The sequence below is a fragment of the Bufo bufo genome, chromosome 4 (genome assembly GCF_905171765.1).
Source record: "Bufo bufo chromosome 4, aBufBuf1.1, whole genome shotgun sequence".
Lineage (NCBI taxonomy): Eukaryota > Metazoa > Chordata > Amphibia > Anura > Bufonidae > Bufo > Bufo bufo.
The window spans coordinates 23266561-23338649 of NC_053392.1; positions in this window are offsets into that span (position 1 = coordinate 23266561).

The window sequence follows — 72089 nt, forward strand, 5'->3', positions numbered from 1 at the left end:
GAGGAGAGAGGCCCCACAGCACATATTCTGGCATCATATCAGCCACCACAGGAGAAGCCACCATTTAGTTACTTTGACCCCTGCACCCAGAAAGAGGAGAGAGGCACCACAGCACATATTCTGGCATCATATCAGCCACCACAGTAGAAGCCACCATTTAGTTACTTTGACCCCTTCACCCAAACAGAGGAGAGAGGTTCCACATCAGAGAATCAGGCATCATATCAACCACCACAGGAGTAGGCCACAATTTAATGGGACCCCGGCAACCATGTCAGATGGCACAACCATCAGCTTCATATCAATCAGCACAGGAGAAGGCGACTTTGAAAGACTTTGACCCCTACACCCAGACGGAGGAGAGAGGTTTCACAGCAGAGAATCAGGCATTTAGATCACCCACCACAGGAGTAGGCCCCCATTGAATCAGACCCTGGCAACCATGTCAGATGGCACAACCATCAGCTTTATATCAATCAGCACAGGAGAAGCCACCATTGAGTTACTTTGACCCCTGCACCCAGGAAGAGGAGAGAGGCCCCACAGCACATATTCTGGCATCATATCAGCCACCACAGGAGAAGCCACCATTTAGTTACTTTGACCCCCGCACCCAGGAAGAGGAGAGAGGCACCACAGCACATATTCTGGCATCATATCAGCCACCACAGGAGAAGCCACCATTTAGTTACTTTGACCCCTGCACCCAGGAAGAGGAGAGAGGCACCACAGCACATATTCTGGCATCATATCAGCCACCACAGGAGAAGCCACCATTTAGTTACTTTGACCCCTTCACCCAAACAGAGGAGAGAGGTTCCACATCAGAGAATCAGGCATCATATCAACCACCACAGGAGTAGGCCACAATTTAATGGGACCCCGGCAACCATGTCAGATGGCACAACCATCAGCTTCATATCAATCAGCACAGGAGAAGGCGACTTTGAAAGACTTTGACCCCTACACCCAGACGGAGGAGAGAGGTTTCACAGCAGAGAATCAGGCATTTAGATCACCCACCACAGGAGTAGGCCCCCATTGAATCAGACCCTGGCAACCATGTCAGATGGCACAACCATCAGCTTTATATCAATCAGCACAGGAGAAGCCACCATTGAGTTACTTTGACCCCTGCACCCAGGAAGAGGAGAGAGGCCCCACAGCACATATTCTGGCATCATATCAGCCACCACAGGAGAAGCCACCATTTAGTTACTTTGACCCCTTCACCCAAACAGAGGAGAGAGGTTCCACATCAGAGAATCAGGCATCATATCAACCACCACAGGAGTAGGCCACAATTTAGTTTATTTGACCCCTGCACCCAGGAAGAGGAGAGAGGCCCCACAGCACATATTCTGGCATCATATCACACACCACAGGAGAAGGCCTCTTTCAGTGATTTAGGCCTTTGGACCCAGACAGAGGAGAGAGGTCAGAGATTAGCTTCATATCCCCCAGCACAGCAGAAGACCGCTTTATTTGACTTAGGCCTCAGCACCCAGACAGAAGACAGAGGTAGCATGGCAGAGGTTATGGCTTCATGTCACCCGTTAGTTTAACCGGCCACTTTCATCTGGTTAGGCCCCGGCGCCCAGACAGAGAAGAGTTTCATTCAACTGTGGGTTTCATAAAATTTGTATCAAATAAAGAAGTGGCCCGTAGCACAACAAGACATGTTTTAGGCAGTTAATAAGGACTACTCTGCACAAGGGAGGGACAGGTCCTGTGGGATCCATGCCTGGTTCATCTTTATGAAGGTCAGCTTGTCCACGTTGGCTGTGGACAGGCGGCTGCGCTTGTCAGTAATGACGCCCCCTGCCGTGCTGAATACGCGTTCAGATAAAACGCTGGCCGCCGGGCAGGAAAGCACCTCCAAGGCATAACATGCTAACTCTGGCCACGTGGACAATTTCGAAACCCAGTAGTTGAATGGGGCCGAACCATCCGTCAGGATGTGGAGGGGTGTGCAGACATACTGTTCAACCATGTTAGTGAAATGCTGCCTCCTGCTAACACGTTCCGTATCAGGTGTCGGTGCAGATAGCTGTGGCGTGGAGACAAAACTTTTCCACATTTCTGCCATGCTAACCCTGCCCTCAGATGAGCTGGCCGTGACACAGCTGCGTTGGCGACCTCTTGCCACTCCTCTGCCTTCACCTTCCACCTGTTCCCCTGTGACATGTGGGAATGCTCTCAAGAGCGCCTCTATCATCGTGCGCTTGTACTCGCGCATCTTACGGTCGCGCTCCAGTTCAGGAATTAAAGTGGGCACATTGTCTTTATACCGGGGATCCAGCAGGGTGGCCACCCAGTAGTCTGCACACGTTAAAACGTGGGCAACTCTGCTGTCGTTGCGCAGGCATTGGAGCATATATTCGCTCATGTGGGCCAGGCTACCCATGGGTAAGGACAAGCTGTCCTCTGTGGGAGGCGTATCGTCATCGTCCACCGTATCCCCCCAGCCACGCACCAGTGATGGGCCTGGGCTGCCACCCCGCTGTGAACTTGCGTCATCCTCGTCCCCCTCCACCTCCTCCTCCTCATCCTCCTCGTCCTCCAGTACAGTGCTTTGGCTGGCGACTTGTGAACCTGTCCTCTGCTGCTTAAACAAACCTCCCTCTGAGCCACTTCGAACAGACTGGCCCGAAAGTGTTAGAAACGAGCCCTCATCCTCCTCCTCCTCCTCCACCTGGGCCACCTCCTCTAACATCATTGCCCTAAGTGTTTTCTCAAGGAGACATAGAAGTGGTATTGTAACGCTGATAACAGTGTCATCGCCACTGGCCATGTTGGTGGAGTACTCGAAACAGCGCAGCAGGGCATACAGGTCTCGCATGGAGGCCCAATCATTGGTGGTGAAGTGGTGCTGTTCGGCAGTACGACTGACGCGAGCGTGCTGCAGCTGAAACTCCACTATGGCCTGCTGCTGCTCGCACAGTCTCTCCAGCATGTGCAAGGTGGAGTTCCACCGGGTGGGCACGTCGCATATGAGGCGGTGAGCGGGAAGGCCGAAGTTCCGCTGTAGCGCAGACAGGCGAGCAGCGGCAGGATGTGAACGGCGGAAGCGCGCACAGACGGCCCGCACTTTATGCAGCAGCTCTGACATGTTGGGGTAGTGGTGAATGAACCTCTGCACCACCAAGTTCAGCACATGCGCCAGGCAAGGGATGTGCGTCAAACCGGCTAGTCCCAGAGCTGCCACGAGATTTCGCCCATTATCGCATACCACCAGGCCTGGCTTGAGGCCCACCGGCAGAAACCACTCGTCGGTCTGTTGTTCAATACCCCGCCACAACTCCTTTGCGCTGTGGGGCCTGTCCCCCAAACATATGAGTTTCAGAATGGCCTGCTGACGTTTACCCCGGGCTGTGCTGAAGTTGGTGGTGAAGGTGTGTGGCTGACCGGATGAGCTGGTGGAAGCAGTGGAGGAGGAAGCCGAGTAGGAGGAGGAGGCTACAGGAGGCAGAGAATGATGCCCTGCGATCCTAGGGGGCGGAAGGACGTGCGCCAAGGAACTGTCCGCCGGGGGCCCAGCCGCCACTACATTCATCCAGTGTGCAGTTAGTGAGATATAGCGTCCCTGGCCGTGCTTACTGGTCCACGTATCTGTGGTTAGGTGGACCTTGCCACAAATGGCGTTGCGCAGTGCACACTTGATTTTATCGGACACTTGCATGTGCAGGGAAGGCACGGCTGTCTTGGAGAAGTAGTGGCGGCTGGGAACCACATACTGCGGGACAGCCATGGCCATCAGCTTTTTGAAGCTGTCTGTGTCCACCAGCCGGAATGACAGCATTTCAAAGGCCAGCAGTTTAGAAATGCTGGCGTTCAGGCCAAGGGCTCGAGGGTGACTCGGGGGGAATTTGCGCTTCCTCTCTAAGGTTTGAGATATTGAGAGCTGAACGCTGCTGTGTGATATAGTGGAGACGCTAGTTGACGGTGGCGGTGGTGGTGGTGTCGGTGGCACATCCTCTGTTTGCTGCTCGGCAGGTGGCAACATTCCTCTCGAGGCGGAAGCCGAGGCAGCAGCGGTAGAGGGAGCAGGGGGAGCCTCAGCGAGTGCCTGGTTTTTAAGGTGTGTACCCCACTGCAGTTCATGCTTTGCATGTAGATGCCTGGTCATGCAGGTTGTGCTGAGGTTCAGAACGTTAATGCCTCGCCTCAGGCTCTGATGGCAGAGCGTGCAAGTCACTCGGGTCTTGTCGGTAGGACATTGTTTAAAGAAGTGCCATGCCAGGGAACTCTTTGAAGCTGCCTTTGTGGGGCTGGGTCCCTGTTGGCGATGTCCAGTAGCAGGCGAACTCTGGGGGCGGCGGCTCGTCTGCTTTGGCCCCCTGCTCCCTCTTTGGCTTCGCTGTTGTCTCGGTCTCACCACTACCTCTTCCTCTGAACTGTGAAAGTCATCGCCACGACCTTCAGTCCATGTGGGGTCTAAGACCTCATCGTCCTCTGCATCGTCTTCCACCCAGTCTCCCTCCCTGACCTCCTCCTGTTCAGTCTGCACACTGCAAAAAGACGCGGCAGTGGGCACCTGTGTTTCGTCATCATCAGAGAGTCGGTGACTCTGCTGTGGTGGTATTCCCATGTCCTCTTCATCTGGAGACATAAGTGGTTGTGCGTCAGTGCATGGTATGTCTTCCTCCACTGGGGAAGGGCTAGGTGGACGCCCCTGGGAAACCCTGGAAGCAGAGTCTTCAAACAGAAGAAGAGACTGCTGCATAACTTGTGGCTCAGACCGTTTCCCTGATATGCTTGGGGGTGATGTGACAGACTGATGGGCTTGGTTTTCAGGTGCCACCTGTGCGCTTTCCGCAGAAGACTGGGTGGAAGACCATGTGGTGAACGTGCTGGAAGCACTGTCGGCCACTCAATCGATTAATGCCTGTACCTGCTCAGGCCTTACCATCCTAAGAGCGGCATTGGGCCCCACGAGATATTGCGGTACATTCTGCCGGCTAGTTGAGGGAGTTCGTTCCCTACTGTGTGCGCCTGGGGCCGAACGGCCACATCCTCTACCAGCAACAGAGGCTCCACGGACACCACCACGACCGCGTCCTCGTCCCTTAATAGTATTTTTCTTCATTGTTGCGATTCAACTCGCACCACAATGAAATATATTATTTTTTATAAGCAAAATCCCCTCACTGGAATACTTTCAGTTTTTTGACTGTATGGATTACAGATGGAATGACTGTTATATGTGAGTACCGCTTTCTTTGACAGATTCTAGTATGGGTACATATATGTTTTCCCAACCCCAGCACATTAGTTTGCTAATTCCAGATGTATGAAACGCAGGCCTAACTGTATCTAGTATATTGAACGCCAGATAAACTAACTTGGCCTTTTTTAAATAAAAAAAATTCCCTCACTGGAATACTTTAAGTCTTTTAACTGTATGGATTACAGATGGAATGACTGTTATATGTGAGTACCGCTTTCTTTGACAGATTCTAGTATGGGTACATATATGTTTTCCCAACCCCAGCACATTAGTTTGCTAATTCCAGATGTATGAAACGCAGGCCTAACTGTATCTAGTATATTGAACGCCAGATAAACTAACTTGGCCTTTTTTAAATAAAAAAAATCCCCTCACTGGAATACTTTCAGTCTTTTGACTGTATGGATTACAGATGGAATGACTGTTATATGTGAGTACCGCTTTCTTTGACAGATTCTAGTATGGGTACATATATGTTTTCCCAACCCCAGCACATTAGTTTGCTAATTCCAGATGTATGAAACGCAGGCCTAACTGTATCTAGTATATTGAACGCCAGATAAACTAACTTGGCCTTTTTTAAATAAAAAAAAAATTCCCTCACTGGAATACTTTATGGCTTTTCACTGTATGGATTACAGGTGGACTGGTATTAGTAGGGGTGACACAAGCACACCCAAGTCCCTGATGTAGGATTTCTATGGCACAGACCACTATTACAAGTGATTAATGGACGTTGGGAGAGATTGTGCTGCAGCACTAGTCCCAAGATGGCCGCCGCCTATCAGCCCAGTAACATGTGCCACAAAATGGTCTGCACAACCTTTAAAAAAAATAGCCTTGGACTGTGCTGCTAAATCGCTATTGGTCTGAATCCCAGGTGTAGATGTCTGACTTGTTTGGAGCTTTGGAATGCACACTGTGGCAGCTTCTGCTGCAGCACTACAAGTCGCAAAATGGCGGCCGGCGGTCAGCCCAGGTACATGTGGATGGAAAAATCACTCTGGCCACTCTAAAAATAGCCAATCCCTATCAAAAAAGCAGCTCAGCTGCAGTTGTTCAGATGAATCACAGGTGGAGGAGAGAAATTTGCTTCCAGTTATTCAATTATCCCTGCCTATTCTCGCCCTAGCATCAGCTGCGTCTATCCCTGTTCTATTCACATCGGGAGTGAGCACGTCCCGACGTGCGCACAAGCTTATAAAGAGGCTGAGTCACATGCTGCACTTGGCCAATCACAGCCTTGCCAATAGTAGGCATGGCTGCGATGGCATCTTAGGGCAAGTAGTATGATGCATGTTGATTGGCTGCTTTGCAGCCTTTCAAAATGCGCCAAAATACATGCCGAACGACGAACCCGAACTTTTACGAAAAAGTTCGGGTTCGGGTCCGTGTCACGAACACCCCAAAATTCGGTACGGACCCGAACTATGCTCGAACTGTTCGCTCAACACTACTAAAAAGCAAAAAGGGCTTTAGAACATATAACTGCACCGCACAAGGGCAAATAAGACGGACTGTAGAAATATTTCCCTGTAATAACCCCTGTTAATGCCGGTATCAAACAGCACTTGCACCCTAACAAGAACGGTTTGCTGGAATTACAGAGCAGTATAATGGCAATTTGGATCCCCAGTCAGTGCAGCAAGCGGTAACAGGATTGTTCCTATTACCCAGGCTGCTACCTCCCCTACTGAACCCTGTTCTAAATGCTGTAGAATGATTCCTCCCTATTAGGGTTGAGTGAACCCGAACTTTAGGATTTTTGGACCCCGGACCCGAACATTTCAGTAAAAGTTCGGGTTCGGTGTTCGGCAATTTCTTAGCGCTTTTTGAAAGGCTGCAGAGCAGCCAAACAACAAGCGTTTAACTCTGTGCCTTCAGAAGTAGGGTGAGCAAACCCGAACTGTATGGTAAAAGTCCGGGATCGAGTTCGGTGTTCGGCGCTTTCTTGGAGCTTTTTGAAAGGCTGCAAAGCAGCCAATAAACAAGCGTCATACTACTTGCCCCAAGAGGCCATCACAGCCTTGCCTACTATTGGCATGGCTGTGATTGGCCAGTGCAGCATGTGACCCAGCCTCTATATAAGCTTGGGTCACGTAGCGCTGCACGTCACTCTGCTGTTACAAGTGTAGGGAGAGGTTGCAGCTGCGACGTAAGGGCGAGATTAGGCAGTGATTAACTCCTCCAAAACACTTAAGACAGTGATCGATCTACAGCTGTGGATCATTGAACTGCTTCTATTCAATTGCTCACTGTTTTTAGGCTGCCCAGAGCGTTTTTCAGTCACTTTTTTCTGGGGTGATCGGTGGCCATTTTGTGGCTTGTGGTGCGCCAGCACAAGCTGCCACCAAGTCCATTTAACCATCAATGGTGTGGTTATTTTTTGCTATATCCTACATCAGGGGCAAGCTGTCACCAAATCCATTTAACCATCAATAGTGTGGTTATTTTTTGGCTATATCCTACATCAGGGGCAAGCTGCCACCAAGTCCATTTAACCATCAATAGTGTGGTTATTTTTTGCTATATCCTACATCAGGGGCAAGCTGTCACCAAGTCCATTTAACCATCAATAGTGTGGTTATTTTTTGGCTATATCCTACATCAGGGGCAAGCTGCCAACAAGTCCATTTAACCATCAATAGTGTGGTTATTTTTTGGCTATATCCTGCATCAGGGGCAAGCTGTCACCAAGTCCATTTAACCATCAATAGTGTGGTTATTTTTTGGCTATATCCTACATCAGGGGCAAGCTGCCACCAAGTCCATTTAACCATCAATAGTGTGGTTATTTTTTGCTATATCCTACATCAGGGGCAAGCTGTCACCAAGTCCATTTAACCATCAATAGTGTGGTTATTTTTTTGCTATATCCTACATCAGGGGCAAGCTGCCACCAAGTCCATTTAACCATCAATGGTGTGGTTATTTTTTGCTATATCCTACATCAGGGGCAAGCTGTCACCAAGTCCATTTAACCATCAATAGTGTGGTTATTTTTTGGCTATATCCTACATCAGGGGCAAGCTGCCACCAAGTCCATTTAACCATCAATAGTGTGGTTATTTTTTGGCTATATCCTACATCAGGGGCAAGCTGCCACCAAGTCCATTTAACCATCAATAGTGTGGTTATTTTTTGGCTATATCCTACATCAGGGGCAAGCTGCCACCAAGTCCATTTAACCATCAATAGTGTGGTTATTTTTTGGCTATATCCTACATCAGGGGCTTGGCTGTGCTTGCTATTTTATTGAGGGGTGAAATACAATTGCCAAAATAGCAGTACCCTAAATCTGGTGTTTCAGCTGTGGCCAGCCAATTGTAATACTGTCTGCTGTCTTGCAAAAGGATATATTTTTGTTCTGGGTTGAAATACAATTCCCAACTTAGCAATTTCCTAAATTAGTGGTTTCTGCTGTATCAGGGCAACTATAAATCTATTCATTAAAAGGGTATATTAGATTCAAGGTGCTGATAGGGTCATTCTCAATAACTTCACACACAGGCTACTGTGCATATCCAAGTCTAATTCTGTCCGTAAACGTATGCCTGTCACCCAGCGCCTAAATAATAGGCCTCAAATTTATATTCAGCTAAATCTGTGGTTATTGATGTAGCTGGTCAAGTTATTTTGTGTCCGTCAAAGGACAGTTTTTGTTCTGGGTTGAAATACAATTCCCAACCTAGCAATTTCCTAAATTAGTGGTTTCTGCTGTATCAGGCCTACTTTAAATCTATCCCTAAAAGGGTATATTATATTCAAGGTGCTAATAGGGTCATTCTCAATAACTTCACACACACGCTACTGTGCATATGCAAGTCTAGTTCTGTCCGTAAACGTATACCTGTCACCCAGCGCCTAAATAATAGGCCTCAAATTTATATTCAGCTAAATCTGTGGTTATTGCTGTAGCTGGTCAAGTTATATTGTGTCCGTCAAAGCACAATTTTTGTTCTGGGTTGAAATACAATTCCCAACCAAGCTGTCACAGATGGTGTACAGGAAACAAGACAATACCATATAAACAATGTCTCTCTGGATCCACAACTAAGGAACAAAGGGAGACCCCTGCAATAGACCTGCCGCTCTCCCTCACTGCTCAGCCTATGCGAACACCCCAAAGGTGGATGGCCGCATATCCACGTTCCTCGGCTATCTATTACCTGAAGACCCTACAATAGTGAAGGGACACGACCACCGGCTCCCTACACTGACACGGAGGGAGTCAGGGTCACCTGGATCCAGAAAAGACAAAATCATAAATACATAAACAGCACTTATCTTGCAGACGAATGACGACTGACGACTGGGAACAGGGAACTGGGAACTGGGAACAGCATGCACACACACTCCAGGAAGTTGTATCAGCCGCACACTACTGCATTATGGGGAGGAACTTAAAGGGTAGCGATCAGTCTAACTGCATGACAGCTGAGATAGACTAACGAGATGAGAAACTAAACCAAAACAAAGAAATTCAAGGAGGAGGATCTGAGAAGCTCCTGTGAGCGCTTCTCAGCTGTCTGGCTGTGACAGTACCCCTCCCTCTAGGAGTGGACTCCGGACACTCAGGGCCCACCTTCTCAGTATGGGACCTATGGAAAGCCCTGATGAGACGAGAGGCCTTAATGTCCGTCACTGGGACCCACATCCTCTCCTCAGGACCATAACCCTCCCAATGAACGAGGTACCGGAGGGAACCGCGGACAAGACGAGAATCCACAATCCTAGAGACCTGAAATTCAAGATTTCCATCAACCATAATCGGAGGAGGAGGCAAAGGCGAGGGTACAATAGGTTGAACATAAGGTTTCAATAAGGACTTATGAAAAACATTATGGATCTTCCAAGTCTGAGGAAGATCAAGACGGTAGGCAACAGGATTGATGACAGACAGGATCTTGTAAGGCCCAATAAACCTAGGACCCAACTTCCAGGAGGGAATCTTCAATTTGATATTCTTGGTAGACAACCACACCAGATCACCAACATTCAGGTCCGGACCAGGCACACGTCTCTTATCCGCCACACGCTTATATCTCTCACTCATGCTCTTTAGATTATCCTGAATCTTTTGCCAAATAGATGACAAAGACGAGGAGAATCTGTCCTCATCAGGCAAACCAGAAGAGCCCTCTCCCGAGAAAGTCCCAAACTGCGGATGGAACCCATATGCACCAAAAAATGGTGACTTATCAGAGGACTCCTGACGACGGTTATTTAAAGCAAACTCAGCAAGGGACAAAAAAGAACACCAATCCTCCTGATTCTCTGCCACAAAACAGCGCAGATTTGTCTCCAGATTCTGATTGACGCGCTCTGTCTGGCCATTCGACTGCGGATGGAAAGCAGAAGAGAATGACAACCGAACCCCCAAGCGAGAACAGAAAGCCTTCCAGAATCTGGAAACAAACTGCGTGCCCCTATCAGAGACTATGTCTGAAGGAATCCCATGCAATTTGACAATGTGGTCAATAAATGCCTGCGCCAGCGTCTTAGCATTGGGCAAACCAGGAAAAGGGATAAAATGCACCATTTTGCTAAAACGGTCCACCACCACCAGAATCACAGACTTCCCCGAGGAACGAGGCAAGTCCGTTATGAAGTCCATGGACAGATGTGTCCAAGGAAGGGAAGGAATGGGCAAAGGAAGGAGAGGACCTGATAGCCGTGAATGAGGGACCTTGGCACGAGCGCAAGTCTCGCAAGCTGCCACAAAACCCTCAACCGACTTACGAAGCGCAGGCCACCAGAATCTCAGAGCGATGAGATCCAGTGTGGCTCTTGCCCCCGGGTGCCCAGCAAGGACCGTGTCGTGGTGTTCTTTAAAAATCTTGTGTCTCAAAGCGAGAGGCATAAACAACCTCCCAGGAGGACAAAGATCAGGAGCTTCTGACTGGGCTGCCTGCACCTCTGCCTCCAATTCAGGAAAAAGAGCAGAGACCACCACACCTTCAGCCAAAATGGGACCCGGGTCTTCAAAATTCCCACCTCCCGGAAAACAACGTGACAGGGCATCTGCCTTCACATTCTTAACCCCAGGGCGGAACGTAACAACAAAATTAAACCTTGAAAAGAACAAAGACCATCTGGCCTGTCTCGGGTTCAGACGCTTGTCTGTTTTATGGTCAGTAAACACGGTAATAGGGTGTCTGGCTCCCTCTAGCCAATGCCGCCATTCCTCAAAAGCCAACTTGATGGCCAACAATTCCCTATCTCCCACATCATAATTTCTCTCTGCGGAGGAGAGTTTCTTTGAGAAAAAGGCACACGGTTGCCATTTGGCAGGAGAGGAACCCTGAGACAAGACCGCACCCACCCCTACCTCAGAAGCATCAACCTCAACTATGAAGGGTAACGAAATATCAGGTTGTACTAGGATGGGAGCGGAAGCAAAACTCTCCTTGATATTAGAAAAGGCCTTACGCGCCTCTACCGACCAGGAAGAAAAATCTACCCCCTTTCTGGTCATATCAGTGAGTGGTTTAACAACAGAGGAATAATTCAAAATAAATTTCCTGTAATAATTGGCAAAGCCCAAAAAACGCATCAGCGCCTTCTGATTCTCAGGAAGCTCCCACTCAAGCACAGCGCGGACCTTCTCGGGGTCCATGCGAAAACCAGAAGCGGAGACAAGAAACCCCAGAAATTGGATTTCTGGAACCGCAAACACACATTTTTCCAGTTTCGCGTATAATTTATTCTCCCGCAGGATGAGCAAGACCTGACGAAAGTGTTCCTTATGAGTCTTGAAATCAGGAGAAAAAATCAAAATGTCATCCAAATACACTAATACAAATTTTCCCATTAAATGATAAAAAATGCTGTTGACGAAATGCTGAAAAACGGCTGGGGCATTCATCAAACCAAAAGGCATAACCAAATTCTCAAAATGGCCCTCAGGGGTATTGAAAGCCGTCTTCCATTCGTCTCCTTCTCTGACCCTAACCAGGTTGTATGCCCCTCTTAGGTCTAATTTGGAAAAGACTTTAGCCCCAACAACCTGGTTAAACAGGTCCGGGATCAGAGGAAGCGGATAAGGATCACGAATAGTGATACTGTTCAGCTCCCTTAAATCCAGACAAGGTCGTAAAGAACCATCTTTTTTCTTAACAAAGAAAAAACCAGCGGCAACAGGTGACTTCGAGGGTCGTATGTGTCCTTTTCTCAGACTCTCAGAGATATAAGCCCGCATAGCGACCCTCTCAGGTTGGGAGAGATTGTATAAACGAGATTTAGGCAGCTTGGCGCCTGGGATGGGATTAATAGGGCAATCATACTCCCTGTGCGGAGGCAAACCCTGAACTCCACTCTCAAAGAAGACATCCAAAAATTCAGAGAGGAAAGGTGGTACAGTCTTAGTAGAAACCTCAGAAACAGATGTTATTAGGCAATTCTCTCTGCAAAAGTTACTCCAACCATTTATTTGCCTCGCTTGCCAATCAATGGTGGGGTTATGTTTAGTGAGCCAGGGTAGCTCCAACACTAGAGGAGTAGGCAAACCGCTAAGGACGAAACATGACACATGACACGTATATTGTGAACTATACCCTTTAATGATTTCTGAGAAAGTGGAGCTGAATCAATAGCAAAAACAGGAATATCCTTTCCCAAAGTGCATACCTGGAAACCATGAGTTATTGCAAATTGATTATCAATGAGGTTGACAGCTGCTCCACTATCCACAAAAATCTCACAAAAAATGCTCTTGCTCTCTAGCGCCACCCTAGCAGGCAGGACAAAATGGGAACTACAAGCAAACGGAAAACCTTCAATTTCCGCCTCAACCCTGCCAATAGTAACAGACGGAACATTTTTAAAAGATTTTTTCCTTTTTGTCTCTTTATTACTCCCAGAAAACTGCCTGAATCTCCTAGAGGGACAAACATTTGCCAGATGATTTATACCTCCACAACAAAAACAAACCCTCCCCTGCGGGCTGAATCTTCTATTGTCAGAGGCAATCAACCCCAGCTGCATGGACTCCTGCTCAGAAGGGGCTGACAGCGACTGAGACCCCTGTGCACAGAATGAGACCGCTGCACTGTCCCGGGACTGAGTATGACAGGAAGGAGAGATCTCTCCTCTCTCTCTAAGATGCCTGTCAATACGAACAGCCTGAGACATAGCAGAATCCAAGGAGGTAGGTCTTTCATGAAAGGCAAATGCATCTTTCAATCCCTCTGAAAGACCATAGCAAAATTGACTTCGGAGTGAAGCATCATTCCAACCCGTATCTGCTGCCCATCTCCGAAATTCTGAACAGTATATCTCTGCGGATTGTTTACCCTGGCATAACAGACGTAGTCTAGACTCAGCCAGAGCAATACGATCCGGATCATCATATATCTGACCCAGGGCTAAAAAGAATTCATCCACTGAACGAAGGGGCCGTGCCCCCTCCGGCAGCGAAAAGGCCCAGGACTGAGCGTTACCCCTGAGCAGCGATATAATGATCCCCACCCTCCGTTCTTCATCACCAGAAGAATGGGGAAGAAGGCGAAAATGGAGTTTGCAAGCCTCTCTAAAACGCACAAAATTCTCACTACCCCCGGAGAACGTATCCGGGAGCGAGATCTTAGGCTCAGCACAAACTCCATGAACGCAAGCTGAACCGGTCACTTGAAACTGAGAAAAAGTCTTACGGAGATCAGCTACCTCCATAGAAAGACCCTGAAAGCGTTCAGCCAAAAGTGAAACCGGATCCATGCTTGAGACGGTTTTGGCGGCTGATAATGTCACGGATGGTGTACAGGAAACAAGACAATACCATATAAACAATGTCTCTCTGGATCCACAACTAAGGAACAAAGGGAGACCCCTGCAATAGACCTGCCGCTCTCCCTCACTGCTCAGCCTATGCGAACACCCCAAAGGTGGATGGCCGCATATCCACGTTCCTCGGCTATCTATTACCTGAAGACCCTACAATAGTGAAGGGACACGACCACCGGCTCCCTACACTGACACGGAGGGAGTCAGGGTCACCTGGATCCAGAAAAGACAAAATCATAAATACATAAACAGCACTTATCTTGCAGACGAATGACGACTGACGACTGGGAACAGGGAACTGGGAACTGGGAACAGCATGCACACACACTCCAGGAAGTTGTATCAGCCGCACACTACTGCATTATGGGGAGGAACTTAAAGGGTAGCGATCAGTCTAACTGCATGACAGCTGAGATAGACTAACGAGATGAGAAACTAAACCAAAACAAAGAAATTCAAGGAGGAGGATCTGAGAAGCTCCTGTGAGCGCTTCTCAGCTGTCTGGCTGTGACACTAGCAATTTCCTAAATTAGTGGTTTCTGCTGTATCAGGCCTACTTTAAATCTATCCCTAAAAGGGTATATTAGATTCAAGGTGCTGATATGGTCATTCTCAATAACTTCACACGCACACAATTCTGTCCGTAAACGTATACCTGTCACCCAGCGCCTAAAATATAGGCCTCAAATTTATATTCAGCTAAATCTGTCATTACTGCTGTGCCTGTATTAGTGTAATACGGTACCTAAATAGATAGCCAGATAGTGTTAGGTGTCTTTAAAAAAAGGCCTGAATTTGAATTCAATACATTGGGCCAAATAATATTTTTCTTATTGTGGTGAACGGTAACAATGAGGAAAACATCTAGTAAGGGACGCGGACGCGGACATGGTCGTGGTGGTGTTAGTGGACCCTCTGGTGCTGGGAGAGGACGTGGCCGTTCTACCACAGCCACACGTCCTAGTGTACCAACTACCTCAGGTCCCAGTAGCCGCCAGAATTTACAGCCATATTTGGTGGGGCCCAATGCCGTTCTAAGGATGGTAATGCCTGAGCAGGTACAGGCATTAGTCAATTGGGTGGACGACAGTGGATCCAGCACGTTCACATTATCTCCCACCCAGTCTTCTGCAGAAAGCGCACAGATGCGCCTGAAAACCAAGCCCATCAGTCTGTCACATGACCCCATGCATACCAGGGAAACTGTCTGAGCCTCAAGTTATGCAGCAGTCTCTTATGCTGTTTGAAGTCTCTGCTGCCAGGGTTTCCCAAGGGCATCCACCTAGCCCTTCCCCAGCAGTGGAAGACATAGAATGCACTAATGCACAACCACTTATGTTTCCTGATGATGAGGACATGGGAATACCACCTCAGCACGTCTCTGATGATGAAGAAACACAGGTGCCAACTGCTGCGTCTTTCTGCAGTATGCAGACTGAACAGGAGGTCAGGGATGAAGACGATGCAGGGGACGATGAGGTCCTAGACCCCACATGGAATGAAGGTCGTGCCACTAACTTTCACAGTTCGGAGGAAGAGGCAGTGGTGAGACCGAGGCAACAGCGTAGCAAAAGAGGGAGCAGTGGGCAAAAGCAGAACACCCGCCGCCAAGAGACTCCGCCTGCTACTGACCGCCGCCATCTGGGACCGAGCACCCCAAAGGCAGCTTCAATGAGTTCCCTGGCATGGCACTTCTTCAAACAATGTGCTGACGACAAGACCCAAGTGATTTTCACGCTGTGCCATCAGAGCCTGAAGCGAGGCATTAACGTTCTGAACCTTAGCACAACCTGCATGACCAGGCACCTGCATGCAAAGCATGAACTGCAGTGGAGTAAACACCTTAAAAACAAGGAAGTCACTCAGGCTCCCCCTGCTACCTCTTCTGCTGCTGCCGCCTCGGCCTCTTCTGCTGCTGCCGCCGCCTCGGCCTCTTCCTCCGCCTCTGGAGGAACGTTGGCACCTGCCGCCCAGCAAATATGGGATGTACCACCAACACCACCACCTGCATCACCAAGCATCTCAACCATGTCACACGGCAGCGTTCAGCTCTCCATCTCACAAACATTTGAGAGAAAGCGTAAATTCCCACCTAGCCACCCTCGATCCCTGGCCCTGAATGCCAGCATTTCTAAACTACTGGCCTATGAAATGCTGTCATTTAGGCTGGTGGACACAGACAGCTTCAAACAGCTCATGTCGCTTGCTGTCCCACAGTATGTTGTTCCCAGCCGGCACTACAGATACGTGGACCAGTAAGCACGGCCAGGGACGCTATATCTCCCTAACTGCACACTGGGTAAATGTAGTGGCGGCTGGGCCCCAGGCGGAGAGCTGTTTGGCGCACGTCCTTCCGCCGCCAAGGATCGCAGGGCAACATTCTTTGCCTCCTGTCTCCTCCTACTCGGCTTCCTCCTCCTCTTCTTCCACCTGCTCATCCAGTCAGCCACACACCTTCACCACCAACTTAAGCACAGCCCGGGGTAAACGTCAGCAGGCCATTCTGAAACTCATATGTTTGGGGGACAGGCCCCACACCGCACAGGAGTTGTGGGGGGGTATAGAACAACAGACCGACGAGTGGTTGCTGCCGGTGAGCCTCAAGCCCGGCCTGGTGGTGTGCGATAATGGGCGAAATCTCGTTGCAGCTCTAGGACTAGCCGGTTTGACGCACATCCCTTGCCTGGCGCATGTGCTGAATTTGGTGGTGCAGAAGTTCATTCACAACTACCCCGACATGTCAGAGCTGCTGCATAAAGTGCGGGCCGTCTGTTCGCGCTTCCGGCGTTCACATCCTGCCGCTGCTCGCCTGTCTGCGCTACAGCGTAACTTCGGCCTTCCCGCTCACCGCCTCATATGCGACGTGCCCACCAGGTGGAACTCCACCTTGCACATCCTGGACAGACTGTGCGAGCAGCAGCAGGCGATAGTGGAGTTTCAGCTGCAGCACGCACGGGTCAGTCGCACTGCGGAACAGCACCACTTCACCACCAATGACTGGGCCTCCATGCGAGACCTGTGTGCCCTGTTGCGCTGTTTCGAGTACTCCACCAACATGGCCAGTGGCGATGACGCCGTTATCAGCGTTGCAATACCACTTCTATGTCTCCTTGAGAAAACACTTAGGGCGATGATGGAAGAGGAGGTGGCCCAGGAGGAGGAGGAGGAGGAGGAGGAAGAGGGGTAATTCTTAGCACTTTCAGTCCAGTCTCTTCGAAGTGACTCAGAGGGAGGTTTTTTGCAACAGCAGAGGCCAGGTACAAATGTGGCCAGACAGGGCCCACTACTGGAGGACCAGGAGGACGAGGATGAGGAGGAGGTGGAGGAGGATGAGGATGAAGCAGGTTCACAGCGGGGTGGCACCCAACGCAGCTCACGCCCATCACTGGTGCGTGGCTGGGGGGAAACGCAGGACGATGACGATATGCCTCCCACAGAGGACAGCTTGTCCTTACCTCTGGGCAGCCTGGCACACATGAGCGACTACATGCTGCAGTGCCTGCGCAACGAGAGCAGAGTTGCCCACATTTTAACGTGTGCGGACTACTGGGTTGCCACCCTGCTGGATCCACGGTACAAAGACAATGTGCCCACCTTACCTCATGCACTGGAGCGTGATAGTAAGATGCGCGAGTACAAGCGCACGTTGGTAGACGCTCTACTGAGAGCATTCCCAAATGTCACAGTGAAACAAGTAGAAGCCCAAGGCGAAGGCAGAGGAGGAGCAAGAGGTCGCCAACGCAGCTGTGTCACGGCCAGCTCCTCTGAGGAAGGGTTAGCATGGCAGAGATGTGGAAAAGTTTTGTCACCACGCCACAGCTAACTGCACATCCACCTGATACGGAACGTGTTAGCAGGAGGCAACATTTCACTAACATGGTGGAACAGTACGTGTGCACACCCCTCCACGTACTGACTGATGGTTCGGCCCAATTCAACTTCTGGGTCTCCAAATTGTCCACGTGGCCAGAGCTAGCCTTTTATGCCTTGGAGGTGCTGGCCTGCCCGGCGGCCAGCGTTTTGTCTGAACTTGTATGCAGCACGGCAGGGGGCGTCATTACAGACAAACGCAGCCGCCTGTCTACAGCCAATGTGGACAAGCTGACGTTCATACAAATGAACCAGGCATGGATCCCACAGGACCTGTCCATCCCTTGTGCAGATTAGACATTAACTACCTCTCCTTAACCATATATTATTGTACTCCAGGGCACTTCCTCATTCAATCCTATTTTTATTTTCATTTTACCATTATATTGCGGGGCAACCCAAAGTTGAATGAACCTCTCCTCTGTCTGGGTGCCGGGGCCTAAAAATATCTGACAGTGGCCTGTTCCAGTGGTGGGTGACGTGAAGCATGATTCTCTGCTATGACATGAAGACTGATTCTCTGCTTACATGAAGCCAGATTCTCGGTTACGGGACCTCTCTCCTCTGCCTGGGTGCCTGGGCCTAAATATATGACAATGGCCTGTTCCAGTGGTGGGTGACGTGAAGCATGATTCTCTGCTATGACATGAAGACTGATTCTCTGCTGACATGAAGCCTGATTCTCTGCTATGGGACCTCTCTCCAATTGATATTGGTTAATTTTTATTTATTTTATTTTTATTTTTATTCATTTGTTTGCAGGGGATTTAACTACATTTTGCTGCCTTTTGCAGCCCTCTAGCCTCGGGTCCCCATTGACTTCAATGGGGTTCGGGACGAAGTTTGGGTCGGGTTCGGATCCTGAACCCGAACATTTCCGGGAAGTTCGGCCGAACTTCTCGAACCCGAACATCCAGGTGTTCGCTCAACTCTATTCAGAAGCCATCACAGCCATGCCTACTAATGGCATGGCTGTGATTGCCCAGTGCAGCATGTGACCCAGCCTCTATATAAGCTGCAGTCATGTAGCGCTGCACGTCTCTCTGCTGTTTCTAGTGTAGGGAGAGGATGCTGCTGGTGATCTCACGGAGAGAATAGGAGAGAATCTGTGATCAGAACACAAATCTAACTCAGCGATCTACATACATTGTGTTTTGTGGGTGCAGGGCACAATCTTTTTACCCTGCCCTGAGTCCAGTGACAGAGAAAAATAACTTTTATCCGTCTATTAGTTAGGTGGGCGGCGGCAGCCATCTTATGCAAGCTCAGTACACCAGCACTGCATCTGAGCTTTTGTGACATTCAAATCCAAGTTGGTTTTAAAAAAACACCTTTTTTTTGGCAATATACAACATCTGGTGCATTTGCAGGATTAGTCAGTGTGCAATTTAAGCTAGAAATACAGCCATAATTTTCTGGGTTTTTAAAAACACACTTTTTTGCCAAAAATACAAAATTTTTCAGCCCTTGCAGCATCAGCACGTGTGAAATTCAAGGGCTATATACAGCCTTCATATTCTTTTTGTAAATAAACACTTTTTTGGCGATATCCAACATCTGTATTAGTCAGTGTGCAATTTAAACTAGAAATACACCCAGAATTTTCTGTGGTTTTAAAAACACATTTTTTGACAAAAAACACTATTTTCAGGCCTTGCAGCATCAGCACGTGTCAAATTACAGGCTTATATACTGCTGTCAAATTCAGTTGCTAAATAAACACTCGTTTGGGCACAAAAAATGTTGTTGGCAGCCTTTGATGCAGATGTCATTGTGAGAAACACCCTTAATACATTTGGGTTAGATTCAGAGATTTGAAAAACCGCCATTTGGTGCACCAATATTGAATTTAGGCCTACACTGGTTCGGGCCGTTTGAGATACACCCTCTACATACAGGGGTTTGATTCAGGCATTTGAAATACAGCCATTTTGTGAAAATAAATATTTAATTTTGGCCTACAGTGGTTCAGGCCCTGTGAGATACACCCTCTACATACAGGGGTTGGATTCAGACATTTGAAATACAGCCATTTTGGGCAAAGAAATATTTAATTGAGGCCTAGTCTGGTTCAGGCCGTGTGAGATACACCCTTTACATATTGTCGTTCTATTCTACTATTAATTAAACACCTATTTAGGGCAAGATCCTAAATTTGAAAAATATGAGGAGAGTGTCAAATAAGGGACGTGGCCCAGGTCGTGGTGCTGCTGGTGGAACTCCTGTTGCAGGGAGAGGACGTGGTCGATCTGTGCCAGGTACACGCACAAGTGAAACCCCTTCCTCAGGTGCGAGTAGGCGACAGAACCTGCATCGGTATTTGGTTGGGCCTAATGCGGCTCTACGAATAGTGAGGCCTGAACAAGTATAGGCGATAGAAGATTGGGTTGCTGACAGTTCCTCCAGTTCCTTCACATTGTCTCCCACCCAGTCTCCTGCTGAAAGATCAGAGTTGGCACCTGCAGCCGATGTCCATCAGTCTTTCACCTCAACCCCTTGCAAATCAGCCAAGCAGTCTGAACCCCAAGTCATACAGCAATCTCTTCTGCTTTTTAAAGACTCTGTTGCAGGGTTTCCCAGGGCCATCCACCTAGCCCTGCCCCAGAAGTGGAAGAGATTGAGTGCACCGATGCCCAACCACTTATGTTTCAAGATGAGTACATGGGAGGACCATCGCAGCACGTCTCGGATGATGACAAAACACAGGTGCCAACTGCTGGGGCTTTCGAAAGTGTGCAGACCGACAAGGAGGGCAGGGGTAAAGACTGGGTGGAAGATGATGTGGAGGATGATGAGGTCCTCGACCCCACATGGAATCAAGGTCATGTGAGTGACCTATGTAGTTCGGAGGAAGAGTTGGTGGTGGCAGAAAGCCACCAGCACAGCAGAAGAGGGAGCAGGGTGCAAAAGCGGAGCGGCCGTCCCCTAGACAGGACGCCTGCTACTGCCCACCGCAGCAAGGGACAGAGCACACCAAAGCCAGCTCCAAGGAGTTCCCTGGCGTGGCAGTTCTTCAGACAATGTGCTGACGACAAGACACAAGTGGTTTGCACGCTGAGCAATCAGAGCCTGAAGCGAGGCATAAACGTTCTCAACCTGAGCACAACCTGCATGACCAGGCATCTGAGTGCAAAGCACGAGCTGCAGTGGAGTAGACACTTCAAAAACCAAGAAAGGTCTCTGGCTCCTCCTGTTTCCTCTTCTGCTGCAGTTTCGGCCTCTTCTTCCACCTCTGGAGTGACAGTGCCACCTGCCACCCCGCAAACAATTGATCTGCCAGCAACACCACCACCTGTGTCACCAAGCATCTCCACAATGTCCCACGGAAGCGTTCAGCTCTCGATCTCCCAAACTCTGGAGAGGAGGAGGAAGTACTACCCTACCCATTGGCGATTCCTGGACCTGAATGCCAGCATTTCTAAATTACTGGCCTTTGAAATGCTGTCATTCCATCTGGTAGAGACGGATAGTTTTAAAAGCCTTATGGCGGTGGCTGTCCCACAGTACGTCATGACCAGCCGCCACTACTTTTCCAGATGAGCCATCCCTTCCATGCACAACCAAGTGGGGGACAAAATCAGGTGTGCACTGCGCAACACCATCTGTGGCAAGGTGCACCTCACTACGGATATGTGGATCAGTAAGCATGGTCAGGGATGTTAAATCTCCCTAACAACACACTGGGTAAATGCAGTGGCGGCTGGGCCTGAGGCGGATAACAGTTTGGCGCATGTCCTTTCACCACCGAGGATTGCAGGGCGCTTCAGTTTGCCTCCTATTGCTTCCTCCTCCTACTCCGCTTCCTCATCCTCTACTGTCTCCTCATCCGGTCAGTGTAACACCTTCACCACCAACTTCAGCACAGCCAGGGCAAAATGACAGCAGGCAGTTTAAAAACTTATCTGTTTGGGGGACAAACCCCTCACCGAGCAGGAGCTGTGGACGGGCCATGAACAACAGTCTGATGAGTGGTTGGTGCCAGTGATCCTCAAGCCCGGCCTGGTAGTGTGTGATAAAAGGCGAAATCTCATAGCAGCTCTGAGTCTAGCCGGTTTGACGCACATCCCTTGCCTGACGCATGTGCTAAATTTGGTGGTGCAGTGATTCCTTAAAAATAACCCCGATATGTCAGAGCAGCTTAAAGTGCGGGCCCGTCTGTGCACGCTTTCAACGTTCTCACCCTGCTACTGCTCACCTGTTAGCGCTGCACCGTAACTTCGGCCTTCCCGCTCACCGCCTCATATGCGAAGGGCCGACAAGGTGGAACTCCACCTTGCACATGCTGGCCAGACTGTGCGAGCAGCAGCAGGCGATAGTGGAGTTTCAGCTGCAGCACGCACGGGTGAGTCGCTCTGCGGAACAGCACCACTTCACCACCAATAACTGGCCCTCCATGCGAGACCTGTATTCCTTGTTGCGCTGTTTCGAGTACTCCACCAACATGGCCAGTGCCGATAACGCCGTTCTCAGCGTTACTATCCCACTTCTATGCCTCCTTGAAAAAACGCTGCTGGCGATGATGGAAGAGGATGTGGCACAGGAGGAGGAGGAGGAAGAAGCATAATGTCATAGGGTTTCCGGCCAGTCATTCACAAGTGGCTTAGAGGGTGGGTTCCTGTACCCACAAACACCAGGTACACAATTGTCCAGCCAGGGCACAGTTCTGGAGGATGACAAGGTGAAGGATGAGGTGGAGGAGATGGAGGAGGAGGAACCATGTTCACAGCAGGGTGGCACCGGGACTAGCTCATGGCCATCACTGGTGAGTGGCTGGGGGGATACAGAGGACACAGACGATACACCTCCCACAGAGGACAGGTTTTCGTTGCCTCTGGGCAGCCTGGCACACATGAGCGATTACATGCTGCAGTGTCTACGCAATGACCGCTGAGTTTCCCACATTATAACTTGTGCTGATTACTGGGTGGCCACGCTGCTGGATCCCCATTACAAAGACAACGTACCATCCTTAGTTCCCTCACTGGAGCGTGATCGTAAGATGCGCGAGTACAAGCGCATGCTGGTAGACTCGCTGCTGGTGGCATTCCCACCTGACAGCGGGGGCACAATGCAAGCACAATGCGAAGGCAGAGGAAGAGGTCGCCAAAGCAGTTGGGGCACCGTCATCACCTCAGAAGGCAGGGTTAGGATGTCCGAAAATGTGGAAAAGCTTTGTCAGCACGCCAAAACACCCAGCACCACCAGCTGATATCGAACGTCTTAGCAGGAGGCAACATTTGCCCAACATTGTGGAGCAGTATGTGTGCACACGCCTACCTGTGCTGAATGACGGGTCAGCCCCCTTTAACTTCTGGGTCTCCAAATTGGGCACATGGCCTGAGCTTGCCCTTTACGCCTTGGAGGTGCTGGACTGCCCTGCAGCCAGTGTATTATCTGAACGTGTGTTTAGCACGGCAGGGGGCGTCATCACAGACAAGCGCAGCCGCCTGTCCACAGCCAATGTGGACAAGCTCACGTTCATTAAAATGAACCAGGCATGGATCCCACAGGACTTGTCCGTACCTTGTACAGAATAGACATGTATACAGGCCTTACCCAGCCATTGTTATACTATAACGCAATTGCTCATTGTTGTATTTTGGATACTTCACACTCTTTTGGAGTGTACCCTAATTAAAAAAATTTAAAATTTAAATTAAAACCAAAAACCAGTGGTGGTTACCTCATCCTCCTCCACCGCCGCTTCCACCTACTCCGCTACGTACACCGCCTCCTCAATTTCCTACTCCATATGGAACTCCACCTCATAAATCATATTTTTTTATTTTATTTGTACAGCGTTTATTTTACGTCATTTCACTACTTTGTCAGTTACATTTTCGGGTGAAATTCACCAATTTTTGGGTGTGATGTACCACTGCTATACCTAGACAAGTAAAAAAAAGTGTAAAAATTGTCAGTTACATTTTCGGGTGAAATTCACCAATTTTTGGGTGTGATGTACCCCTCCTCTACCTAGTTGACAGCTTAATAAATTTCAGTAATTTTTCTGTTACATTCTTGGGTTGACATTATACAATTTTGGACGTGAATAAACCTCCTTTCATTTAATGCTTAAACTTTAACAAGTTGTACCATATTTGCGCTTCAATAATTTGTCCCACTTTTGCGCTTTACTAATTTGCCCCACATTTGGGCTTTAATAATTTGTCCTACATTTGCGCTTAAATAATTTGTTCAACAATTGCGCTTTAACAGCTTTTCCCACATTTTTGTTCCATTCCAAAAAAATGTAATCCATATATCTCCCTTGGATAAGGTCTCTTTCTCACGCTCCCTCTCCGGCGTTGAACCCTGATTCACCGATAACCGTGATCAACATGGTAGGCTCAGAAAAGAACATCGAAAGTTGATAGAGAAGATATCCAAATGAATGGTGGATGTCACTTGGGCACCTCTGCATAGGTCACAGGAATACACTGCGTGCAGAATTATTAGGCAAATGAGTATTTTGACCACATCATCCTCTTTATGCATGTTGTCTTACTCCAAGCTGTATAGGCTCGAAAGCCTACTACCAATTAAGCATATTAGGTGATGTGCATCTCTGTAATGAGAAGGGGTGTGGTCTAATGACATCAACACCCTATATTAGGTGTGCATAATTATTAGGCAACTTCCTTTCCTTTGGCAAAATGGGTCAAAAGAAGGACTTGACAGGCTCAGAAAAGTCAAAAATAGTGAGATATCTTGCAGAGGGATGCAGCACTCTTAAAATTGCAAAGCTTCTGAAGCGTGATCATCGAACAATCAAGCGTTTCATTCAAAATAGTCAACAGGGTCGCAAGAAGCGTGTGGAAAAACCAAGGCGCAAAATAACTGCCCATGAACTGAGAAAAGTCAAGCGTGCAGCTGCCAAGATGCCACTTGCCACCAGTTTGGCCATATTTCAGAGCTGCAACATCACTGGAGTGCCCAAAAGCACAAGGTGTGCAATACTCAGAGACATGGCCAAGGTAAGAAAGGCTGAAAGACGACCACCACTGAACAAGACACACAAGCTGAAACGTCAAGACTGGGCCAAGAAATATCTCAAGACTGATTTTTCTAAGGTTTTATGGACTGATGAAATGAGAGTGAGTCTTGATGGGCCAGATGGATGGGCCCGTGGCTAGATTGGTAAAGGGCAGAGAGCTCCAGTCCGACTCAGACGCCAGCAAGGTGGAGGTGGAGTACTGGTTTGGGCTGGTATCATCAAAGATGAGCTTGTGGGGCCTTTTCGGGTTGAGGATGGAGTCAAGCTCAACTCCCAGTCCTACTGCCAGTTTCTGGAAGACACCTTCTTCAAGCAGTGGTACAGGAAGAAGTCTGCATCCTTCAAGAAAAACATGATTTTCATGCAGGACAATGCTCCATCACACGCGTCCAAGTACTCCACAGCGTGGCTGGCAAGAAAGGGTATAAAAGAAGAAAATCTAATGACATGGCCTCCTTGTTCACCTGATCTGAACCCCATTGAGAACCTGTGGTCCATCATCAAATGTGAGATTTACAAGGAGGGAAAACAGTACACCTCTCTGAACAGTGTCTGGGAGGCTGTGGTTGCTGCTGCACGCAATGTTGATGGTGAACAGATCAAAACACTGACAGAATCCATGGATGGCAGGCTTTTGAGTGTCCTTGCAAAGAAAGGTGGCTATTTTGGTCACTGATTTGTTTTTGTTTTGTTTTTGAATGTCAGAAATGTATATTTGTGAATGTTGAGATGTTATATTGGTTTCACTGGTAAAAATAAATAATTGAAATGGGTATATATTTGTTTTTTGTTAAGTTGCCTAATAATTATGCACAGTAATAGTCACCTGCACACACAGATATCCCCCTAAAATAGCTAAAACTAAAAACAAACTAAAAACTACTTCCAAAAATATTCAGCTTTGATATTAATGAGTTTTTTGGGTTTATTGAGAACATGGTTGTTGTTCAATAATAAAATTAATCCTCAAAAATACAACTTGCCTAATAATTCTGCACTCCCTGTATACATTTAAAAAAATTGTCTGTTACATAGTCAGGTGACATTTTTGAAAATTTCCTGGATAGAAACCCCTGCTCTGCATAGTTGACAGGGAATAAAATTTCAGAAATTCTTCATTAACCCCTTAGGGATCGGGCTCATTTTCACCTTAAGGACCAGGCCATTTTTTGGAAATCTGACCAGTGTCACTTTAAGTGCTAATAACTTTAAAACGCTTTGACTTATCCAGGCCATTCTGAGATAGTTTTTTCGTCACATATTGTACTTCATGACACTGGTAAAATGAAGTCAAAAAAATTATTTTTTTTGCACAAAAAAATACCTAATTTACCAAAAATTTGGAAAAATTAGCAAATTTCAAAGTTTCAGTTTCTCTACTTCTGTAATACATAGTAATACCCCAAAAAATTGTGATGACTTTACATTCCCCATATGTCTACTTCATGTTTGAATTATTTTGGGAATGATATTTTATTTTTTGGGGATGTTATAAGGCTTAGAAGTTTAGAAGCAAATCTTGAAATTTTTCAGAAATTTACAAAAACTCAATTTTTAGGGACCAGTTCAGGTCTAAAGTCGATTTGCGAGGCTTACATAATAGAAACTGAAAGGGCCCCTGGTTTGTCTATGGGTGAACCTCCGGCCGGACAACCACTGAAGACCAATACACGTTGATAGGTTTAAAATGGTTGCTCCTTTATTTTGACATCGTAGCCAATTTATAGATACAAACCACAAGATTACCATATACCTCCCCTAAGCTTAATCCAATCAGGTAACAAATTTATCAATCTCACCTTTATACAACCAAAGTGAAAAAAAAAGGTCATGATAATTTCCTAGAAACAAGGTACATATGTGACGCATTTATAATACTTAGAATTCAGATATCTAACCACAATCTTTGTCGATTTTAGCTTTGTTCAAATATTTCGCGGAATTATCTTTGTTTATTTTGTACCAACATTTACCTGATAAAACGTCTTTCACTTATCTAAACCACAGGTGAACGTCAATATACAAGATGCTTATATATATATAACCCGTATTGCAGTAAATGTAAAATATATGTCTAATGCACATGTTAGATATATGTGTAAAACATATATATGCATATATATGTTTCTGCAGCTATGATGCCATGCATTCGGCAATTCTCTCTTCAGGTACCTTCATCACAAATGTGGCCTTCTTTTGCTAAAGCATGCATATCTCTTTTTAGCCATGCGGTTTTGAGCTTCAGACAGCCATTTCATGATAGCTTGTGTTACTAGACCTTGTTGTCATAAGAGTATAAAATATTTCCTTTAAAGAAGAACTCTGTATACTTAATACAAGCATATAAGGCTGAATTAATATATATATGTGAACGTGTGTGGATACAGACATAATTTCCTTACAATCCCCTCTTTGATCATATGGAATTCCCATTCCATATGATCACTCCTTATACCACACACCATTTTTCGGTATCTTTCTCAGAGTACTTCCCTTTTTAAGGGTGACATATTCACCTGAATCTTCTGGTGGTTTCTTACGCTTTATCAATTGAGAGGTTTTTCCTACTCCCCATATTGTGAACTTTATTAGACAATATATAAGGAGTAGAAATACCAAAGTCATCAAAATAACAACGCCTGCCTTTCTCAAGAAGTTGAAAATTCCGGAAAAGATACCTCCTGTCCAATCTCCTATCGAGTCAAAAGGGTTCCATGACCCTGGCATATTATGTAATTCCCCTTGTAATCTCTCCCTTTCCTCTTGATGACTGTTGATTATATCATAGTAATCTGGTACCTCAATGTTATTTGTGTCTTTGGTGAAGTTAGAGAAATAAATGCAACAGATTTGTTTGTTTTCTGTTTGATCACACAGTCCAGTGACTGCCATCATCAGTCTCTCCTGTCTCTGCCTAATCACTTCCTGTCCCATCCTTATTTTTCTCATTTCTTCATTTATCATCCCCAGGTCTTTTGTGGTGATATTAACCCATCTCTCGACTAATTCCTGGAAGGCATCTAATCTTACTAGGGCCATTGCAGTTCCCGACGGGCCTAAGATGCTCATGTAAAACTTCTCACATGTGCTCGTCAGTGCCCTCTTTTTTCTGTGTGTGTTATGGAAAATGAGCACCCCATGGGCTGGTCCCATCCGTACTTCTTTTCCTGATTGTGCACTCATGTATGGGAAGAGTTGGACCATAGTGCACCAACCTTTTGAACTAGGATCTTTAGGAAAAGGGATTGTAGTATGGCACCATAACCCACAACACACTATCCAGCCCTTTGGTAGACGAGGTGCTGGAATATCACTGAAGGTATTTTGCCCACTTCTTAGCCCCATTAAACACATCCATTGAACTATGTTAATAGGGTCAGTACTTCCATACTTAATGTCCGTTTTGTTTACTTGCTTCAACCAAGAAGTTAATGGGCCTTGATTGACCTGGGGCTTATAAGATGGACATTCTGTAAGATTGTACTGAAACATTCTTTCTATTCTTTCATCAGCATCGGCAATGGCAACTGTATTGAGCCCTTTTATGTCTACTGTTTGATTTGTAATATAGCTTTCTATGTCCAACAGTGTGAAGTTAACGTCTGTATTTGCACAAATCTAGCATTAGCAAAATATTTAATATCCCTAGAATAATAATGACCATTTAAAAAACAAAAGTTTGGAGACTCGGAATACCCTTGTATCAAGAATGGTTTGTTAGTTGTTGTGATTTGTACAGTCTCTAGATCTGTTAGGTCGATCAGGGAAGGAAGGCGCATAGGTTTTGCTAGCATTGGATAAACGTGCTCCCCTGAATGCATGTGTGAACAAACCCAACAGTCTCCTTTTCCCTCTGACTGTTGTTTACCAAATTCATGCATTAGCAGGAAATGATGTGGCACATTACTTGGGTCTGGCCAGTTTAATGGTTCTACGTTATCTTTTGGGAAAGATGGTGTGTCTATTATATCTATTTTGAAGGTTGTCTCGGAGAGGAGACTTCTCTTCTGAGTTCCTTGTCCCTTTAATTCCTGTATTTTCCTCCTAGTGGCTTTGTCAATTGGATTGGGTGATAGACATAGGGAGGTATTCTTTGGGGACGCCCTGATAATTAGGATTATAGCGTCTAGTTTACATACCCCTTCCTTCTTCTGCTCATGCCAACCTATAACTCTATCTAACATTGATTGTGACAGTTTATTTCTTCCTTTAGTACAACAGGTGATTTTCTCTTTTTTGTAATTGGGCCTATTAAATATAGATGCAGATCTTTTTGTTCTCTCATGTAAGGTTCCATTCACTTGTATCGGTGTGTGTGTCATAACTGCTTTCACAGTTGACACTACTACACTATAGAGAATTGCGAGGGTACATATAATTGCTAAACAGTTCAACAGGGATAATGGACACTTAGTGGTCCCGATCCTGCGACTTGTTTTTGCTTCAGTGTCCATATCAACAGTATGAGTTTCTTTTTCCTCTGTTTCTTCAGAAAAAGATGTTGTGTAACAAGGAGACTGGGGTGGCCTGGGGAGTTTTCTTTTAGGGGTTTTTTCCTTGACAACCCTGCTCCTGTCATCCCATGTCAGTACTCTTCGGAAGAAGAAAGGGTTTATCCATTGTCTCCCACCATCTGACAGTTTCATTCTCTGAATCATCTGCTTACTAAACGGTTCAGGAAAGTTTTGATCTTTCAAGTCCTCAGTTTCTAGTTCATTGGTATACTCCCTGAACATAAATTCTTCCTCATACAAGTCCTGCATAGTCTTTGGATCCTCTGGACAAAGTGGTTTTGGATAGCCTCTTAGCCATCGCTCATATCTACTTTGCAGGCTTGGGGGTATGATCAAAGCCATTTCCTTTGTAGGCATCTTGTCCGAAAGACTCATGTTTGTCCGGGGAATTTCCTGAGGACTCCTTCTGGTGTCTTCTTGAGCCGGCTGGCGTGTATCCACTGTGGACTCTGGTCAGTAAGGACAGCCGTTCGAGCAACTCTTAGAACCTCAAATGGACCTTGGTATATTGGACCAGTCTTGTGGCGGGCAGCTAGTTGTTTCACCAGAACTTTGTCTCCGGGCAAAAATGGATGAGTTGGGTCTGTGGAAAGAGGAGGAAAGGTGACAGCAACCTTATCATAATTTTCTGAGAGTATACCTACCAAGTGTTTCACGTACTGTTCCTGCAAGGCAAAAATGTTACTGTCAGTATCCGGTTCCTCACGGGTATTAGGGGGTCGACCGAATAACACTTCATAAGGTGACAACCCTGTTTGTTTATTTGGTGTCGTTCTTATTTGGTAGAGAATGGCGGGTAGAAATTTCAGCCAATCTTTCAATGTTCCTGAAGTAGCCTTTTTTAACCTATCCTTAATGGTTCTGTTCATTCTTTCCACTACTCCTGCACTTTGAGGGTGGTAGGCTATATTGAGCTTCCACTGGAAACCCAGAATCTTTGTCAGTTCTTGTATTAGTTTGGACTGGAAAGCAGGTCCCTGATCTGAATGAATTACCCGAGGGAGTCCATACAGTGAAATCCATTGATTTATCAATGCCCTAGCTGTCACACCAGCTGTTTCTCCTGAAGTAGGTATGGCTACACACCATCCGGAGAACCTACAGACTATTACAAGCAGATATCTTATATTCCCGGGTTGCTTTAGCATGTGTGTATAATCCATCTGCAAATCTTGCAGAGGGCCTGTAGGGGGTGGTAGATTCCCATGTCTTCCGTGTGCTTTTCCTTGAACATTATTCTGTGCACAAGTCATGCATGAGTCGACCAGATCGTCTATCAATCCCTGCAATTGGTTTGTACAGAACAGTGACTTGTAATGTTCTGATATGTACTGTTTTCCTAAATGTCCAGGACCATGAAGATAAGATATTAGGAGCGGTTCTGATGCTTGATGTCCTCACTGGTAGACTGTTTCTGAAGTTGATATACTACTGACACCCAGTTTTCACTTTCAAAGTCTGTCATGAATAATAACTTATTTTCCCTTCTCGTGTCTCTCTTGGCTGCCATTTTTGCTGCTCTGTCTGCTAGGTTGTTTCCCATAGCTTGATAATCTCCTTTTGCAGAGTGTCCTTTCACTTTTATCACACTTATAGCTTCTGGCAATTGAATTGCTTGTAGCAAGTGATCTATGTATTTCTGATTCGCTACCTTCTTCCCGTCTGCTGAGATATACCCCCTATTTTTCCATATTAATGCATAATCATGCACTGTTCCAAATGCATAGCTACTGTCAGTATAAATATTCACTTTGTGTCCTGCGAATATTTCACAGGCTCTTGTGAGCGCTACCAGCTCAGCTTGTTGTGCCGAAGTTGTGACAATTGGTTCAGCTTCTATCACTTGATTTGGGAGCATGACCACTGCGTAACCTGTTTGGTATGTCCTGTCATCTGGTCTTGTGCATGATCCATCCACAAAAACATCTATACTGTCAGTCTGTGGTGTCTCCTTTAAATCCTCCCTAGGTGTTGTGCATGACAAGATTATTTCATCACATCTGTGTTCAGGTATTGGGTCTACTTGTTCGTCAGAACCTTCACGCTTAAGTCTCAAAAGTGTATGCAAAAATCTTATCACTGGTGAGGTGTCTGGACATGTCTTTATCAACAGGTTTGCCGTACTGAGTAATATGGTCTCATATCCGGACAGTCTCTGAGCTGTCTTGTGTTGTGTGGTCATGTTTTGAAGGAGGGACAAGACTGTATGAGTGGTGAAAAGTTCCATTATATTTCCATGGACTATCTTAGTAGCATCCTTTACTGACATAGCCGCGGCTGCTAATGCTTGGAGACAGTGAGGCATTCCAAGAACTACAGGAGGTAATTTTCTCGATAGGTATGAAACTGACCTGTTTCTCCCCCCATGTGTCTGTGTCAAAACCGCTGCATAGGTTTCTCCCGATACCACGCAGTATAATTGGAATGGCTTTCCATAATCTGCCAGGGCCAAGGCTGGGGCTTGGGTCAGGGACCGAATCAATCTCTCAAAGGCTTCTACTCTGTCCTCTGTCCACTCCACTACCTTTGGTGCTTCTGTGAGTGTAGTTTTTCTTAGGATTGAATCCCAATGGGAGCAATCGGGAATCCACTGCCTACAATACACTATTGACCCTAGAAAGGACAGCAGTGTAGCTTTGTCCCTCGGCCTGCTTAGGGAGGTCACTGCCTTGACTCTAGCGGGTGAGATCTTTCTCTCTCCTGCCTCTATTATGCACCCCAGATACTCTACCTGGGTACTTGCATATTGGATTTTCTTCTTCGAGGCCAGGTGTCCTTTGCTTGCCAAGTGGTCTAATAAACTCTGTGAATCTATTTCGCAGGCTTCTAATTCCGAATTGGAGAGTAAAAGGTCGTCTGTGTACTGTATTAAGGTGGATCCCCTCTTTGGTTCCCAATCTTCCAATGTAGCCTTTAATACAATAGAAAAGGCTGCTGGGCTATCCCCAAAACCTTGTGGGAGACGGGTCCAAGTCACCTGACCATCATCAGCCCACTGAAAAGCAAAAAGATTTTGTGCATCCCAAGCCACTGGTATGGAAAAGAACGCATTACTGAGGTCAACTACAGTGTAGTATCTGGATCCCGCAGGAATGGCCCCAAACACAGCTGTAAGATCTGCCACCAAGGGGGGAAGTGGGATAATTGCCTTATTTACCTTCCTCAGATCCTGTACCAGTCTCCATGTGCCATTAGCCTTTTTTACAGGATTTATCGGGGTATTCCAGGGACTGACAATTTTCCTAAGAATTCCCTTCTGCAAGTATTTCTCAATTTGTGGCTTTATACCCTCTAACTTTTCCTCACTCAATGGGTATTGTTTCTGAAAGGTTGGCATAACCCTCTCCTTCAAACAGGGCCGGTAGGGCTCACAGTTAATCGTTCCTACTGAGTCTTTACATTTTGCCCAAATTGGATGATTTTCCAGGGACATTGGTATGCCTAAAAGGAACCCATTCATGTCACGTCTCTTTGGGTTTGTCAGGTCACATTTCATTGAGGTTGCTGTCAGTCTTCCCATTTTGTCAAAGACTAATGAAATCTGTAATGCTGCCATTAAATTCCTTCCTAATAGGCAAACAGGGCATTCTAGTAGGACTGCAAAAGACATGTGCGTCACTAGTTCCCCCGTAAGAGTACAAACCGGGAGCGGTGCTGTCAGGCGCGCGCGTTCACAGGATCGGAAGGTAAGCGAGTGGATCTCCAGCCTGCCAGCGGCGATCGTTCGCTGGCAGGCTGGAGATGTGATTTTTTTAACCCCTAACAGGTATATTAGACTCTGTTTTGATAACAGCGTCTAATATACCTGCTACCTGGTCCTCTGGTGGTCCCCTTTGTTTGGATCGACCACCAGAGGACACAGATAGCTCAGCAATATGTAGCACAAAGCACCACACTACACTACACCCCCCCCTGTCACTTATTAACCCATTATTCACCCTTGATCGCCCCTGATCACCCCTTATCACCCCATATAGACTCCCTGATCACCCTCCTGTCATTGATTACCCCCCTGTCATTGATCACCCCCTGTAAAGCTCCATTCAGATGTCCGCATGATTTTTACGGATCCACTGATAGACTGATCGGATCCGCAAAACGCATACGGACGTCTGAATGGAGCCTTACAGGGGCGTGATCAATGACTGTGGTGATCACCCCATATAGACTCCCTGATCACCCCCCTGGCATTGATTACCCCCCTGGCATTGATTACTAGTGTTGAGCGCGAATATTCGAATATCGAATTTTTTTCGCGAATATCGGCACTTCGCTAATTCGCGAATATTTCGAATATAGTGGTATAAATTCGATATTTCGAATATTCTTTTTTTTTTTTTTTTTTTTTTATTGTTAGATTTTTTTCTTTCCCACTTCCCTAAAGTTGTTTTTACCTGTCCTTTGGATTCCTGGCTTCCTGGCTGCTCCAGTCAGTGCCCGTTGCCGCTTCTGCCGACTTCCGTGCTCATGGAGCGTCCCCATCACCATGGGAACGTCTCCATATACTAGAATGTACTGTCGGATTTGAGAATTACGTGAAAAATCGAAATTCGATTATTTCAAGTTATAATAATCGAATTTCGATTTTAACTTAGCACTGCTATATTCCATATTAGGCTAGAATTAAATATAGCAGTGCTAAGTTAAAATCGAAATTCGATTATTATAACTTGAAATAATCGAATTTCGATTTTTCACGTAATTCTCAAATCCGACAGTACATTCTAGTATATGGAGACGTTATTGCTAATTCTAGCAATCATATAGGAAAGTTTACTATAGAGACAGCTAAGTTTCATTCGCTATGCGATTATATGACTGCTTTTAAAAAAAAAAAAAAAAATAGAATAATTATAATACCTGATAATTATTATAATTATTCTATTTATAAAAAAAAATCAAAGTAATATAATCGCATAGCGAATTAAACTTAGCTGTCTCTATAGTAAACTTTCCTATATGATTGCTAGAATTAGCGAAGTTGATGAATAGGTAGCTAAAACGAAGATGCAGAATACTTCGTTATCTTCGTTTTGTGGAATAAGACGAATACATTCGTTATATTCGTTTTGTGGAATAAGACGAATACATTCGTCATATTCGCTAATTCTACCAAGCCAACCATAGTAAACCAGGTCCAAGTTGAAATCGCAATTCGATTAATTCAAGTTATAATAATCGAATTTCGATTTTAACTTAGCACTGCTATATTCCATATTAGGCTAGAATTAAATATAGCAGTGCTAAGTTAAAATCGAAATTCGATTATTATAACTTGAAATAATCGAATTTCGATTTTTCACGTAATTCTCAAATCCGACAGTACATTCTAGTATATGGAGACGTTCCCATGGTGATGGGGACGCTCCATGAGCACGGAAGTCGGCAGAAGCGGCAACGGGCACTGACTGGAGCAGCCAGGAAGCCAGGAATCCAAAGGACAGGTAACAACAACTTTAGGGAAGTGGGAAAGAAAAAAATATAACAATAAAAAAAAAAAAAAAAAAATTTAAGTTATAATAATCGAATTTCGATTTTAACTTAGCACTGCTATATTCCATATTAGGCTAGAATTAAATATAGCAGTGCTAAGTTAAAATCGAAATTCGATTATTATAACTTGAATTAATCGCATTGCTATTTCAATAGGAGAGTAGCCTTTAAGTTAAAATCGCAATACGCGATTATTTAAATCGCATATTAATCGCGATAGCAAGAATAATGACGAATATTCGATTTCGACGAATACAAAACGAATATTCTATCGAATATTCGCGAATTTCGTCGAAATCGAATATGGCACCTGCCGCTCATCACTATTGATTACCCCCCTGTCATTGATCACCCCCCTGTAAAGCTCCATTCAGATGTCCGCATGATTTTTACGGATCCACTGATAGACTGATCGAATCCGCAAAACGCATACGGACGTCTGAATGGAGCCTTACAGGGGCGTGATCAATTACTGTGGTGATCACCCTATATAGACTCCCTGATCACCCCCCTGTCATTGATTACCCCCCTGTCATTGATCACCCCCCTGTAAAGCTCCATTCAGATGTCCGCATGATTTTTACGGATCCACTGATAGACTGATCGGATCCGCAAAACGCATACGGACGTCTGAATGGAGCCTTACAGGGGGGTGATCAATGACTGTGGTGATCACCCCATATAGACTCCCTGATCACCCCCCTGTCATTGATTACCCTCCTGTCATTGATCACCCCCCTGTAAAGCTCCATTCAGATGTCCGCATGATTTTTACGGATCCACTGATACATGGATCGGATCCGCAAAACACATACGGACATCTGAATGGAGCCTTATAGGGGGGTGATCAATGACAGGGGGGTGATCACCCCATATAGACTCCCTGATCACCCCCCTGTCATTGATCACCCCCCTGTCATTGATCACCCCCCTGTAAGGCTGCATTCAGACATTTTTTTGGCCCAAGTTAGCGGAATTTTTTTTTTTTTCTTACATAGTCTCATATTCCACTAACTTGTGTCAAAAAATAAAATCTCACATGAACTCACCATACCCCTCACGGAATCCAAATGCGTAAAATTTTTTTGACATTTATATTCCAGACTTCTTCTCACGCTTTAGGGCCCCTAGAATGCCAGGGCAGTATAAATACCCCACATGTGACCCCATTTCGGAAAGAAGACACGCCAAGGTATTCCGTGAGGGGCATATTGAGTCCATGAACGATTGAAATTTTTGTCCCAAGTTAGCGGAAAGGGAGACTTTGTGAGAAAAAAATAAATAAAATCAATTTCCGCTAACTTGTGCCAAAAAAAAAAATTTCTATGAACTCGCCATGCCCCTCATTGAATACCTTGGGGTGTCTTCTTTCCAAAATGTGGTCACATGTGGGGTATTTATACTGCCCTGGCATTCTAGGGGCCCTAAAGCGTGAGAAGAAGTCTGGGATCCAAATGTCTAAAAATGCCCTCATAAAAGGAATGTGGGCCCCTTTGCGCATCTAGGCTGCAAAAAAGTGTCACACATCTGGTATCGCCGTACTCAGGAGAAGTTGGGCAATGTGTTTTGGGGTGTCATTTTACATATACCCATGCTGGGTGAGATAAATATCTTGGTCAAATGCCAACTTTGAATAAAAAAATGGGAAAAGTTGTCTTTTGCTGAGATATTTCTCTCACCCAGCATGAGTATATGTAAAAAGACACCCCAAAACACATTGCCCAACTTCTCCTGAATACGGCGATACCACATGTGTGACACTTTTTTGCAGCCTAGGTGGGAAAAGGGGCCCACATTCCAAAGAGCACCTTTAGGATTTCACAGGTCATTTACCTACTTACCACACATTTGGGCCCCTGGAAAATGCCAGGGCAGTATAACTACCCCACAAGTGACCCCATTTTGGAAAGAAGACACCCCAAGGTATTCCGTGAGGGGCATGGCGAGTTCCTAGAATTTTATATTTTTTGTCACAAGTTAGTGGAAAATGATGATTTTTTTTTTTATTTCTTACAAAGTCTCATATTCCACTAACTTGTGACAAAAAATAAAAACTTCCATGAACTCACTATGCCCTTCAGCGAATATCTTGGGGTGTCTTCTTTCCAAAATGGGGTCACTTGTGGGGTAGTTATAGTGCCCTGGCATTCTAGGGGCCCAAATGTGTGGTAAGAAGTTTGAAATCAAAATGTGTAAAAAATGACCAGTGAAATCCGAAAGGTGCTCTTTGGAATATGGGCCCCTTTGCCCACCTAGGCTGCAAAAAAGTGTCACACATGTGGTATCTCCGTACTCAGGAGAAGTTGGGCAATGTGTTTTGGGGTGTCATTTTACATATACCCATGCTGGGTGAGAGAAATATATTGGCAAAAGACAACTTTTCCCATTTTTTTATACAAAGTTGGCATTTGACCAAGATATTTATCTCACCCAGCATTGGAATATGTAAAATGACACCCCAAAACACATTCCCCAACTTCTCCTGAGTACGGCGATACCACATGTGTGGCACTTTTTTACAGCCTAGGTGGGCAAAGGGGCCCACATTCCAAAGAGCACCTTTCTGATTTCACAGGTCATTTACCTACTTACCACACATTAGGGCCCCTGGAAAATGCCAGGGCAGTATAACTACCCCACAAGTGACCCCATTTTGGAAAGAAGACACCCCAAGGTATTCCGTGAGGGGCATGGCGAGTTCCTAGAATTTTTTTATTTTTGTCACAAGTTAGCGGAAAATTATGATTTTTTTTTTCCCCTTACAAAGTCTCATATTCCACTAACTTGTGAGAAAAAATAAAAACTTCCATGAACTCACTATGCCCATCAGCGAATACCTTGGGGTGTCTTCTTTCCAAAATGGGGTCACTTGTGGGGTAGTTATACTGCCCTGGCATTCTAGGGGCCCAAATGTGTGGTAAGGAGTTTGAAATCAAATTCTGTAAAAAATGGCTGGTGAAATCCGAAAGGTGCTCTTTGGAATATGGGCCCCTTTGCCCACCTAGGCTGCAAAAAAGTGTTACACATCTGGTATCCCCGTATTCAGGAGAAGTTGGGGAATGTGTTTTGGGGTGTCATTTTACATATACCCATGCTGGGTGAGAGAAATATCTTGGCAAAAGACAACTTTTACAATTGTTTTTATACAAAGTTGTCTTTGGCCAAGATATTTCTCTCACCCAGCATGGGTATATGTAAAATGACACCCCAAAACACATTCCCCAACTTCTCCTGAATACGGAGATACCACATGTGTAACACTTTTTTGCAGCCTAGGTGGGCAAAGGGGCCCATATTCCAAAGAGCACCTTTCGGATTTCACCAGCCATTTTTTACAGAATTTGATTTCAAACTCCTTACCACACATTAGGGCCCCTAGAATGCCAGGGCAGTATAACTACCCCACAAGTGACCCCATTTTGGAAAGAAGACCTCCCAAGGTATTCGCTGATGGGCATAGTGAGTTCATGGAAGTTTTTATTTTTTGTCACAAGTTAGTGGAATATGAGACTTTGTAAGAAAAAAAAAAAAAATCATCATTTTCCGCTAACTTGTGACAAAAAATAAAAAGTTCTATGAACTCACTATGCCCATCAGCGAATACCTTAGGGTGTCTACTTTCCGAAATGGGGTCATTTGTGGGGTGTTTGTACTGTCTGGCCATTGTAGAACCTCAGGAAACATGACAGGTGCTCAGAAAGTCAGAGCTGCTTCAAAAAGCGGAAATTCACATTTTTGTACCATAGTTTGTAAACGCTATAACTTTTACCAAAACCATTTTTTTTTTTACCCAAACATTTTTTTTTTTATCAAAGACATGTAGAACAATAAATTTAGAGCAAAATTTATATATGGATCTCGTTTTTTTTGCAAAATTTTACAACTGAAAGTGAAAAATATCATTTTTTTGCAAAAAAATCGTTAAATTTCGATTAATAACAAAAAAAGTAAAAATGTCAGCAGCAATGAAATACCACCAAATGAAAAAGCTCTATTAGTGAGAAGAAAAGGAGGTAAAATTCATTTGGGTGGTAAGTTGCATGACTGAGCAATAAACGGTGAAAGTAGTGTAGGTCAGAAGTGTAAAAAGTGGCCTGGTCTTTCAGGGTGTTTAAGCACTGGGGGCTGAGGTGGTTAATGAAGTCTATTTTGTTTACACTTGAAGTCGTTGCTCCGGTGTCAAGCAACAAATTAACTTTAATACCATCAATTTGCAGTATTACTTGTGGTAAGACTTGCCAATCAGTTGGAACAAAATGCATAATGAAGGATGGGACTCGTTCTGGGCACCCCTAATAGTAATTGTTCCCCCGTGGGGACGGGTACTGTTCATGCTCAGACCACCTCTGTAAGTCTGATTGCAAATTGGGTTGTCTACTCCCCCCATCCTGTGCTGGCCAGTGTATGTTAATAAGATCTCCCTGGGGTTGTCTTCTTGTCATATCTTGCTGTCTTTCCTGTTGTCTGGGCCCCCCTCGGTAGTCAGAGGCGCCTCTCCCTCTGTATCCTCTCCTATCTTCATCTCTCACCTTCGGACATTCCCGCCTCCAGTGACCTAGACTCCCACAAATGAAACAGCCCTGTCTCTGATTTCTTTCTACTCTTCCCAGGTAATCTGCCTGGCCCCTACTTCTCGGACCTCTTCTATTATTCCTTCCCCGGGAGAAACCTGACATCATCATGTAATTGCTTTCCCCACCTGACAATATAGACTCCTGTTGTATGTCCTGCTGCACTAACAATGGAAATACTCCTCCCTTTTGATTGAAAACACCAGAGGCCGAGCATTTTGCTATGTCATCCATAAATTCTGTCACTGATTGAGTAAGCCATTCGTTATTCACTAATTTTATTAGCTGTGTTGTCTTAGGGTCCCCATTTGTCATACATGTAGTCTTGAACAATTCAGGTGAATTCATTCCTGTACTACTGTAGAGGTCCAACAGTCTCTTACAGAAACTATAAAAATCCTCTTCCGGCTCTTGTTTTGTATTTAGCATTGTGTGTAAGCCTGAATCCCCTTTGTATCTTTTCATCCATTCTACTCATATCTTATCCCAAAACTTCTTCCAAACCTTGGGGCCATCTCTCTCTCCTCCATCCCTAACTTCTTTTTCTGATGCTCTCATTATCTTTTCTGGATCGATTTGGGAGCCAGTGTCTGGGTCTATGGCTGAGAGTATTATCTGAATATCCTCCAAAGTTAAATGGCTCCCTGCGGTATACTTCTGCAGAAACATAGCTGCTGCTCTAGGGTCCTTTTTTGGATTGGGGCACATATCTTTCAGTTCCTTCATTAATCCTAAAGGAAGAGGGATATGGACTTCAGTGCTACCCACAGTAATGGGAAGCCGCAGTTGTGTGCCTTTCTTATCCCCTTCCTCAGGTGTTAGAGTGAGTTTTGAAAATTCATCTGTCTTGGGTTGGATTACTCCAGGTATTCTAGGGCTAATTCATCCATCTGTTGCTCACTAGGAAGGTCAGTATCATCTGGGTCCTCGTGATTATATATGACGGGAAAGACATCCTGAAGGGGAAGTTGTTTAATGTAGACTATGTCTGTCTTTAGTTTATCCCTCAGTTGAATCAGATCATGTACATAAATGTCCATGCTCTCTCTATATTCATTTCTTCTTTCCTGAGCCTGTTTGACTTGTGGAGTCACATCTGCTTGTTCCATAAGTGCTGCTGCCACTATAACTGCAGTACTCAAAAGGGAATCTCTATCCCCCAAATCCGGGTACAGTCCGGTTCTCCTTTGATTCTCACCAGAAAATAATAATAATTCTGGTGCGGTTGCTTGTTTTGGACAGGGGACCTTATCATAAGGGTCTTGTAGCATGTCCTCTGTAGAGACAGCTGGGAGTGTTGCCTTTTGTGGTTCTAATACCGTCACGTCATATGCCGGTGGCTTTTCTGGCAAGGAGGGCAGAATTTCTGACCATGGAACTTCTTCCCTTTTACTCATTGTCCCCCTATCCTGTTTTAAGTATATGTGATGGGTTGGTGGAAATCTCTTTCTGTACTCTTTTAATGCCTTCTCCCATTTCTTAAAACATGTTTTCATATAATCTTCATCCCAGGCACCGACGGGATAGTTATATTTTGGGTGAAGCCCCACCATTTTTTTAACCTCCTCCCAGTCCCCTTCATTGCGAGGACCTACAGCGCTGATCTGCGTAATACACAGTTGCTGACTGCGGTCACAGATATTTACCCAAAATGGATCAGTTACACTAATCCCACAGGTGCCTGATACAAAATGTAACGGTGTGGGTCTGGTCTCTGGCTCACCATCCAGATCCTTTCCCACGCCGTTACCCATAATGTGTAATGAAATCGACAATGAACTCTATATATCTATATTCAAGCAGCAAACAGTGAGGTAGAAATAGCAGCAATTAAATAGCAGGAAGTAATTGTATTAGTACTGTTATGTTGAGAATCAATTAAGCCAGCACAATCAGATTTTCCACTAGCACAATATTCTTATAACACGTGTAAAATATCTAATATGGGCAACACCATTTACGAACTTAATAGACTGCAGTAATCAATGTCACTTTCCAAGTTTTAACTGTACAGTTATGTTCTATAAACAATTCACTCCACAGACAATCCTAGTGAGTTAGAAACCAACATCTGCATTCAGATGTATGCGTTTCCCTCACTGTTTTTTCCTTTTTTTTTTTTTTTTTTTTTTTATCATATGTATTCCTTTTCCTTATATATATTCCGGGTACCTTGTTTCCTTGTTTCACATAAATCCAGAGTTATCCTTTAACTCAATAAACCGTCAAATGAGACTAATTCCCACTTGAGAAATCCCTGCCAACGTTCGAAGAGACTAGTTCTACATTTGAAAAATTCCCTGCCAACAATATGATGTATGTTCCTGGAACAACATCCCCTGCCAACCACTGTGCCTATATGAGACGCCGCTCCCATCAGGATACGCAGAACACTGAGTGCTGCCTCGTGTCTGTCCCACAGTCCTATGAACACTAAACTAACCTGCCATCAACTAACCCTGCCGTCAAGTATACATCAGATATCCACCGTATCCAGGAGAGAAACATTCCAACCAACATAAATAGTGGCAGAAATTATTACTCACCTGGATAGTCAGTGAACCATCCTCTGCTACCAATTGAAAGGGCCCCTGGTTTGTCTATGAGTGAACCTCCGGCCGGACAACCACTGAAGACCAATACACGTTGATAGGTTTAAAATGGTTGCTCCTTTATTTTGACATCGTAGCCAATTTATAGATACAAACCACAAGATTACCATATACCTCCCCTAAGCTTAATCCAACCAGGTAACAAATTTATCAATCTCACCTTTATACAACCAAAGTAAAAAAAAAAGTCATGATAATTTCCTAGAAACAAGGTACATATGTGACGCATTTATAATTCTTAGAATTCAGATATCTAACCACAATCTTTGTCTATTTTAGCTTTGTTCAAATATTTCGCGGAATTATCTTTGTTTATTTTGTACCAACATTTACCTGATAAAACGTCTTTCACTTATCTAAACCACAGGTGAACGTCAATATACAAGATGCTTATATATATATAACCCGTATTGCAGTAAATGTAAAATATATGTCTAATGCACATGTTAGATATATGTGTAAAACATATATATGCATATATATGTTTCTGCAGCTATGATGCCATGCATTCGGCAATTCTCTCTTCAGGTACCTTCATCACAAATGTGGCCTTCTTTTGCTAAAGCATGCATATCTCTTTTTAGCCATGCGGTTTTGAGCTTCAGACAGCCATTTCATGATAGCTTGTGTTACTAGACCTTGTTGTCATAAGAGTATAAAATATTTCCTTTAAAGAAGAACTCTGTATACTTAATACAAGCATATAAGGCTGAATTAATATATATATATGAACGTGTGTGGATACAGACATAATTTCCTTACAGAAACCACCCAAAAATGACCCCATCTAAGAAACAACACCCCTCAAGGTATTCAAACCTGATTTTGCATACATTGTTAACCCTTTAGGTGTTGCACAAGAGTTATTGGCAAATGGGGAGGAAATTTGAGAATTTCATTTTTTTGTCTAATTTTTCATTTTAACCCATTTTTTCCACTAACAAAGCAAGGGTTAACAGCCAAACAAGATTGTATCTTTATTGCCCTGACTCTGCCGTTTACAGAAACACCCAATATGTGGCCGTAAACTACTGTACGGCCACACAGCGGGGCGTAGAGTGAAAGGTGCGCCGTTTGGTTTTTGGAAGGCTGAGTTTTATGGACTGGTTTATTTACACCATGTCCCATTTGAAGCCCCCTGATGCACCCCTAGAGGAGAAACTCCCTAAAAGTCACCCCATCTAAGAAACTACACCCCTCAAGCTATTCAAAACTGATTTTACATACGTCGTTAACCCTTTAGGTGTTGCACAAGAGTTATTGGCAAATGGGGATGAAATTTGAGAATTTCATTTTTTTGTCCAATTTTTCATTTTAACCCATTTTTTCCACTAACAAAGCAAGGGTTAACAGCCAAACAAGATTGTATCTTTATTTCCCTGACTCTGCCGTTTACAGAAACACCCAATATGTGGCCGTAAACTACTGTACGGCCACACAGCGGGGCGTAGAGTGAAAGGTGCGCCGTTTGGTTTTTGGAGGGCTAATTTTGCTGGACTGTTTTTTTGACACAATGTCCCATTTGAAGCCCCAATGATGCACCCCTAGAGTAGAAACTCCATAAAAGTGACCCCATCTAAGAAACTACACCCCTAAAGCTATTCAAAACTGATTTTACAAACTTTGTTAACCCTTTAGGTGTTGCACAAGATTTAATGGAAAATAGAGACACAATTTATAAATTTCAAATTTTTGGCAGATTTTCCACTTTAATATTTTTTTTCCAGTTACAAACAAGGGTTAACAGCCAAACAAAACTCATTATTTATGGCCCTGATTCTGTAGTTTACATAAACACCCCATATGTGGTCGTAAACTGCTTTACGGGCACACGGCAGGGCGCAGAAGGAAAGGAATGCCATACGGTTTTAGGAAGGCAGATTTTGCTGGACTGGTTTTTTTGACACCATGTCCCATTTGAAGCCCCCCTGATGCACCCCTAGAGTAGAAACTCCAAAAAAGTGACTCCATTTTAGAAACTACGGGATAGGGTGGCAGTTTTGTTGGTACTAGTTTAGGGTACATATGATTTTTGGTTGCTCTATATTACACTTTTTGTGCAGCAAGGTAACAAGAAATAGCTTTTTTGGCACGTTTTTTTTTTGTTATTTACAACATTCATCTGACAGGTTAGATCATGTGGTATTTTTATAGAGCAGGTTGTCACAGACGCGGCAATACCTAATATGTATACAATTTTTTTTATTTGTTAAAAAATATACTGGGCACACTCACTTATGTAGAATCATATATTTAATTCAAGGGCATGTAAGGTAAAGTGAAATCAATTATTCTAAAAACACATAAAATACAGTCAAGCAATATAAGAACACATTGATACAAAAAAAAACACATAGATATAAAATAAATAGTAGGACCAGTGGTGGATAGGCTGGGGATGGTATAGATCAGTCCATACGAAAGTCAGAAAAAATAGAAGTATAGCCCAGCTGGTGGCTTGAGCTAGTATAGTGGCTAGCTTCACAAAGTACTATAAGGTTCACAGTCCTGATTCGCTTGAAGAGGATAATATAACTGTGGTCAAACAGGGTTCACTTAAGTAAGTATACTTGCGGCGTCCCGCTAATACTTACTGCGCAGTGCGATTCCCTGTGCAGGTAAACTTGGAGACAAATTGTCGTTATCGGCTGCTGCTGTAGCAACTGGAAGATACTGTGTCTTTTCTCTATGCCCTTGCGATCCTCTGGCTGCCGCTCCGTAGTAACAAGACGCCGGTCAGCGCTGGGACTCAAGATACTTTTCCCCTCGTCGGTTTGGTATGCGACACACTCCTCGTGTGTTTGCACTTGTGGATCCCGGCGTATCAGGGGTTTAGTAAGGCACGGAGTTCTCAAAGACTTTGAATTGCCGTACGGCTCTGGATAGTTCAAGCACGTACACCTTGGGGTTGTTCCTGGGGGCTCCTCACCAAACGCGTTTCGGGGTACTTGCCCCTTCTTCAGGGTACTTGCCCCTTCTTTTAGTGTTTCCAAAGTCTAAGAGCCATAGTTTTTTCAGTTTTTGGGCGATTATCTTGAGTAGGGTCTCATTTTTTGCGGGATGAGATGACGGTTTGATTGGTACTATTTTGGCGTACATGCAACTTTTTTGATCACTTTTATTACCTTTTTTGGGAAGTAAGGTGGGCAAAATTTCAATTTTCTCATAGTTTTTATTTTTTTATTTTTATGGCGTTCACCGTGCGGGGAAAGTAACATGACCGTTTTATAGATCAGGTCGTTACGGACGCGGCGATACCTAATATGTGTAGTGTATTTTATTTTTTTAATTTTTATTCAGTGATAAATGTTTTTCTTTTTATCTTAACTTTTTTCACTTTTTTTTTACATTTTTTTGACCCAGACCCACTTGGTTCTTGAAGATCCAGTGGGTCTGATGTCTGTATAATACAGTACAGTACAATATATATTGTTCTGTACTGTATTTTACTTACACTGAACAGATCTATGCTTTCAGCATAGATCTGTTCAGCACCATGGACAGCAGGACGCCTGAGCAGGCGTCCTGTTGCCATGGGAACCTTCCCCGTCTGCCACAACTTCGCAGACGGGGAAGGGTAAGCACAGGGCTGAGGGGGGCTCTCTGGGGGCTGTCGGGGGGCTCTCTCCCTCTCCATCGGGGGGCTGCAAAGGCACAGCAGCCCCCCGATGGAGAGGGAGGGAGCTCCCTAACCGATGACAGTTAACTTTTTCCATACAGCGGTCCGTACGGACCGCGGTATGGAAAGGGTTTAACGGCTGACATCTGCACAGATGTCAGCCGTTTATACCAGGGTGCCAGCAATGTGCTGGCACCCTGGTATACCCACTAGAAGCCAACGATCGTTCATGGGGAGGCGGGCGGGGGATCGCGATCCCGCCTGCCGCACCGCCCGCCTCCCGCAACGCCCCCACCGCATGCGACACCCCCGCCGCACCACCCACCGGCATCAAATCATGCAGGGGTGCATGAAAAATATTGATTTTAACCACTCTAAAGTTTCTGATCCCCGCGGTCAGGGACCGCGGGGATCAGAAACTGCAAAAAGCGCAGCAAACCGCAGGTCTGAATTGACCTGCGATTTGCTGCGATCGCCGACATGGGGGGGTCACATGACCCCCCCTGGCGTTATCACAGGATGCCGGCTGAAGGATTTCAGCCGAAATCCCGTTCCGTTTAACCCCTGGGGCGCCGGAATGCCTATTTAAAAGTTAGGACGTACCGGTACGTCCTTGGTCCTTAAGGACTCGGGAAATAGGGCGTACCGGTACGTCCAATGTCCTTAAGGGGTTAATTGATGCGCGCCACATCCTTTTATTCAATGCTTAAACTTTTAAAAGTTGTCCCACATTTACGCTTTAATACTTTGTCCCATATTTCCACTCTATCATATTTAATTTGAAACAATTTACCTCCCTTGGATGAGGTCTCTCTTTCTTACGCTCCCTCTCCGGCATGGAACCCTGATTCGCCGATAACCATGATCAACATGGTAGGCTCAGAAAAGAACATCGAAAGTTGATAGAGAAGATATCTAAATGGATGGTGGACGTCACAGGGGCGTGCGATCAGGCAGAAGTTATCTAGAGTCAACAAAGCGGCAGCAGGGCCTCTCCTGGCTAACATTTCCTAATCCAAAATACCCCAGTGACATTCCCTATAATTTTTTATTAATCATTCCAATAACAGGGCATCTTAAGAGTCCTGTATTTTTATTTATCGTCACTACCTCCCCGAGTTGGGAGTGGGTAATTGCCGCGTGTCCCCTCCTTAACTTGGAAGCTTATGCTTCAATACTCTGTCCCACATTTACGCTCGATTACATTTAATTTCATCCATTGACCTCCCTTGCATGTGGTATCCTTTTTTCAGGCTCCCTCTCCAGCCTGGAACCCTGATTCCCCGCCACCCGTGATCACCATGGTAGGCGCATAATAGAACATCGAAAGTTGATAGAGCAGATATTAAATTGGATCGTGAACATTACGGGGACGTGCGACATGGTGGGGCAGTAAGTGTGCACACGTCTACACGAACTGACTGACAGGGGTCAGCCCCTGCAACTTCTGGGTCTCCAAATTGGGCACATGGCCTGAGCTTGCCCTTTACCCCTTGGATGTGCTGGCCTGCCCTGCAGCCAGTGTATTGTCTGAACGTGTGTTTAGCACGACTGGAGGGGGTTATCACAGGTTATATTTCCCAATGTTTTGGGGTGTACCCTAATTTTAAAAAAATCATTTAAAACCAAAAAGCAGTGTAGGCTACCTCCTCCTCCACCGCCGCTTCCACATCCACCGCCACGTCCACCGCGTCCTCAACCTCCTACTCCATATGGACCTCGTCCTCCTAGATCAAGATTATTATATTTTCTTTACGTATTTTATGTTATTTTAAGTTATTTCCCTATCCACATTTGTTTGCAGAGCACTTGCCATGCTCTTAACAACATTTTGATGCCATTTGCAGCCCTCTAGTCCTTTCCATGACATTTTTACAGTGCTCAAAAGTTCAGGTCCCCATTGACTTCAATGGGGTTTGGGTTCGGGGTCAAGTTCGGGTCCCGAACTTGAACTTTTTTGTGAAGGCCGGCCGAACCCGTCAAACCCGAACATCCAGGTGTCCACGCAACTCTACTCTCTATCCTTTCCCTACAGCATGAATAATTTTTCCCTGAACATGTAAATAATTTTTTCAGCACACTGAAGTCTTTCCTAGCACTGTCCCTAGCGCCTTCTGATGTCTCTCCCTGCACTAAGTACGCTGGAAAATGGCAGAATCCCAGATGGCTGAGGCTATTTATAGGGCTGTGACATCACAGGGCTGGCTACTGATTGGCTGCTTGCAGGGCCGGTTTTAGACAAAGTGTGACCCGGGCCAAAATTGAAAGTGGGGCCCCAAATCTTGAAATATTGGACGAGCAGTCTGACGGACCTTTGTAGGCACGAACAGCGGTTGTAACCACAGCAGCTGAGTGTAGAACATTATATCTCTTTAGCCTTTCCACTGTAAGCTGCTGATCCTGCAGCCTCTTTGGGTATGTTCACACAGAGTATTGTCTCTGCTTAATAAACCTAATGCAGAATCGCATCAGGTGTTTTTGGATGTGTATTTTTTTCTAATTTTATAACAGACTGTTTGATTCAGTTTTGCCGTGGATTTTCATTCCTTCCCATTTTCTTTCTTTTAAAGTAATTTTTATTGGTTTTTCCAATTTTTTTAAAACATAAGGGAAGATAGTACACATGAGAATATTATCAACCATATTTCACATATGTAGTCTTATATGATATGTTAAAACAAAACAAACAAATAAAGAGAGGCTACATGTATGGATATTACCAGGCATGTGGACAATCTTTAATGCTATCAACATTTGTTGTAAGTAAGAGGATCGTGTGATTATGCTACAGATATGGAAATAGGTTCATTACAGGATCTTGATTGTGAAACTCTGGAAGACGGCAGTCATACCGGATATTAAAGATATCATAAACATTGTATCCAAAAATTACTCTTGCTGTGGAATACATGGCTGAAACATTTCCCCAGACAGTAGATTGCGTTCTGTGTGTGTCAAGGATTGGTCAAGAGAAATGACAAATGGAAACTCACGTCAAATTCTTTATTTTGTCCTTCCCATTTTCAATAAGAATTGTGGACATGGACCCCACGTTATGAATGTCCTGGGCTCTTCTGTTTTTCCATGGTGCAGTTTATAAAACCACAATCTGCAAAAAAGGTGTTGTCCCATCGGGCCCTTGAGGTGAAGGGAGAGCACAGTGTGCATGCGCGGTCATCCTCCATTATGCTATGAGTGTTCTGATAACAGCTGATCACTGGATCTGCTCTTTTTAGAAATTCTATAGCAGTGAATGGAGATAATGCTGCGCATTCACACTGTTATGGGGGATCTGTGGATGACACTGTTATGGGGGAACTGTGAATGTCACACTGTTATGGGGGACCTGTGAATGTCACACTGTTATGGGGGATCTGTGGATGACACACTGTTATGGGGGACCTGTGGATGTCACACTGTTATGGGGGATCTGTAGATGTCACACTGTTATGGGGGACCTGTGGATGACACATTGTTATGGGGAACTGTGAATGTCACACTGTTATGGGGGACCTGTGGATGACACACTGTTACGGGGACCTATGGATGACACATTTTTTATGGGGGATCTGTGGATGACACTGTTATGGGGGATTTGTGGAGGACACTGTTATGGGGGATCTATGGAGGACACTGTTATGGGGGATCTGTGGATGACACTGTTATGGGGGATTTGTGGAGGACACTGTTATGGGGGATCTATGGAGGAAACTGTTATGGAGGACCTGTGGATGACACACTGTTATGGGGGATCTGTGGAGGACACTGTTATGGGGGATCTGTGGAGGACACTGTGTTTATGGGGGATCTGTGGAGGACACTGTTATGGGGGATCTGTGGAGGACACTGTTATGGGGGACCTGTGGAGGACACTGTTATGGGGGGTCTGTAGATGTCACACTGTTATGGGGGATCTGTGTTGAACCTCTCGGGAACCTTCCCTGCGATGCACAGCTATTTGTCCTGTTCAAGGTGTTGTCCCTGGTGCTGAACACAGAGCTGAAGGCTCAAAAGTTTGGACCTTTCTGTGTTGATAACTTTTGAACCACAAGAGATATATTGCAAATCTGAAACTGGTAAAAAAAAGACTTTTATTGCAGCATAACCTATTATGTAATAATGCACTGTGTCTTGATGCAATATAATATGTTAACTAAAACAGGAATATAAATTATTATTACTCACTAATACTGCCTGGTATCTAGATATCATATAATACATTTGCAGCGCTGCTGTACAGAGTAATATTTTGATGCTAGTGCAGGTTGCATGGCAGTTATTATTTGTGATATTTTTGACATCTGCATTTAATATAGTGACCTGTTCAGCGACACGGCCAATGCAATACTGTGCTTATTCCACATACCTGGGGGCCTATGGGGCAATTTTGTTATTAAATAACTGAACATATTGATGTTCTTGTATGATCTATTGGTGATTGTTGGAGATGTTTTATCTCATCATCTTGGTAATGATACGCTCCGTAGTGCCATTTATTTTCATCGTATATTTTGTAGACGTGGATCACTATATTGGGGATAACGTCCCTTGCAATGTTCTCTGTATCAATATCCATCTTGCCTTTTTTTCTTTACAATATATATATTTTTATTTTTTATTATTAAATAAAGATTGCTATATATTTTTGTATAATTGGAGTTTCATAGCTTTTTTTTGTATATGGTAGCTAAATTATAACAGGTTTTGAGAATAAAAAGGGGAAAATGCTCAGTGTTTTAAGCAGAATGTTTGCTCCTGATGTCGGAGGTGCTGGCAATAAGCCTATAAAGCACTTATCAACTGTAGAAACTTAAATTGTTTTTAAAGGCTGGCTGTCCATTTACAGAAAAAAATAGTTGTGATATTTTCTTGCTTGCAGATTTTGCAGTGCAGCATGAACTTATCACTGGCAGCAGCTATATGACACAGACCTCTCTGAATGACTTGTCCCTTCCTATGCTTTCCCTGATAAAACCCTGAATCTACCTATTTATGTCCCTATGGTATCCCTGTACATTACCTACCGCACCTACTGTAATTGACTAGCGTCTCTGGCATTCAGAGCAAAAGGACATGCCAGAATCCTGCCCACTGACTGGCTGTCCATCAACCTCTCAGCCAATCAGGGCTAGCACCCTCCTCCCCCGCCCTCCCAGGGTCATGTGATCTTTCATCTTCCCTTCTGTTTTCCCCACCAATTTCCACAGTAAAATGGCCTTGGTAGCGTTTTGGCGCTATGTGTTTGAAGTAAATCGGCAAAACTTCAGATTAGTTTGAGAGCAGGATGTTTGTTAAATTCATAATAAATCTGATAAGTTCAGAATCGGTTAAATCATCCTTAATCTGCTTTCTAAGTTGTAATTGGGTCTCCTGTAACCTAACTTTACCTCCAGTCTTGCTACTAGAGATAAACCAAACCCAGGCAGACATTAATGTGTATAGATAACTTTAGGGTCTGAACCGAGGATTGCTTCCATTGGATACACATGTCATTCTTAGTTTGATAACACACAATTCTCACATTTCTTTGATGTTTTCTTCTCCTGTTTTCTCCCTACAGATCAGCTATGGAGCGATGGATCCCATCTTCAGTAACAAGCTCCTGTTTCCTTATTTCTATCGCACAGTCCCTGATGGGTCCACTCAGTATGAAGCTATTGTCCTTCTACTGGAGAACTTTGGCTGGAGCTGGGTGGGGATGGTGACAGTAGATGATGAAAGCAGCCAACGAGCCGGCATGGACCTCTACAATGTAATAACACAGAGCGGGGTCTGCATAGCTTATAGAGAATCTGTCAGTTATTTAATGACATCTATGGCCTACAGGAAGGTGTTATATCAAATACAGAAGATTCACTGCAATGTGATTATATTTGTTGGTAGCTCATATGCCTTAGAGACATTGCATCTTATGTTGTCAGATGACTTAAATCCTAGAAGAGTTGTAATCATGCTCTCAGTTATTTTACCTGAAAGATTAATTTCATTTACTACATTTCATGGATCTTTGCAGTTCACTCTTCACAAAGGAAGAATTCCAGGTTTACAAGAATATTTACTCACAGCCGGTCCTCTAAAATATCCAGAGGTTGAGCTGATGTTTGAAGTATGGTATGATTATCTTTCTTGCAGCTCTGGACAGTATTTATCTAATAGACCATGTAATGAAAGAGATGTTCTAGGTAATGTGGATTGCTCCCGGTATGATGTAGACAATTTCCGTTACACATTCAGTGTGTACTCTGCAGTGTATATTGTGGTTTATGCCTCACATCATCTGATCTACTCACATAAAAGACAAGAACATCTCCAAATATTTACCACCCAAAATGTCAAATGGAAGGTAAGATTATTCAGACTTTTCCAACATTTTCTGTCATATTCCAAACTCCAGTAACACTAGTAATACACATAATTCTGTGGGACTGTTTGCTGTAACCCTCACTAGCACTAAAGCAAGGAGACCTCATTTAATAACATTTACTTAGTCAATGAGAGGAGCAGAAAATGAGGAGATTGCATGGTTGCCCAACATGATGGCCCCACATATGTGACAAAATCACAGAAACATAGTGGCAAATATGGGGGAACTGCTCAAACCCCAAACACTGTAGCGTGTTTATCATTGGGGGAGCAGTCCCACCGCATGTGGACCACAGCAAACGACCATTCCCAGCAAAAAATGTGTAGAATGGAGGATGCCGGCGCGGTCCACATGCACCACAAAGGCATCCTACACAAACCGAAGCATTGTGCGGATGAAAATATAATTATATAAATCACAGAAAAACAATGCACCAAACGGATATGCCACTGACTATACTAGCTAGTCATACAAGCAGAAATTAAAAGCTGAGACTTTTGTCAATATATTCCTGTCAGGAACACATCGGAGCCCATCATGACCCACATATGTGCCCCATTTTGCCACTCATTAGTTTCTGGCCCTTATGTTGATAACAGTTTTGTGATCCACTTGTTAATGAGGGCACCACCCTACCCTGACAGCATTACTGTGGGTGATGCCAACCATCACAGCAGTCCCATGCAGAGCTCAGTGTTGTACTGCTAAGTGCTGAAGAGCAGTTTGCCGAACCACTGAGGGAAGGGGCAGGAGAGGTGTTATAATGCAGAGTATGGAACCAGAAAGAGAGAGTATGGAATAACTGCATATAGTACCAGAGTAGACTCTTGAGGAAGCAGTAAGAAAGTAGGACCTTGAGGCAAGAAGTGGCTGGAGGGAAATCTTTAAAATATATGGCGCCTGACTGGACCTGTGTAGCAATAGCCAAATGCAGCCACTGAGAGCTGGTGAGAGATGTTGGTAGCCATCGCTGTGTCAGTGGATGTGACAGAGGAAATTACAGCAGGAAGTAAGAGAATAACCACCATGAAGCCTATCCAACCAAGTCTATCAGATTGAGTGGATTAGTAGAGAAGAGACACAGTACCATACCTGGAGAGAGCTATACTGCTCATTAGGAGACATTATCAATGTTTAACATTTATTGTGAAATCTAAGGTTTGGAAAGATTTTAGAGACTCCTAGGAATATGATTACTGTAACAAAATGCATAAATCAATATGTCAGACTCAGACTCATGTCTATTGCCTTTAGCTGAACCAATATATAAGAAGAGTTCATTTTATAACTTCTGGTGGAGATTCCATTCACCTTGATGAGAAAGGAAACTTTCCGACAAGATTTGATCTGGTAAATTATCAGGTATTTGCTAACCGAACCATGGGGAAACAAACAGTGGGACATCTCCATGAAGACAAAGGTCATCATCAGTTTCTTATAAATGAGAGCTCAATTATTTGGAAATCACAACTTCTCCAGGTGAATTTAGTGTCTGATTCTTTATTACTCATTAACAACTGTCATCTGTTTATCCAAGACTAAAACGTTTTAACAGACCTCTTCAGTGTGGCTGGACCATAGTGGGGTTCATACTTACCTGGACCCCACCTCTAGATCCCAGCTGCAGCTCTCCATGGCTGCCTCGGCAGGTACCAGGTCTCTCGGAATGAAGATCCTGTTGATGGGCATCACAGTGATGTACCAGTGATTGGCTGCAGAGGTCACATGTCACCTGTCAATAGGGTATTGATTCCCAGAGACCCGGGACCTGATGGCCATGGAGTGATGCTGCCGGGATCCAGAAGCAGGGATCATGTAAGTATGAACCCCACCGCTGGTCCAGCCAAACTGAAAAGGTCTGTTAAAAAAAGTTTAGTCTTGAAAACCCCTTTAAAAATACATACCCATTATAGGTATATTGATGTGGACCCCCCCTAATGCTGCAAAAAAGCTCTTCTAGTCTCACGTCCATGTATACATCAGGCTGACTTAAAGCTCAAATGGAAGAGAGCCTTTTAAATACGGTGGAAGAATAAAGTTTAAAGGAGTTTTTTTTCAAATGTAATTTATCTACAGGGCCTGCGAACCCTCAGTTAGGTCATTAGAATAAAATGTAACTTTTATTAAATCCAATTTTTGTACTTTTTATTTTTTGCTTTATAGGCAATTTAATCTGCACTAAATTCCCAATTCTGCTTAGTTGTAAGCTGCCAAAGGTTCAAGTTACAGCTAAAACTGAGCCAACAGGGTAAGGACTGCTGACCGCCCCTCCCCTGCCTGAGCTCACACACTGCTCCCCCTCCCCTCTCCGATCTTCTGCTTCTACAGGTTAGACTGCTGACGGCTGCACTGACATAATAGGAGAATTGGAGACATTTGAAAATGGATGAGGAACTAAGATGGGAGTCCCCGACCCTTCCCTTCTTGGTTGATCATTGGCTGAGGACAGAATACGCTAGCATGCTGGAGGCACTAACCACTCTCTCCACATGGCCTTGAGCACGCCCCATAGTATTACTGATCACATCATTGTTTGCGTGTTTGTTTGCCAAGTGGTGTCTTGTCTGTGGGTTGACATGACATTATCACTGGGGGGGAGATTTAAACTAGATGGCGTGGCAATGCATCCATGTTTACCACACCCAATTTCAATTAGTTTTGCTGCTACATACAGAAACCAGCAGCAGACCTGGTCGGAAGTCCCCTGAAACACATAGGGACTATGATTATTCTAATCCTGGGAACCTGACTAATCCCTTGACAGCAGGACTGGTACCACCTGGTCAGGGCTGGAGATAGGGGTCCCAGAATAGTGAGGAAATGTCCAGAGGGGTGGCCCCTGTTGGGCAAGGTGCTCTGCTTAGCTGAACAAATAGTTCAGGCTAGGCCGAGCAGGGTGAGAGGAGGGATAGCCTCACCCTGCTGTTACCTAGAGAAAAGAGACCCGCACTGTGACACCTTCCTATTCACTATTGCACTCCCACACACTGTCTTGTATCTACAGAAGTGGTAAGACTGCTCCATTTTTATTTATTGAGCACCACTGGGTTAATAATCACTATTTGGATGCAGCCTTATGTAAGCAACTGGTACGGCCTACCGTGTGGTCAAAATATAGGGGGAGATTTATCAAACTGCTGTAAAGTTGAACTGGCTTAGTTGCCCATAGCAACCAATCAGATTCCACCTTTCATTTTCCAAAGGAGCTGTGAAAAATGAAAGGTGAAATCTGTTTGGTTGGTATGTGCAACTAAGCCAGTTCTACTTTACAGCAGTTTAATAAATCTGCCCCATAGTTTTTACTAAGATGTACTAAAAGTTACGTTTTATTATAATCACTAGGGGTGAGTGAATCACGCTTCAGATCCGAAGTCAATTCATTCTCCAACTTCCTTTTCATGCTGTATGGGCTTTGCTGAGTCTAACTTTGTCGGATAAGACTTCGGTGAAGAACTTCGGCCTTAGATTCTACAACTTTAAAAACATTTTAAAACAGCAATCCGAAGCCGACTTCGGTCCTGAGGTACTAGTCTGTACTGGAGCCGGCTTCGGTACCGAGATACTAGTCTGTACTGGAGCCGGCTTCGGTAGCAAGGTACTAGTCTGTACTGGAGCCGGCTTCGGTAGCGAGGTACTAGTCTGTACTGGAGCCGGCTTCGGTAGTGAGGTACTAGTCTGTAAAACAAAACATGCAATGCAACAGCTCTCTGCAAACCAAATAAAGTACAAAAATGCATAATAATTGCTAGTGCTATACTTATAAATTAGAGATGCTTGGCAAATAATTTTGTACAAAATTATTTGAGCCCGATTGCCGCACGTCAAGGCGATCTCTGTAAGACGGGTTCCTAACACTAAATTCTACCTGTTATGTGCCATGTCGGCTACCATACAATTTAGGGAGTGTAGGTTCCACATGCATGCTGGGCCCGCTTTAGTGCTGGGCCTATATCTCTAATTTATAAGTATAGCACTAGCAATTAATATGCATTTTTGTACTTTATTTGCTTTGCAGAGAGCTGTTGCATTGCATGTTTTGTTTTACAGTGTTGTTCTCAGCCATAGCAACGTGCACCTGCACATTGGGATGTGCTCACGAGGTACTAGTCTGTACTGGAGCCGGCTTCGGTCCCGGGGTACTAGTCTGTACTGAAGCCGGCTTCGGTCCCGAGGTACTAGTCTGTACTGAAGCCGGCTTCGGTACCGAGGTACTAGTCTGTACTGGAGCCGGCTTCGGTCCCGAGGTACTAGTCTGTACTGAAGCCGGCTTCGGTCACGAGGTACTAGTCTGTACTGAAGCCGACTTTGGTCCTGAGGTACTAGTCTGTACTGCAGCCGGCTTCGGTCCCGAGGTACTAGTCTGTACTGGAGACGGCGTCGGTACCGAGGTACTAGTCTGTACTGGAGCCGACTTTGGTCCTGAGGTACTAGTCTGTACTGAAGCCGGCTTCGGTCACGAGGTACTAGTCTGTACTGAAGCCGGCTTCGGTACCGAGGTACTAGTCTGTAATGGAGCCGGCTTCAGATTGCTGCTCAAAAAAGCCAAAGTTCTTTACCGAGGTCTCTTCAACTTAACAAAGTTTTCCTCCAAGAAGCCCATACATTTTATGGTGTACAGATACAGATCTCCGTACAACATTAAAACTAAATTAGGGAACAAATCGACTTTGGTTCATGGATTTTAAACATGATTCGACCAACTCTAATAATCACACGACTGTGGGATCGCAGGTCTTCTAGATATATTATGTGTACTTTTGGGTGTCATTTGCATATTCAACCAGGATCTTAATTGACCATGTATTGTCTAAATAATGTTGTCTGAATTTAGCAAAGGCACAGGCAGAGGATGGTGGAAAATAGGAAAACAAGTATCAAGTCCATGTTAAATTGTTCACCACTCCAGCTGTCCCATCCCGGTCTTCCTTGTGGTGATTTAGCAGCGCTGATGTCATGTCTACAACACCTGACTGCTGCAACCAATCACTGGCCTTCAACAGTGTACCCATAAGCTAGTGATTGGCTACAGAAGTCATGTGTAATTGAGGTGAGGTCATCACTTCAGCCCTACACATAAAGATCAGCGAGGAGGAACAGAATGGTGGTTCATACAAAGGCCGGTCTTGATTTGACACATTTATTTATTCAATGAGTGACTATGTAAATGAAGGCTGGCTACACATGGCCATGATACAACATGTACTAATAAAACTACTGCTGATCTAAGTTAAAGCGGTTGGCCATTTTCTAAAATAACTTAAATAAAGCTGTAATGTAGTGGACACTGTCCTAGGAAGCCCCAAGCATGTCTTATCTCAGCTTTCTGTTTCAACGTCCCTCTCTTTCCATGGATGGATCTGTAAACTGCAGCCACTGGTGGCCAGTCCACTGTGTTCCTGGAGATCGAAATGGTGATGGTCACAAGATTTACCCGTGTGGCTACTGCCATTAATATATTCTCTTCTGCTCTTGTGCTGAACGTTATTTAACTCATGCACAGATAGATGCAGTGGAATCTGCTGGACCTGTTTAAATTCTGAATGCTTTCAGGGCAAGCCCAGAAGAGGAGATGCTTCCAGGGCAGCAGTCATGTAGGTAGATCATGTGACTGGTGCCAATTGACCACAAGCATTAAGATTTGTAGTTCCCACAGTGGGGTTCAGAGCTGTACATCTTTAATTGGATGTCCAATCCATTATATAAGTGTGATGTCTGCCAGAGGCAATATACCCTCCCCACAAGCAACAAAGTCCATAGCCATAAACAAGTGTTTCCTTTGCTATCACACACAGTACCTTGTGATCCTAAACAGTCTACAAATGGCTGTCCTCTATCCCTCAGGGGTTCTCCTAGCACACCTGCTTTGCTCTGGCAGCCATAGGAATGTTTTTTTTTCCTTTCCTTGATGCCATATTCTGTCAGGCTCACAAACTGTAGCTTCACCCTCAGCTTGAGCCAGACTGATCTGAAAAACTGTCTCCATGCCAGATAGTAACTTTTTGCTAATTATGGAAAACCATTTGGGATTACACAGTGCATAGCACATTAACCCTTAATACCTAATGTTAAACTCTAACACCTGTGTCTTGAGGTGTTACTTTACTTTCTTCACCACCCCTTTACTGGTATAATATTGTGACTAGAGTTGAGCGAACAACTGGCTGTTCGGGTTCGAGAAGTTCGGCCGAACTTCCCGAAAATGTTCGGGTTCGGGATCCGAAGTCGACCCGAACTTCACCCCGAACCCGAACCCCATTGAAGTCAATGGGGACCCGAACTTTTCGGCACTAAAAAGGCTATAAAATAGCCCAGGAAAGAGCTAAAGGGCAGCAAAATGTAGGTAAATCCCCTGCAAACAAATGTGGATAGGGAAATGAATAATAATAAAAAAAAATTAACCAATATCAATTGGAGAGAGGTCCCATAGCAGAGAATCAGGCTGTCACGAGGGTGTCAAGAACCACGCCTGACTCCGTTATACCCGGGGTCAGGAAGTCGCAGCGGTTGGCTGCGCGCTCTATGTAAGATAGGGCTGTTTCCTTATGGTAGCTTTCTGAGTTTGCTTTGCAACCCTTTTTGGCTCACTCAGGGATCCGTAGCTCCTTCTCCTCAGCTGTTCCTTGTCCAGCACTCCCAACCTCCTTATATTCCCCTCTCACACTTCTCTGGTTGCCAGATATAGAGCTTCCTGCCTGGACTTCTATACTGACCCTCTGGAGCTGTGTTGCTGCGTTCTCTGGTTGTTGGTCCAGAACGTTACCCTCCGGATCCCTGTTGGACCTTTGTGGTCTGCTGTGGTCGCCCACCTGGGTGTATGTGTTTGTCTGTATTGTCTGTCCTCTCCCTGGTGTTTCCCTCTTAGTGTCAGTGGTGCGGACTAGCGATCCCACCGCCCTGTTCACTATCTAGGGCTCATTTTAGGGAAAGCCAGGGTTTAGGCACGTGATCGCCGCACGGGAGAGAAACCCGTCTAGGGACGTCAGGGCAGTCAGGTGCCAGCCGCAAGGTGAGTCAGGGGTCACCACCTTTCCCTCTCCCTTGGGCAGGGCTTTCCCTTTTCCCTCCCTGTGCGTGACGCGGGTCATTACATTATATTTGGCCCTTATTTTGTGTAGGTAAAAAAAATAAAAGATTTTTTTACCTACTTAGAATCCAGTATGGATCCAATTACTGCTCTGTCCAAACAATTTCATGGCCTGTCTTTGGAGGTGGCAGGATTGAAGGCGTCCGTCCTCCAGCAACAGCAGCAATTACAACTGACCGCAAGCCCAGCGGTTGCTACTGGTAACCAGGTTGTTGCGGAAACCAAGGTCCCTCTCCCTGACAGATTTTCTGGGGGAAGGGACAAGTTTTTGACATTCCGTGAGGCCTGTAAATTATATTTTAAACTGCGCCCTTACTCCTCTGGTAATGAAGAACAGCGGGTGGGGGTTGTTATTTCCCTGCTGCAGGGGGACCCGCAGTCCTGGGCGTTCTCTTTACCCACTGATTCCCAGGCTCTTCGGTCAGTGGATGAGTTTTTCGGGGCCTTGGGTCTCATATATGACGACCCTGACCGAGTCGCACTGGCTGAATCAAGATTACGGAGACTCCTACAAGGAGAGCGGCCGGTAGAGGAGTATTGCTCTGAATTCCGTAGGTGGGGTACGGATACCCAATGGAACGACCTGGCTCTCAGGAGTCAGTTCTGCTCTGGGTTATCCGAAAGGGTTAAGGATGCGCTTGCATTATATGAGACCCCCTTTTCCCTTGATGCGGTTATGTCCCTTTCTATCCGAATAGATAGACGCCTTAGGGACAGGTTGAAAAAACCGGAGCAATTGGTAACCCCTCCCAAGCAGCAGTTAGTCTGTACGGACTTAGACGAGCCTATGCAGCTAGGAGGAACTACTCGTCAGGTCCGTCCTCCTGAGACTCGCCGTAGGCGTGGGGTTTGTTTTTTTGTGGGGAGAGGGGTCATTTCATTAATGTCTGTCCTTCCTTCCTCAAAAACAAAAGGCTGTCGGAAAACTACTAACCCCAGGCTGTGTGGAGGACGTCAGCCCGGGGGTATATGTTTCCTCCATACGTACATCGCAATTTGTGTTGCCAGCGGTTATTGTTTTTGGTGTTAAGACGGAGACTATTTCTTTCTTTCTAGACAGTGGAGCAGGGGTAAATTTGATAGATGCCCATTTTGCCCGCACTATGGGTTTGTCTCTCTGTACGCTACAGAGACCTATTCCCATATTCGCTATTGATTCTGCTCCTCTGTCTCAGAGAAACCTCACCCACATTGTTCATAATTTACACCTTCGGGTAGGGGACCACCATAACGAGATGCTTTCATGTTATGTTCTGGAGGGGCTTCCCACTCCGGTAGTGCTGGGCCTTCCCTGGTTGGTAGCGCACAATCCAGTGGTGGATTGGCAGGCCAGGGAGATATCGGAGTGGAGTGAGCATTGCAGAGAAAATTGCTTAAATAGCAATTGCTTAGTCGCCTCCATAGCAACCCTACCCACATTTGTTTCGGACTTTGAGGACGTTTTTTATGAAAAGGGTTCTTTCGGGTCCAGAGATATAAGCCATGAAAGATTATATCTCCGAGAGCTTGGCTAAGGGACACATCAGACCCTCTTCTTCACCCGTGGCTGCAGGGTTTTTCTTCGTTAAAAAGAAAGATGGGGCCTGCGTCCTTGCCTAGATTTTCGCGAATTAAATCGGATAACCATCCGAGACCCATACCCTCTTCCTCTCATTCCTGACCTGTTTAATCAGATTGCGGGTGCTAGGTGGTTCTCCAAACTTGATCTTAGGGGGGCCTACAATCTGATTCATATCAAGGAAGGGGGATGACTGGAAGACAGCTTTTAACACCCCTGAGGGGCATTATGAAAATCTAGTTATGCCTTTCGGTCTGACCAATGCTTCTGCCGTCTTTCAACATTTCGTTAATGACATTTTTAGTCATCTAATTGGCAGGTTTGTGGTAATATACCTAGATGATATTTTAATTTATTAGTCTGATCTGAGAACACATGAGGTGCATGTCAGACAAGTACTGCAGGTCCTACGGACGAATAAATTATATGCGAAAATTGAAAAATGTGTCTTCGCCGTTCAGGAGATACAATTCCTAGGTTATTTTTTATCTGCTTCAGGTTTCCGTATGGATCCTAGGATGGTCCAGGCAATTTTAGATTGGGATCTTGCTGAGAACCTCAAAGCACTGCAACGGTTCTTGGGCTTCGCGAATTTCTATAGGAAATTCATTAAAAATTATTCAGTTATTGTAAAACCCCTAACTGACATGACTAGTAAGGGGACTGATTTTTCTAAATGGTCTGACGCCGCTAAAGTTGCTTTTTCCTCTCTAAAAGAGAGGTTTACCTCGGCACCTGTACTAGTCCAACCTGATGTCTCTCAGCCTTTTATTGTTGAAGTCGATGCGTCAGAGGTGGGAGAGGGGGCTGTGCTGTCTCAGGGTCCGTCTCCTGGCAAATAGTGTCCTTGTGCTTTCTTTTCTAAAAAACTATCTGCAGCAGAAAAGAACTACGATATTGGCAATAGGGAACTATTAGCTATTAAACTAGCGTTTGAAGAATGGCATCACTTTTTAGAGGGGGCAGTCCACCCCGTCACTGTGATTACGGACCACAAAAATCTTCTGTACCTCGAATCAGCTAAGCGTCTCACCCCTAGACAAGCTAGGTGGTCGCTATTTTTTACCAGGTTTAACTTTGTTATTACCTATCGTCCTGGGGCAAAGAATACCAAGGCTGATGCACTATCTCGTTGTTTCCCTGGAGGGGGTAATGTGAGTGATCCGGTACCCATTCTTCAAAGAGGAGTGGTTGTTTCTGCAGTACACTCTGCTCTGGAGGGGAAGGTGTTAGAGGCCCAGGGGGACGCCCCGGTCTCTTGCCCCTCAGAGAAATTGTTTGTACCGTTGAACCTGCGTTTCGAATTATTAAAGGAACATCATAATTCGGCACTTGCTGGGCACCCGGGTAGTAAAGCAACCTTGGAGCTATTGTCTCGTCGTTTTTGGTGGCCAAGGTTGCGTCAGGATGTATTGGATTTTGTGTCTTCTTGTTCTACCTGTGCGCGCGCAAAAGTTTCACATACACGTCCTGCAGGGTCTCTATTACCACTCGTCATTCCCAATAGACCATGGACACATCTGTCAATGGATTTTATCACTGACTTACCTTTGTCTGCGGGTAAAACAGTTATTTTGGTAGTAGTGGACAGGTTTAGCAAAATGGTACACTTCATTGAGTTACCCGCACTACCTAATGCTAAGACTCTTGCTCAGGTATTCATCAGTGAAATCGTGAAGCTTCACGGGGTCCCTTCCGATGTTGTTTCGGATCGGGGTACCCAGTTTATTTCTAAATTTTGGAAAGCTTTTTGTTCCCGTTTGGGGGTACACTTGTCCTTTTCCTCAGCTTTCCATCCTCAGTCGAATAGACAGACTGAGCGTACCAACCAAAACCTGGAGACATATCTAAGATGTTTTGTGTCTGAAAACCAAGAGCTGTGGTCATCATATTTACCGTTAGCTGAGTTTGCCATAAATAATCGTCGTCAGGAATCCACTTGCAAGTCACCATTTCTTGGTGCATATGGTTTTCATCCCCAATTCTGTACTTTCAAAGAGGGGGGGTCTTCTGGGGTTCCCGAAGAGGAACGGTTTTCGTCATCTCTTTCATCGGTATGGCAGAAGGTGCAAGCTAACTTGAAAAATATGGGAGGTAAATACAAATGCATGGCTGATAAGAAACGGTCGCCAGGTCCGTACCTAGGAGTGAATGACTATGTGTGGTTGTCTACTAGGAATATTAACTTGAAGGTTCCCTCTTGGAAACTGGGTCCTAGGTTTATTGGCCCTTACAAAATTGTAGCCATCATCAACCCCATGGCGTTTCGCCTGGAGCTACCTCAGACTTTTAAAATCCATAACGTCTTCCATAAGTCGTTACTCAAAAAATATGTTCCACCTCTAGAACCGTCACCGCTGCCACCCCCTCCTGTTGTTGTGGATGGTAATCTAGAGTTTCAGATATCCAAAATTGTTAATTCTCGTCGGGTCCGGCGCTCTCTTTAATATCTGGTGCATTGGAGAGGTTACGGTCCCGAGGAAAGAATGTGGGTTCCTGCGTCTGAGGTAAACGCCGACAGGCTAGTTCGGGCTTTTCATGCCTCTCATCCTGAGAGACCTGGTCCTGAGTGTCCGGAGGCCCCTCGTAGAGAGGGGGGTACTGTCACAAGGGTGTCACGAACCACGCCTGACTCCGTTATACCCGGGGTCAGGAAGTCGCAGCGGTTGGCTGCGCGCTCTATGCAAGATAGGGCTGTTTCCTTATGGTAGCTTTCTGGGTTTGCTTTGCAACCCTTTTTGGCTCACTCAGGGATCCATAGCTCCTTCTCCTCAGCTGTTCCTTGTCCAGCACTCCCAACCTCCTTATATTCCCCTCTCACACTTCTCTGGTTGCCAGATATAGAGCTTCCTGCCTGGACTTCTATACTGACCCTCTGGAGCTGTGTTGCTGCGTTCTCTGGTTGTTGGTCCAGAACGTTACCCTCCGGATCCCTGTTGGACCTTTGTGGTCTGCTGTGGTCGCCCACCTGGGTGTATGTGTTTGTCTGTATTGTCTGTCCTCTCCCTGGTGTTTCCCTCTTAGTGTCAGTGGTGCGGACTAGCGATCCCACCGCCCTGTTCACTATGTAGGGCTCATTTTAGACAAAGCCAGGGTTTAGGCACGTGATCGCCGCACGGGTGAGGAACCCGTCTAGGGACGTCAGGGCGGTCAGGTGCCAGCCGCAAGGTGAGTCAGGGGTCACCACCTTTCCCTCTCCCTTGGGCAGGGCTTTCCCTTTTCCCTCCCTGTGAGTGACGCCGGTCATTACACAGGCTTCATGTCACCCACCACTGGAACAGGACTCTGTGAGATATTTAGGCCCCGGCACCCAGACAGAGGAGAGAGGTCCCATAGCAGAGATTCAGGCTTCATGTCATATCAGAGAATCAGGCTTCATGTCACCCACCACTGGAACAGGCCACTGTCAGATATTTTTAGGCCCCGGAACCCAGACAGAGGAGAGAGGTGCCATAGCAGAGATTCAGGCTTCATGTCATAGCAGAGAATCAGGCTTCATGTCACCCACCACTGGAACAGCATGTTTTACTATTCATTCTGTATTCAGAATGCTATTATTTTTTATCCCGATCGTCTCCTAGCAACCGTGCGTGAAAATCGGACTGCATCCGCACTTGCTTGCGGATGCTTGCGATTTTCACGCAACCCCATTCACTTCTATGGGGCCTGCGTTGCGTGAAAAATGCAGAATATAGAACATGCTGCGATTTTCACGCAACGCACAAGTGATGCGTGAAAATCACCGCTCATGTGAACAGCCCCATAGAAATGAATGGGTCGGTATTCAGTGCGGGTGCAATGCGTTCAACTCACGCATCGCATCCGCGCGTAATACTCGCCCGTGTGAAAGGGGCCTAAGTGTTTTCTCAAGGAGACATAGAAGTGGCATTGTAACGATGGTAACGGCGTCATCGCCACTGGCCATGTTGGTGGAGTACTCGAAACAGTGCAACAGCGCACACAGGTCTCGCATGGAGGCCCAGTCATTGGTGGTGAAGTGGTGGTGTTCCGCAGTGCGACTGACCCGTGTGTGCTGCAGCTGAAACTCCACTATGGCCTGCTGCTGCTCGCACAGTCTGTCCAGCATGTGCAAGGTGGAGTTCCACCTGGTGGGCACGTCGCATATGAGGCGGTGAGCGGGAAGGCCGATGTTACGCTGTAGCGCAGACAGGCGAGCAGCGGCAGGGTGTGAACGCCGGAAGCGCGAACAGACGGCCCGCACTTTATGCAGCAGCTCTGACATATCAGGGTAGTTGCGAATGAACTTCTGCACCACCAAATTCAGCACATGCGCCAGGCAAGGGATGTGCGTCAAACCGGCTAGTCCCAGAGCTGCAACGAGATTTCGCCCATTATCGCACACCACCAGGCAGGCCTTGAGGCTCACCGGCAGCAACCACTCGTCGGTCTGTTGTTCTATACCCCGCCACAACTCCTGTGCGGTGTGGGGCCTGTCCCCCAAACATATGAGTTTCAGAACCACCTGCTGACGTTTACCCCGGGCTGTGCTGAATTTGGTGGTGAAGGTGTGTGGCTGACTGGATGAGCAGGTGGAAGAAGAGGAGGAGGAAGCTGAGTAGGAGGAGGAGGAGACAGGAGGCAAAGAATGTTGCCCTGCGATCCTTGGCGGCGGAAGGACGTGCGCCAAACAGCTCTCCGCCTGGGGCCAAGCCACCACTACATTTACCCAGTGTGCAGTTAGGGAGATATAGCGTCCCTGGCCGTGCTTACTGGTCCACGTATCTGTGGTTAGGTGGACCTTGCCACAGATGGCGTTGCGCAGTGCACACTTGATTTTATCGGATACTTGGTTGTGCAGGGAAGGCACGGCTCTCTTGGAGAAGTAGTGCCGGCTGGGAACAACATACTGTGGGACAGCAAGCGACATGAGCTGTTTGAAGCTGTGTGTGTCCACCAGCCTAAATGACAGCATTTCATAGGCCAGTAGTTTAGAAATGCTGGCATTCAGGGCCAGGGATCGAGGGTGGCTAGGTGGGAATTTACGCCTTTTCTCAAATGTTTGTGAGATGGAGAGCTGAACGCTGCCGTGCGACATGGTTGAGATGCTTGGTGACGCAGGTGGTGGTGTTGGTGGTACATCCCATGTTTGCTGGGCGGCAGGTGCCAACATTCCTCCAGAGGCGGAGGAAGAGGCCGAGGCGGCGGCAGCAGCAGAAGAGGCTGAGGTGGCAGCAGCAGAAGAGGCAGCAGGGGGAGCCTGAGTGACTTCCTTGTTTTTAAGGTGTTTACTCCACTGCAGTTCATGCTTTGCATGCAGGTGCCTGGTCATGAAGGTTGTGCTAAGGTTCAGAACGTTAATGCCTCGCTTCAGGCTCTGATGGCACAGCGTGCAAACCACTCGGGTCTTGTCGTCAGCACATTGTTTGAAGAAGTGCCATGCCAGGGAACTCCTTGAAGCTGCCTTTGGGGTTCTCGGTCCCAGATGGCGGCGGTCAGTAGCAGGCGGAGTCTCTTGGCGGCGGGTGTTCTGATTTTGCCCACTGCTCCCTCTTTTGCTACGCTGTTGGCTCGGTCTCACCACTGCCTCTTCCTCTGAACTGTGAAAGTCAGTGGCACGACCTTCATTCCATGTGGGGTCTAGGACCTCATCGTCCCCTGCATCGTCTTCCACCCAGTCTTGATCCCTGACCTCCTGTTCAGTCTGCACACTGCAGAAAGACGCAGCAGTTGGCACCTGTGTTTCGTCATCATCAGAGACGTGCTGAGGTGGTATTCCCATGTCCTCATCATCAGGAAACATAAGTAGTTGTGCGTTAGTGCATTCTATCTCTTCCACCCCTGGGGAAGGGCTAGGTGGATGCCCTTGGGAAACCCTGGCAGCAGAGTCTTCAAACAGCATAAGAGACTGCTGCATAACTTGAGGCTCAGACAGTTTCCCTGATATGCATGGGGGTGATGTGACATACTGATGGGCTTGGTTTTCATGCGCCATCTGTGCGCTTTCTGCAGAAGACTGGGTGGGAGATAATGTGAACGTGCTGGATGCACTGTCGGCCACCCAATTGACTAATGCCTGTACCTGCTCAGGCCTTACCATCCTTAGAACAGCATTGGGCCCCACCAAATATCCCTGTAAATTCTGGCGGCTACTGGGACCTGAGGTAGTTGGTACACTAGGACGTGTGGCTGTGGCAGAACGGCCACGTCCTCTCCCAGCACTAGAGGGTCCACTAACACCACCACGACCAGAATTAGACTTGTATCTGCACTGTAGCGTGTGTGTTAAGTTTTTCAGAATGACCCTATCAGCACCTTGAATCTAATATACCCTTTTAGGGATAGATTTAAAGTAGGTCTGATACAGCAGAAACCACTAATATTGAGAATTGCAAATTTGGGAATAGTTTTTCAACCCAGAACAAAAACTGTGCTTTTACGGTCACTACAAATAACTTGACCAGCTAAAACAGTACTGATTTGGAGGAATATAAATGTCAGGCCTATTTTTTAGGCGCTGGGTGACAGGCTCAACTTGCCCCTGATGTGGTATATGGCCAAAAAATAACCACACTATTGATGGTTAAATGGACTTGATGAAAGCTTGACCCTGATGTAGTATATGCCAAAAAATAACCACACTATTGATGGTTAAATGGACTTGGTGGCAGCGTGTGCTGGCGCACCACAAGCCACAAAATGGCCGCCGATCACCCCAGAAAAAAGTGATATAAAAACGCTCTGGGCAGCCTAAAAAAAGTGAGCAATTGAATATCATCACTTCAATGATCCACAGCTGGAGATCGATCACAGAATGAAGTCTTTTGGAGGAGTTAATCTGCCTAATCTCGCCCTAACGTCGCAGCTGCAACCTCTCCCTATACTTGTATTAGCAGAGTGACGTGCAGCGCTACGTGACCCAAGCTTATATAGAGGCTGGGTCACATGCTGCACTGGCCAATCACAGCCATGCCAATAGTAGGCATGGCTGTGATGGCCTCTTGGGGCAAGTAGTATGACGCTTGTTGATTGGCTGCTTTGCAGCCTTTCAAAAAGCGCCAAGAAAGCGCCGAACACCGAACCCGGACTTTTACGAAAATGTTCGGGTTCGGGTCCGTGTCACGGACACCCCAAAATTCGGGTTCGCTCATCCCTACACACTGGTATTGACGCACCAAAAATGCATTAAATTTCTCATGTATAAATGGTATTAAAATAACAAGTGTTCTTTTTTTTTATTAACAGACAATCAAACAATCCTTTCTACAAATACACTGCACAATGAATTGTGCAAGTATTAACCGTACCAAAAATGGACTTTTTTTTAGTAATTAACATAGCGTCAATAAAATGTGTCATTCTACAGTACATACACTTCACTACACAACCTCAATTTAACTTGCCCTTCTATGGACACTCTGCACACTGGTACTGATGCACTAAAATGTAATGAATTGTGCAATTGTAATCAGTAGCAAAATTGTAAAAGTTTTTTGTAGTTAATAGAAGCATAACTAAACGTCCGTTTCTACAAATACACTGCACATTGGAATTGATGTGCTAAAATACACTGAATTGTGCAACTATAAATAGTAGAACAATTTAACAGATTTTTTTAGTAATTAACTGGTTAAAATAAACATGCTCTTCTATAAACACAATGCATACTGATATTGATGCCATAAAATGCACTGAATTGTGCAATTATTTTATATTATCAAAATTGCAGATGTTTTTTTGGAAACAAAAAGGCAACATTTTGCAGTCTATGCTACAAAATATATATGCTGATGGTGGTTCTCAGAATATGTCTGTAAAACACTTATTAATTGAAGCAGCTTCTAACAGATTGTTGGAAAAAATGGCTGACTCATGCACAGAAAATAGGAGTACTGTTGTCACAGTCCCTCCCATAACAGAGGTTAGAAGCTCTTAGAAACTGGCGGCACGTTAGGTTATCTGACAGTCTCTCTGTATCCACTTGTTGCAGTGTTATTGTTAGTAATGGCCTCACCTCTTATCCCATGTGTAGCTTGTAGTTATTACTGATCACTATTTAGTCTGGACTCACACTTCTTACCATCCTGCTCATCAATTTTCTATTGAAGATGAGTGTACTTCTCTTTGTATTTTGTTGTTCCCATTTGCTCGTTGTTTGCTAGGCCTCAGAGAGACGCTGGTTCGTTCATCTGGGAAGGATCCAGTGGTCTCAGACCCAGTCACTACTCCTAGGGCTTCCCAGGGTTTCTAAGGCCTAGGTTTCTGGTGTATGAATATTCCTACCTTCAGTGTGTATTCATTCTGACAGGAGTCAGGGCTAGGTTTAGGGTTTTCTAGGTGGTGACCTCTACCCTTTTTCTATCCGTGAGGCCTAGTTTCTGGTCTTTTTCCTTCTGTTGTCATTCTGGTGTTTCCCCCCCCCCCCCCCCCTACCTTGTGACAACTGTCTCTTTGAATGATCTTAGTGCAGGGTCTTTGTGTCTGCAGTGACAGCCATGAACAGCTGCCCCTCCCCCCTGTAAGACATCCAGTCCAGCACACTAACTGTCCCTATGCACTCCCTATTGGTACAACCTGACTTTCTACCTAGTAGTTCAATCAACCTAACTCAATTTCACTGTCCCTGCAATAACCTAAGATGACGGGCTATTGTCTGCAATCATTGTCTGGCAAACACATCAGCTTGCACTGAGCCTAATAGACCAGCAAATATTCTGCCTCCTGATTGGCTGTCAGGCTGCCTGCAAAGATAACATGACCTGTCTGAGTCATGTGATCTTTCATCCTTATACTCCTTGTCCTGTTTTCCTCTTTATTGTACTTCATTTTGAAAGTAAAATGATCAGTGCTTATTTAGGCAATTATGATTCATTTGGAAGAAACATTTTGTGAGATTCAGTTAGAATCCCGTTAGTGTAGAAAATATTTCCTCATCTCATGACCCAAATCAAATTTTATGACCAATTTCAAGAAATTCGCTCATCTCTGTTTTTTATTATTTTGAGATATCTCATGCTACAGCACTTCAGACCAAGACTGGTGTTAGAGATGCCTGGCTTGCTAAATCTCCTTATTTTGTCCGTGTGTACAGAGTCTCTGCTGTTTTTTCACTTTGTTAAAATTATATAATCGTTACAGTTTAGGTACATACATAATATTCATCATTTACAGGTATTTCTAAATTGTGAACATTTTTTCTAGGGTACTTAGCATTCCATGACCAATTCCTTCTGAATTTACACCCAAGGCTATTAAAAGAACTTAGCGGTGAACTAGCAAAACCATTAACAGATTTATTTAAATAATCACTGGTAACAGGAGTCGGCCCAGAAGATTGGAAATTAGCAAATGTTGTGCCCATTCACAAGAAAGGTAGTAGGGAGGAATCGGGCAACTATAGGCCAGTAAGCCTGACATCAATAGTGGGGAAATTAATGGAAACCATACTTAAGGAAAGGATTGTTGAACATCTAAAATCCCATGGATTGAAAGATGAAAAACAGCATGGGTTTACTTCAGGGAGATCATGTCAAACTAATCTTATTTATTTTTTTGATTGGGAGACTAAAATAATTGATGGCGGAGGTGCCGTAGACATTGCTTATCTAAACTTTAGTAAGGCTTTTGATACTGTCCCACATAGAAGGCTTATCAATAAACTGCAGTCTTTGAGCTTGGACTCCCATATTTCTGAATGGATTAGGCAGTGGCTGAGGGACAGACAACAGAGGGTTGTAGTCAATGGAGTATATTCAGACCAGGGTCTTGTTACCAGTGGGATACCTCAGGGATCTGTTCTGGGACCAATATTGTTTAACCACTTCCCATCTGGGCCATTTGCCCCCTTCCTGACCAGGCCTAATTTTGCAAATCTGACATATCTTACTTTATGTGGTAATAACTTTAGAACGCCTTTACTTATCCAAGTCATTCAGAGATAGTTTTCTCGTAACACATTGTACTTCATGATAGTCATAAATTTGAGTCAATATATTTCACCTTTATTTATGAAAAAATCCAAAAATTACCAAAGATTTGGAAAAATTCTCAATTTTCTAAATTTCAATTTCTCTGCTTTTAAAACAGAAAGTGATACCTCATAAAATATTTATTACTTAAAGAGGACCTTTCACTTGTATAAACTATGTGAACTGAGTATGCTGCCATATAGAGCGGCGCCCGAGGATCTCACTGCACTTACTATTATCCCCGGGCGCCGCTCCGTTCTCCCGTTATAGGCTCCGGTACCTTTGCTCCTTAAGTTATAGTACGCGGGTCTTCCCTTGTCCTGTGGGCGTCTCCTTCTCCTAGGCTGCAGCGCTGGCCAATCGCAGCGCACAGCTCACAGCCTGGGATACACCAAATGGAAAATGATTTTGGAAAACTAGAGGAATGGTCAAAAATCTGGCAACTAAAATGTAATGTTGATAAGTGCAAGATAAAAAGTAAAAACCCAAGAGCAGAATATAAAATCAGTGATACAGTCCTAACCTCAGTATCTGAGGAAAGGGATTTAGGGGTCATTTTTTAGAAGACTTAAAGGTCATAGAGCAGCATGAAATGCTAGCAGAATGCTTGGGTGTATAGGGAGAGGCATTACCAGTAGAAAGAGGGAGGTGCTCATGCTGCTCTACCGAACACTAGTGAGACCTCATTTGGAGTATTGTGCGCAGTACTGGAGATCATATCTCCAGCAGGATATCGATACTTTGGAGAGAGTTCAGAGAAGAGCTACTAAACTCGTACATGGATTGCAGGATAAAACTTACCAGGAAAGACTAAAGGACCTTAACATGTATAGCTTGGAAGAAAGACGAGACAGAGGGGATATGCTAAAAAACTTTTAAATACATAAAGGGAATCAACAAGGTAAAAGAGAATATTAACAGAAGAAAAACTGCTACAAGAGGACCTAGTTTTAAATTAGAGGGGCAAAGGTTTAAAAGTAATATCAGGAAGTATTACTTTACTGAGAGAGTAGTGGATGCATGGAATAGCCTTCCTGCAGAAGTGGTAGCTGCAAATACAGTGAAGGAGTTTAAGCATGCATGGGATAGGCATAAGGCCATCCTTCATATAAGATAGGGTCGGGGGCTATCCACAGTACTCAGTATATTGGGCAGACTAGATGGGCCAAATGGTTCTTATCTGCCGACACATTCTATGTTTCTATGTTTTCTACTGTATTTTGCTTCCATCTGCAAGACATAGTTTCCTTGTTAGTTAAGGCCTTATGCACACCGCTGGATTTTCCTTCCACATCTAATCCACATTTTTAGTGGTTCAAATGCGGGCACATTCATTTCAATAGTCTGCAAAAAATATAGACAACCCACTGTATCTCAGTGCTGCAGTTCTGCAAAAAAATAATAATATTGTAAACAAAACGTGTTACACTTGTCCGTTATGTAGAAAAGGATAGGACACTCCTATAAAAG